Source organism: Schistocerca piceifrons, chromosome 2 (genome assembly GCF_021461385.2).
Source record: "Schistocerca piceifrons isolate TAMUIC-IGC-003096 chromosome 2, iqSchPice1.1, whole genome shotgun sequence".
Lineage (NCBI taxonomy): Eukaryota > Metazoa > Arthropoda > Insecta > Orthoptera > Acrididae > Schistocerca > Schistocerca piceifrons.
In genome coordinates, this window is record NC_060139.1 from 128,227,403 (window position 1) to 128,299,491 (window position 72,089).

Genomic DNA, 72,089 nt, shown 5'->3' on the forward strand with positions numbered 1-72,089 from the left:
TCGGGCATGGATGTGTGTGATGTCCTTAGGTTAGTTAGGTTTAAGTAGTTCTAAGTTCTAGGGGACTGATGACTTCCGATGTTAAGCCCCATAGTACTTAGAGCCATTCGAACCATCCCCTGCGTTTGTCGCCGCTGCAGTTGAGGATTGTCTGATCCGCGTCACGTGAAATTAGCAGCCACTGGGGGCCCAAGCAATACGTGTGAAGCATAGGAAGTGTTGTGTATTTTCGAAGTTTTAAGTAGAATAATGCCTCCGTGCTGTGCTTTTGGCTGTTCGTTTCGAGGCGAAAAAGGAGGAAAACTCTACAGAATTCCTTCCGAAGGGAGAGTTTCAACAAGAAGGAGAATATAGCTGATGAAAATTGGGAGAGCCAACTGAGCCCACAAATACTCTAGCTTGAGTGCGGTGTTTCTAGTAAATCTGTAATGTACCGACTGCTATAAAGACGTATTTTTTGCAGCATGAAAGAAGAAACAGGTAAACGCTGTTTTTCGTTTTGTAGTTAGTGTATAGGCCTAACTGTTAAGGATGGAAAGTCAATATTTGGATGTTTTAGTGTATATTGTTACGTCCTCCGAAAAATCCGCTATTATCACTATCTGTACTATAAAGATCAAATAGCAATGCGTCGGTTTCAGTAAGTTTTGTGAAAATAATTGACGTGATAATGACGTGCCTCTTTAAAGTACCTATTACTTGCATTTAATAGTGTAGGCCTACCGTTTCGACAGTCACTGAAATAAATGAAAGGAAAGCATAGTTGAATTTAAACTTCAATCTTAACAGTACAGTATATTTTAATTACTTCTTTTAATATAGCTTGTTACACACTCGTCAGTCTCAGATACAAATATTAGGTAGGCCTAGAATATGTACATCATACTAATATTGGTTTCCTTTTGTCCTGCTGACTATTGGATAGGACCAATTAGCGGTAATTACGAAAACAGGTGTTCAAACTCGATACCGTAACAAGAACTGCGAAATATGCTTTCGCTATTAATAAAGGATAGCAGGGAATAAACTTCGTTGTTGCTAAACATCCAACATGTTCCTTTTGAAGCGGCAGGTGTAGACAACAAACTGTAGTCTACCTTGTGTCCCTCGGACAATTTGCAAGCGAACCACAGCTGCTGAAGTAAGCACGTGTACAGCCTGCTCGACGGATTAGTACAATGAAGGAGCTTGAAGAGCAATGTGTGTGTGGGTGTGTGTGTGAAATTTTGCTACAAACTTAGAAAAACTGTCAAAGAGACATTTCAGATGCTTAGCCAAGCATACAAGGAGGACTGTATGAGTCGCACGCAGTGTGACGAATGGTTAAGCATTTTCAACGGGGCAGAATGTCGGTCTGTGATGATTCGAATCCTGGACGTCATTCCAAATCAACAGATAATGGTCATGTGGACAGCGTTAGTGCCATGATTCGCGGAAATCGTCGTTTAACTGTTTGGGAAGTTGCTGAGGAAGTGGGCATCAGCGTAGGATCATGCCATCAAATTCTGAGTGAAAAACTTGAGAAGTGTCATGTCAGAGCCAAATTCGTACCGCGTGTGTTGAATGAAGATTAGAAATGTGCAAGGGATTTCTTGCCGCTGTCAATGACAATGAAAACTTTCTTTAGAAAATCATAACAGGCGATGAGACGTGGGTGTACAGCCATGATGCTGCAACGAAGATGCAGTCGTCGCAGTATGGGGCAATGGGTCACCTCGTCCAGAAAAAACATGCATGAGTCGGTCAAAGATCAAGTGATGATGTTGATTGTCTTTTTTGACTACAAAGACATTATCCATCATAAATTTGTGCCACTTGGTCAGATTGTAAACAAGGAAATCTACCAGGGAATCCTAGTGCACATGCGGGATGCTGTATGCAAGAAGAGGCCTGAATTATGGGAAAACCGGAGTTGAATGTTGCACCGTGACAATGCACCATCTCACGCATCCCTCCTTGTCTGCAGCTATCGAGGAAAACACCACATTTTCCACACCTAGCCCCAGCAGACTTTTTCCTGTTTCCCAAACTGAAAAACACGTTGAAAGGGCGTCGTTTCGAAACCATAGAGGAGATACAGGACTGTGTGACAAAAAACCGGCGTGCCATCCCACAAAATGTGTTCCAGGAGGTGTTCCAAAACTGGAAGAAACGGTGGGAACGGTGTATTGCAAGCAGAGGGGACTATTTTGAAGAGAACAGTGCTTAAAATTTTGTACAATAAGCAATGAAGCTGATACAGCAACAGCTCGGTTTCTTTTTTAACACACCTCGTCTGTATCTGCAATTGTATAACAAAGTTAAACCAAAGGAAGCAATTGGTAGTTTAGTTGATAAACGTCAACATTTCTCAGCGACTTTGCCATTTTCAGCTTTAATGTCACAATACATGGGTAACAGCGTAAACTAAGAATATACAGGATGGGCAAAACACGAGGCGTATTCGGAAAGTAAGATCCGGTTGATCTCGAAATGGAAACCGCAGTGAACATCCGATTAAGCTTTGCATGGATGTGTTGGACAGTGTCCCTAGGACGCCCATCGATCGCGTCAGATCGCTCTTTTCAGTTCTGAGCCCACAGTGATCAATAAATATGCTTAGAAAATATTGTCTCCCGCCAAGTATGAGCGCCTGTGAGATATTTCGCTTGATTTCATGCAGCCCACACGACGTAACTGTCACGCATTTCCTTCTTCTTGACGGTTCTCGGCTACACACTGCAGGAGCAATGACGACTCTCCCACAGCGTTTTCGATGGAAATTATTTGATCACACTCCATACAACCCGGACTTTACTCTCTCTGTTTTTCATCTCTGTTCACATGAACTGCTGGCTATTGAAAGGAGTCTACTGGAGCATATTTGTATGTGACACCTCAATATGATTTTATAAACGATATATGTCTTTGATAGGCTTTATATCGCTGACTGTGAAAGACCACAGACCGAAAGATACTGTGTTTGGTCTGAGATTGTAGTGTTGGAGTAAGAGAGCTCTTGACACACAGTTGTAGGTAGCTGCCTGTGAGCGAAAGACGATGGAGTAGGCAATTTTTGTAATGCGCTGTCTGAAGCCACCATGGGTTAGATTAATTTAGGTATGTCAATATTGTTGAACTTGGAATCAGAAGTCTTCATGCAAGTAAGGTAAAGATGTTAAATAATTATGAATTTTGTTTTTGCCATCGCGTTACTATAGATGAGTTGGCTGATAATTGTTCAAAATGTTCAAATGTGTGTGAAATCTTATGGGACTTAACAAGTAAGGTCATCAGTCCCTAAGCTTACACACTACTTAATCTAAATTATCCTAAGGACGAAGACACACACCCATGCCCGAGGGAGGACTCGAACCTCCGCCGGGACCAGCCGTACAGTCCATGACTGCAGCGCCTTCGACCGCTCGGCTGATAATTTGTAATTGTTGAGTAACTCCAGAATACATGTAAACTGATTTGATAAAAAGGCTCGTTAGATAGTTCACTTTTGTAATGTTTCTGTGATTTGTTAACAGCGCTATTTGTAATTTGATGATTTGTATTTATGTTAGATTAGTGAGGTTAGGTAATATTTGCTGTTTAAATCTCATAGTTTGTAAAACAATTGTGACTAATGTAACTTCAGTTGTCAGATGTTAGTGAAAAGACAAACTTAACTTGCATTATAATTTTTACTAAAAAACTCAGTCTTATTAATTCACCACAATCAGTACCGCCTCCCTATCCAGGTCATATGTTTTTCAAAGAAGTTGGATTTTCTTGAAGATTTTCATTTATCAGCCAAACCAATTTCATGTATATTTCAAAGTATTACAGCCATCACTGCACACTGCCGAGCCTGTGGCTGGCATATTTATATTTTTTGTTGGAGACCAAAATATATCGCGTTCCATAGTTGCTGCTCTAGAGGTAAGACTATTTAATTTATTTGTTACGTGAACAGGGACCAAAGTTATCATTTTTCAACAGGGTCAGGGGATTCAGTGACTAAGGGGTTGAATGCATTTTGCAGTAACTGTATTTATTTATTGGCCACGGCCTTGCCGCAGTGGATTCACCGGTTCCCGTGGGATCACCGAAGTTAAGCGCTGTCGGGCGTGGCCGGCACTTGGATAGCTGACCATCCAGCTTCCACGCGCTGTTACCATTTTTCGGGGTGCACTCAGCCTTGTGATGCCAATTGAGGAGCTACTCGACCGAATAGTAGCGGCTCCGGTCAAAGAAAACCATTATACGACCGGCGTGCGGTGTACTGATCACACGCCCTTCAGCTGAGGGTGACACGGAGGTCGGATGGTCCCGATGGGCCACTTGTGGCCTGAAGACGGAGTGTTGTATTTCTTTATTGATATTGGGAGTTGCATTGCTGAATCAGTTCGTGACGCGAGTTTTGTATCCATGCCATAGTTCAGACATTCATTCAATGTAATCTTAAAGTTTATATTTTTAAGAAAAGAACGTTACACTATGAAGACAAGATTTTGGCACAGACAACAAGTTGCAGATCATGGCAGAGAGTTGTCAGAAAGCACTGGCGGCTGCCTCCTATCACGACGGTATAGGAAAGTTGGTACAGTGCTATGACAAATGTCTCAGACGGAGCGGCGACTATGTAGAGAAGTAGCTGGAAGGCGTAGCTAATTTTTTCAACTAAAACGTTCTCGATTTTCACTGTAGTTTCCGTTTTGTGACCGATCGGACCTTAGTTTCCAAGCAGCCCTCGTAAAACTGGCCCGAAAAATATTTCACGTGGCTTAAGATAGGCATCCCATCTTATGCAGTCCATCCCAGGTGTTACCTGTCTTAATGTAGGAGGGCTGTTCGGAGAACGAAAATCTCCTCTACAAAAATCAACGTGGGTTCCGAAAACAGAGAACCTGCGAATCTCACATCGATCTGTTCCTCCATGAGATCGATAGCAATGTCGAAACGGTGATCATGTTGATGTCACGTTCCTTGACTTTAGAAAAGCTTTTTACACCGTCGCGCACTTCTGTTTAATGGAAAAAAATAAAAACTACGAGCCCATCGAATATCGGACCAGATCTGCAGACTGGATTCAAGACTTCCTTGCGGATAGAACTCAACACATCGCTTTTAATGAAACAAAATCAAGAGATGTAAATATAATTTGCGTAGTAACCCAAGGAAGTGTGATAGGATCGTTACTGTTTACAGTGTGTACAACTGATATAGTACTATGCGGACAGTATATCGCGGCAGTCGGCCGTGAGCGTAAACAAATGAGAACTTAGATTACCCGAGGGGAGAAAAGCGGTGCACGGGAATAACCCCGCCTCCCTGTCGAAGGGTCGCCAGCCTACGTTCGCGTTCTGTGCTTCCACGAACGCAGAACTGACGTAACGGTCATAGGACCGGTGATTCCTTTTGTTGTGTGAGAGTCGCATTCGAATCGCTGTATGCACCAGGGTTAGTCTCTTGACTTATTTCAAAATAAGGAAAGAAAAAAAAGAAAAAAACATGCAATCCACAACACAAAGCTATTTGTAGTACAGAGAGCAGTTTGTAGTGCCTACAGCGCAATCACAGATACTTTTAAAACATGACTGCTTGACGCTTCATAAATCTCACAGTTTTTTTTTTTAATTTTTGTAATAGAGGTAGTAATGCTATTAAAATAAAGTTGAATGAAATGTCCAGACGACCTCTGTACCATTGGGCATTTTATTCTATTTTACTTTAATAGTTTTAACGTCTGCATTTAAAAAAAAGCTGTTCACTGTATGAAGTGTCAAGTAATCATGTACACAGTGCAATTGTTTTCTGTGGCTGGCAGTAGTTGTTCAGGTCTTACCTCTAGCAGTAACTTACGCAGTCACAGTTAAAAACACTCCACACCTAAAACTGCCACGATGTACGAGGTGCATTCAAGTTCTAAGGCCTCCGATTTTTATTCTAATTAACTATTCACCCGAAATCAATGAAACTGGCGTTACTTCTCGACTTAATCGCCCTGCAGACGTACATATTTTTCACAACGCTGACGCCATGATTCCATGGCATCGGCGAAGGCTTCTTTAGGAGTCTGTTTTGACCACTGGAAAATCGCTGAGGCAATATCAGCACGGCTGGTGAATGTGCGGCCACGGAGAGTGTCTTTCATTGTTGGAAAAAGCCAAAAGTCACTAGGAGCGAGGTCAGGTGAGTAGGGAGCATGAGGAATCACTTCAAAGTTGTTATCACGAAGAAACTGTTGCGTAACAGTAGCTCGATGTGCAGGTGCGTTGTCTTGGTGAAACAGCACACGCGCAGCCCTTCCCGGACGTTTTTGTTGCAGTGCAGGAAGGAATTTGTTCTTCAAAACATTTTCGTAGGATGCACCTTTTACCCTAGTGCCCTTTGGAACGCAATGGGTAAGGATTACGCCCTCGCTGTCCCAGAACATGGACACCACCATTTTTTCAGCAATGGCGGTTACCCGAAATTTTTTTGGTGGCGGTGAATCTGTGTGCTTCCATTGAGCTGACTGGCGCTTTGTTTCTGGATTGAAAAATGGCATCCACGTCTCATCCATTGTCACAACCGACGAAAAGAAAGTCCCATTCATGCTGTCGTTGCACGTCAACATTGCTTGACAACATGCCACACGGGCAGCCGTGTGGTCGTCCGTCAGCATTCGTGGCACCCACCTGGATGACACTTTTCGCATTTTCAGGTCGTCATGCAGGATTGTGTGCACAGAACCCACATAAATGCCAACTCTGGAGGCGATCTGTTCAACAGTCATTTGGCGATCCCCCAAAACAATTCTCTCCACTTTCTCCATCATGTCGTCAGACCTGCTTGTGCGAGCCTGAGGTTGTTTCGGTTTGTTGTCACACGATGTTCTCCCTTCATTAAACTGTCGCACCTACGAACGCACTTTCGACACATCCATAACTCCATCACCACATGTCTCCTTCAACTGTCGATGAATTTCAATTGGTTTCACACCACGCAAATTCAGAAAACGAATGATTGCACGCTGTTGAAGTAAGGAAAACGTCGCCATTTTAAGTATTTAAAACAGTTCTCATTCTCGCCGCTGGCGGTAAAATTCCATCTGCCGTATGGTGCTGCTATCTCTGGGACGTATTGACAATGAACGCGGCCTCATTTTAAAACAATGCGCATGTTTCTATCTCTTTCCAGTCCGGAGAAAAAAAAATCGGAGGCCTTAGAACTTGAATGCACCTCGTAGTGTCCGCCCAATAGCAAGCGTCGGATGATCTTTAAGACAGTTAGTAGATGATGTGATTGTCTACAACAAAGCAGCAACGCCAGAAGACAGTGTCGATTTTCACAATGACCTTCAGAGGACTGACCAATGGTACTGGGTATGGCAGTTGGCACTGAAAGTAAATAAACGCAACAAATTGCACATACATAGGAAAAAGAAGCCACTACTGTACAACCACACTATTGACGAGAAACTGCTGGGTACAGTATCTACCGCAAAATACCTTGCATTAACTGTCTAGGGCGACATTCAACAAATACCTCGTAGTATGAAAAGCAGTTAGCAGACTGAGATTCATAGGACGTATTTTAAGGAAATGCAACTAATCCACGAAGGAAGTAGCTTATAAGGCACTTGTTCGTACTATTCGTTCATCAGTCTGGGAGACTTACCAGGTAGGGCTGATAAAAGAGACAGAGAAGAAACAACGAAGAACAGAGAGTTTTTTTTTTTTTTGTCACGGGATCGTTAAGTTGGCGCGAGAGCGTTACCGAGATGTTCTACAAAACTTCACTGGCAAACGTTACGAGAGGGGCGCTGTGTGTCTCACAGATTTAGTACTAAAATTTCGAGAGAGCACTTACCGGGAAGATTCGGACAATATATTATTTCCATCCACATACATCTTGCGTAATTCCCACGACGAGAAAATTCGAGACAGTAGAGCCAGTGCACAGACTTACCTACGAACATTCTTCCAATGCACCATTCGTGAGTGGATCAGGATAGGGAGGACCAGTTAGTTGTACCAGAAGTACCCTCCACCACACACCATTAGGTGGCTTGCGGAATATGATGCACACATAGATGCAGATGAACTATGATTTGGAGAGAAGCTGAAATTTGCCATCATGTACCAAATGCTCTTGAAAATGATGATGATGTTTGGTTTCTCGAGCGCTCAACTGCGCGGTCATCAGCGCATATACAAATTCCCAATTTTTACATAATCCGCATTTTACAAAATCCAATCTAGCCACTGTCACGAAGGATGATGATGACGATGAAAAAGTGATGAGGACAACACAAACACACAGTCCCGGGCAGAGAAAATCCCCCACGTACAACATTTTCGCGTAAACAACCTATGGGATTATGTTACGTGAGCAGCCTTTTCCACATTTTGGACAATTAGTCTGTTCGAACATTTTGCCTTCGTCATTTATTTTCTGCCCAAATCTGTTTATACTTTTAGAGTCACATTTCCTAAATCGCATCCTCATCTGGCTTGATTACATTTGATTATCCTTCTTTTACTGTTATTGGTGTTCATTGTACCACCCCTTCCAGATCATCTCCTATATTTGACAGAATTACAATGTCACCTACAAACCTTGCAGTTTTGTTACTTCTAAGCGAAATATACTTAATTTTCTTAATTTCCGTTTGGTTATTCAAAGGTTGAATAATGTGGGGCGTAGGTTATAACACCGTCTGATTCCCTTTTCAGTTACTATCTCCCTGCCGTATCCATCGACCCTTAGACATGCAGTCTAGTTTCTGTATAGCTTGTAGCTAATCTTTGGCTCTCCTCATTTTATCACTGATTATTAAAATTTGATACAGAACTGTTATGGACATCTTAACAACTGTACCAAGATAAACCAGAAGTGCATTTAAACGCTTTAAAAGACTATACCGACGCAATAAGAAACGAATCTCTTCCACCAATCATGAAAAAACTGAGACAACAAGACTACTAAAAGGAGACGAGAGTGATGATCTACATAGATAATAGTGTTACACATGATGCCCACTCAGTTTGTCTCAGATTTTTGAGAAATGCAGACCACACTGAAACACAAAATGGATATGTCTGTTTACTTGTTAACATCTTGAATATTGCAGCTAGTTTACCATATTATAACTCTTGTTATATTTACATAACATACTTAGAGAAAAATACAGGAAATAAATTACCTGCGTAGTGATTGCCTACTAAAATAACCCTACCGCATTTCTCATGCCCCATTTTGCAGTTTTACTGATCCTTGACTAGCGCTTATTTTCCTCAAAAGGAGCAATTTCAAATTTTTTCTCTTTCTCAAAATCGTGCAGCTTTACAACAGGTTCAGGAATTATTGCCTTCAACGACTGGTATGGGGAGAACAACGTGATTGTAAAATGTTAAATGGTCTCTCAGATTCTTCAGAATAAGAGAATCATCAGGCATGAACTATAGATTCTCAAAACCATCCTTGTGATTCATCTCAAACTGATCATGTGTGAAATGAAGCCAATAAATGAAAATACATATTAAAACGTAATATGATATGGAATTCAAAGCTCTTAACTGTATTACGAATAAAGTAAACTATAGAAGAGAGTAATATTATGTGAAGAGAACGGGGAAAAAAAGAAACTGACATAAACGGGGTTAGCTCTTTCTAACCTTGTATTTGCAAACCAGCACGCTACCAATTGCATTTTTTTTCTGGGTGAACGTCGCATGACAATTGCTCATGTTGATGGTTGAATACTTATTATTATTATTATTATTATTATTATTATTACAATACTGGCCATTAAAATTTCTGCACCAAGAATAAATGCAGATGAAAAACGGGTATTCGTTGGACAAATATGTTATACTAGAACTGACATGTGATTACATTTTCACGAAATTTGGGTGCATAAATCTTGAGAAAGCAGTACCCAGAACAACCATTCTGGCCGTAATAAAGGCCTTGATACGCCTGGGCATTGAGTCAAACAGTATTTCGATGGCGTGTACAGGTACAGTTGCCCATGCAGCTTAAACACGATACCACAGTTCATCAAGAGTAGTGACTGGCGCATTGTGACGAGCTAGCTGCTCGTCCACCATTGACCAGACGTTTTCAATTGGTGAGAGATCTGAAGAACGTGCCGGGCAGGACACCAGTCGAACATTTTCCGTATCCAGAAAGGCCCGTACAGGAACTCCAACATGCGGTCGTGCATTATCCTGCTGAAATGTAGGGTTTCACAGGGATCGAATGGAGGGTAGAGCCACGGGTCGTAACACATCTGAAATGTAACGTCCACTGTTCAAAGTGCCGTCAATGCGAACAAGAGGTGACCGAGACGTGTAACCAATGGCACCCCATGCCATCACGCCGGGTGATACGTCAGTATGGCGATGACGTATACACGTTTCCAATGTGCGTTCACGGCGATGTCGCCAAACACGGATGCGACCATTATGATGCTGTAAACAGAACCTAGATTCATCCGAAAAAATGACGTTTTGCTCTTCGTGCACCCAGGTTCGTCGCTGAGTACACCATCGCAGGCGCTCCTGTCTGTGATACAGCGTCAAGGGTAACCACAGCCACGGTCTCCGAGCTGATAGTCCATGCTGCTGCAAACGTCGTCGAAATGTTCGTGCAGATGGTTGTTGTCTTGCAAACGTCCCCATCTGTTGACTCAGGGATCGAGACGTGGCTGCACGATCCGTTACAGCCATGCGGATAAGATGCCTGTCATCTCGACTGCTAGTGATACGAGGCAGTTGGGCTCCAGCACGACGTTAAGTATTACCCTCCTGAACCCACTGATTCCATATTCTGCTAACAGTCATTGGATCTCGACCAAGGCGAGCAGCAATGTCGCGATACGATAAACCGCAATCGATAGGCTACAGTCCGACCTTTATCAAAGTCGGAAACGTGATGGTACGCATTTCTACTCCTTAGACGATGCATCACAACAACGTTTCACCTGGAAAATCCGATTAACTGCTGTTTGTGTATGAGAAATCGGTTGGATACTTTTCTCATGTCAGCACGTTGTAGGTGTCGCCACCGGCGCCAACCTTGTGTGAATGCTCTGGAAAGCCAATCATTTGCATATCACAGCTTCTTCTTCCTGTCGGTTAAATTTCGCGTCTGTAGCACGTCATGTTCGTGGTGTAGCATTTTTAATGGCCAGTGGTGTAACAAATACCCTAACATCCAGTTTCTTCGCCGGCCGGTGTGGCCGTGCGGTTAAAGGCGCTTCAGTCTGGAACCGCGTGAGCGCTACGGTCGCAGGTTCGAATCCTGCCTCGGGCATGGATGTGTGTGATGTCCCTAGGTTAGTTAGGTTTAATTAGTTCTAAGTTCTAGGCGACTGATGACCTCAGAAGTTAAGTCGCATAGTGCTCAGAGCCATTTGAACCATTTGAACCAGTTTCTTCTTCATGTCACTGTTCTCGACTTGTTCCTTTCCTCGCCGATTCTGCGGAAAACGTCCTCATTTCTTATCTTATGAGTCCACCTAATTTTGAACATCCTTCTGTCGCAGCACTTCACAAACTATTTGAGTCTCTTCTTCTTCACTTTTCCTACTGTCTATGATTCACTTCCATACAGCATTGTGCTCCAGATGTACAAAGTTATAAATCTGAGTGCCCTCCATCCCTGTGTGCTTCCTCCTTCGTCCGCCATATGTTATTTTGCTTCCATGAGAGGACCATTCCTTCACTTAGTCTATTTATGGTCTCCAGTTTCGATGGTAACTTTCTAACAACTCTCATTTTTGCCACTTTCCTCAATTTACTCTGAGTCCATACACCGTACTCGATAGATTGATCGTTTAATTCAGTATGTCCTGTAGTTTTCCCTCGCTTTCACTGACAGTCATCAGCAAAAGTTGTCATTGATATTCATTCACCCTTAATTCCGATACCATTGCTGAAACTAACTTTTATTTCCACCATTGCTTGAACATTTAATCAAGGCGCTTCGCTCTTGGTCATGCGCTGAATAAAATGTTCTGGGCATATCAACATTATGAATCAATTTTGAATTTTCCGAAGTCTTCCTTCGATTGTCAAGTTCAGCTTCGTAACTGCCTCTCTTGTGCCTTTTCCTTTCTTCAAATGAAACTCATTGTCCTCTGAGAAATCGTGAATTTTGACACCAAATTGATGTTCATTCCGGGCTGACACACTGACGAGCCAAAACCTTACGACCATCTGCTTAATAGCGTACTTGTCCATCTTTGGAAAGCTGTACATCACCGATTCTGCGTGCCATCTGTTCTACAATCTATTGTCAGGTTTGTGGGGGTATGTGGCATATGACATCTACACACAAGTCATGTAATTACCTTAAATAATGGGCAGCTGATAGGTGTATGTGGTGATAGAGCCCCATAGCGACACACAAGGGTTTCATCATATTCAAATCAGGTGAATTTGGTGGTCAACACTTCAAAATGATTTCACTATCATGCCCTTCAAACCATTGCAGCACGATTCTGGCATCGAGACACAGACAATTATACTGCTGAAAGATGACGTCGCCGTCAGGGAAGACATCAAGTATGAAGGGATGCAGGTGGTCTACAGCTGAAATGATGTTTAGATTACAACCACAGCTCCAGCCTGTGCCGTTGGCGCGGTGCATATCTGTATCAACCATTCGCCTGGATTACGGCGTTTGTGGAGACGACCATCGACCTGGGATGGTAAGAAACATGATTCATCTGAAACGACGAAACGTTTCTTACGACTCACGGTCGAATCCCGATAGTCCCGTGTCGATTGCAGTCGTAACTATCGATGTCGTTGGGTCAACACGGGAACCGTAGGGGCCGTCTGCTACGGAGTTCCCTGTTCGACAATGTACCACGAAACACTTGTGCGTGCCCCAACAGTGTGCTCTTTCGGCAAAGATAGTACAGATCACAATCTGTCCTGCTTTACAGAGCAACAAGCCTCCGAATCCCACGTTCTGTGAAGGACCCTGGACGCCTAACCACTTAGCGCCTAGTGGGAGTTTGACTGTACATCTGCCACTTTCCATAGACGCTCACGACAGTAGCACGTGGACATTCGACCAGCAACGCCGTTTTCGAGATACTCGTTCACGGGCTGTGCGTAATCTGCCCTTTGTCAAGCTCACTTATCTCAATAGATTTCCCCATTAGCAGCACATATCTTTGCTAGGGTGATCGCCCATCAGTCTCTACTTCGATTATGTACTTTTGTTACCGCGTCACGTACCCGCAACACCACCAATTGACATCCAAAGTCGCGGTGAGGAGTGGTCATAATATTTTGGCTGTTCAGAGGATTTTCTCAAACTAAGCTTCTCGTTGTTGATAATTCTTCCGGGTAATATGGCCGTGGTCCATGGAATTCTTCTATTCCTAACGTTCCGTCCAATATTACATTGGACATCCTCAGAGGTATGGCAGGTCCTGCTGAGTCCTGCCGACTGACGAGTCGGGCGTCGGAGAGCGGCCTAAATACCGAGGAAATTGGGCGTGGTCTAGCTTGCACATAGTAGCAGAGAGAAAACTAGTCAAAGATAAAATGTAACAATCGATAATAGTCCGTCATAGATAAAAATCACTTATCGATTCTGTAACGCCACTGTCCATGTCTCGCTTAATTTCAAGGCCTCTTCTTTTCTATTAAAATTATCTTCGTGTTTATAAATTTCAATAGCCTCCCTATACAGCAAGCTAGGCCACGCCGAGTTTCCTCGGTATTTAGGCCGCTCTCCGACACCCGACTCGTCAGTCGGCAGGACTCAGCAGGACCAGCCATACCTCTGAGGATGTCCAACGTAGTATTGGACGAAACGTTAGGAATAGAAGAATTCCATGGACCACGGCCAAATAACCCGGAAGAATTATCAACAACAGTACCATCCGGTCGTGAAAGCCTTCATTGTAAGCTCATCGTCTCCTGGGATATTGTATATTTTGACACCAAATTCATGCTGTTTCTTCTGGACTAATATTTTCTGATATTTTTCGAAGCCCGTCTCTACTAGCGACCGAAACGATGCTTTAATTTGCACAGCACAGTTGCAATTTCAGATGGTTTCTACCGAATACAAAGTTGTTCTGTCTTACTGGCGGCCTGCAAATTTCTCGCGCCTGCGGAGAGTAGTGCGGGGCGGCTTCCTCTCCCTCCCGCGGTGCAGCATCTGCGCTGCAGCCAACCAACCCGGTGGCAGCGGCAGCAGCAGCAGCAGCAGCAGCAGTAGCATCACGAGCCAAGGGCCGGCGGCCGCGGGGTTTTATTTGGTTGCGCTGGGCTAATGAGCGTGTTGGCAGACTTCAATAGCGGCCAAATGAAAAACGCTGGCCTCTCCCTCCCGCCTCACCCCACCCCCTCCCCAGTCACCACCCCCGGGCCGCAGCGGCATCCCCTCCCGTCCTCTAATTAGGGCTTTGATTCCGATTTGCGGTGAGCCGGGAGCCGAGGCTTCTGAGAGAGAGAGCCTAGCTGGCTAGGGCGCGCGCGTGTGTGTGTATATGCTGCTACGACGTGTGTGCGCTCTCTCGCCGCCCCCGCAAACACATACACACACACACACACACACACACACACACACACACACACACGGCCGCGCGCGCGCTGCCGGGGGCGGCGCAGCAAGACGCCCCAGCGCGCGCGCGCAGTGCGGTAGACGCCGGTCGACTTGCCGGTGCCGCGGCTTTGCTAATAATTATCACATTTAAGGATGTCAGGCAGAAGGAGGGACCGGTGGCACCTCTGTAGGAGGCAGGCGGGACTCGAGAGAGAGAGAGAGCGCGCGAGCGACGTGCTTGCGAGTGACACATTTAAGCGCATTGTGCTATATAATTAGCGTTGCTGCAGGCGACAAGCCGGGCCCCGCCAATTCACGCTAACGCGCCGCGCGCCTGCCGCTAACTAGCACGAGCCGTCGCTTCTTTTCAGGGCTGCGCGCTCCGATCTGCCAACCCTTTCCTTTCCCTCGACCTGCGCGCGCCAGGGGGAGGCAGAACCTGCGCGCTCTCGCCAAGGAAACGCTCGTATTTCCTCTCGCGGCGTAAATATTGGCACAAAGAGTCGGCGCGTGGTGGCGGCGTACACACACCCTCGTGTACTCCCTTCTCGCGAACGGCAGAAACAAAACCGAAACGAATGGAACACCCGCACACCTGGCTAGAATTCCGCGCCACTTGCGGCGCACCTGCGACGCTGACGCGGTCCAAAAGATGCGCCGACTCTTTGGCGTCTTTCTCTTCCTCTTTTTACTTTTCTCGCTCCTCTTGAACTTCCCGTCGCGTGCCACCAAACCCGCCGGCGTGTCGCTGGCTTATCTTGCGCATCGCTAGCTAATGAGAAGGCGCCGACTTCAACTGGATGCTTACGCCATTTCGCCCGCGACATCTTTTCAGAAGTCCCATCCGACAGCCTGAATCCCGTTCTTTTAGTCTCACGAGTAAGGGCAGGCTCGACGCGAATATGAAACCCAAGTCATGGGAGTGACGATAAGAAAAAGATAAACTTCGCCGCTGGAAAACACTCCTTGGTTCTGTTCACTTGAATTAACTTCAAATGAAGACACCTCCCGGGCATCTCTCTCAGTTTGAAATATTTACGACACAAGGCGCAGATATCATCCAAGAGGAAGACATAATTTTTTTTGGACTTTTCTAAAGTTATCACCGATTTTTATCATTTCGTTGCACAATATATTAGAGCGTTCAGCGAGCAGAGCCGACTTGTATCTATTGGCGTGTCTCAGGCAGTAATTAGAATCTTACATTCCTCGGAGATGACGTTCCATTCCTGAAAACACAATCGTAACTGTTTTTGGGCAAATTACTCAGCCCTCCGGGAGAAGCCAAGCGAGTGGGTTTTGTTAGATTTATTTCTGCTACTTTCACTGACACAAATTGTCAAATTGTAGCCAACATCGATGCTTTAGACGGCAGCCAGTGACGTTGCACCTACTGAGTGGTTAATTTTTAAATGAACAGACACACAACCAACAAAAAATATACTACTGGCCATTAAAATTGCTACACCACGAAGATGACGTGATACAGACGCGAAATTTAACCGACAGGAAGAACATGCTGTGGTACGCAAATGACTAGCTTTTCAGAGCATTCACACAAGGTTGGCGCCGGTGGCGACACCTACAACGTGCTGACATGAGGAAAGATTCCAACTGATTTCTCATACACAAACAGCAGTTGACCGGCGTTGCCTGGAGAAACGTTGTTGTGATGCCTCATGTGAGGAGGAGAAATGCGTACCATCGCGTTTCCGGCTTTGACAAAGATCGGATTGTAGCCTATCGCGATTGTAGTTTATCTTATCGCGACATTGCTGCTCGCGTTGGTCGATATCCAATGACTGTTAGCAGAATATGGAATCGGTGGGTTCAGGAGAGTAATACGGAACGCCTAGCTGGATCCCAACGGCCTCGTATCACTAGCAGTCGAGATGACAGGCATCTTATCCGCATGGCTGTAACGGTTCGTGCAGCCACGTCTCGATCCCTGAGTCAACATATGGGGACGTTTGCAAGACAACAACCATCTGCACGAACAGTTCGACGACGTTTGCAGCAGCATGGACTATCAGCTCGGAGACCATGGCTGCGGTTACCCTTGACGCTGCATCACAGACAAGACCGCTTGCGATGGTGTACTCAACGACGAACCTGGGTGCACGAATGGCAAAACGTCGTTTTTTCGGCTGAATCCAGGTTCTCTTTACAGGATCGTGATGGTCGCATCCGTCTTTGGCGACATCGCAGTGAACGCATATTGGAAGCGTGTATTCGTCATCGCCATACTGCCGTATCACTCGGCGTGATGGTATGGGGTGCCATTGATTAGACGTCTCGGTCACATAGCGTTCGGATCGACGGCACTTTGAACAGGGGACGTTACATTTCAGATGTGTTACGACGCGTGGCTCTACCCTTCATTCGATCGCTGTTAAAATCCTACATTTCAGCAGGATAATGCACGGCCGCATGTTGAAGGTCCTGTACGGACCTTTGTGGATACAGAAAATGTTCGACAGCTGCCCTTGCCAGCACAATCTCCAGATCTCTGACCAATTGAAAACGTCTGGTGAATGGTGGCCGAGCAACTGGCTTGTCACAATACGCCAGTCACTACTCTTGATGAACTGTGGTATCGTGTTGAAGCTGCATGGGCAGCTGTCCCTGTACACGCCATGCAAGCTCTGTTTGACTCACTGCCCAGGCGTATCAAGGCAGTTATTACGGCCAGAGGTGGTTGTTCTGGGTACTGATTTCTCAGGATCTACGCACTCAAATTGCGTGAAAATGTAATCTCATGTTAGTTCTAGTATAATATATTTGTCCTATGAATATCCGTTTATCATCTGCATTTCTTCTTGATGTAGCAATTTTAATGACCAGTAGTGTATTAATTTTGATACGAGCAGTCTACAGTCAATTTCAGGCATAGTACACAGTACACTCCATTTGGCTGCAATGGTGTGGATCTGTTCTCTACGACCATACTGTGAACATTAGTGACTATAGCTGATGGCAGAATGAGTGACAGTTTCGTAGAATAAAGAAAGTAGCGGCAATCTTTTATGTGCGGATTGCCATTTACCAGTTGAAAGTCATGTGGTACAAGGAGCTATCTTGGACCCAAGGTGTAGATGAGAGTAAATGGGAGAATTGGCCTAATTAGCGGTTATCTTAGTACATAGGGGTGTGTGAATCATGCAAAAAGTTATGTCTAAAAGCGGAAGTCGTTTGACAGAACACATCCTGAGACATCACTGAATAATCAGTTTGATAATAGAAGACAGTGTTAGGGGAGGGGAGGCGGGCGGGGATGGAAATTGTAGTGAGAGACCAGGACTTGAGACCCCTAAGCAAGTTCAAATGGACGTACGTTGCAATAGTTATACTGAGTTGAAGAGGCTTCCATAGAATACACTAACTTGGACAGGTGCATAAAACCAGTCTTTGGAATGAGGACCAGAGGACCACAACAACAACAAGGTGAAAAGTGATAGTAGTGAAGAACAGGGTTGAAGAACTGGACATGTACAAGTGGCGGTAGTATCGCGTACACGAGGTATAAAACAGCAGTGCATTGGCGGAGCTGTGGTTTGTTCTCAGATGATTCATGTGGAAAGGTTTCCAGTGTGATTATGGCCCCACAACAGGAACTAACATCCTTTGAATGCGGAGTGTTAGTTGGAGCTAGACGCATGGCACATTCAGTTTCGTCAATCGTTAGGGAATTCATTATTCCGAGATGCACAGTGTCCAGAGTATGTCGAGAGTACCGGATTTCAGGCATTACTTCTCATCATGGACAACGCAGTGACCGACGACCTTCACTTAACGACCGAGGTTAGCAGCATTTGCGTAGAGTTGTCAGGGCTAACAGACAAGCAACACTGCGTGAAATAGCCGTGGAAATCAATACGAGACGTACAACGAACATGTCCATTAGAACAGTGAGGCGAAATTTGACTTTAATGAGCTACGGCAGCAGACGACCAATGCGAGTGCCTTTCCTAACAGCAGTACATCGCCAATAGCACCTCTCCTGGGCACGTGACCATATCGGTCGGACCCTAGACAATTGAAAAACTGTGGCTTGGTCAGGTGAGCAGCGATTGCAGTTGGTAAGAGCTGATGGTAGCGTTCAAGGGTCGCGCAGACCCCACGAAGGGATGGACTCAAGTTGTCGGCAAGGTACCGTGCAAGCTGGGTGGTGGAATGGACTGGTCCTCTGATCCAGCTCAACAGAACTTGCCTGTAAATGGTCACGCTCGGCTACTTGGAGCCATTCATGCACTTCATGCTCCCAAACAGCGATGTCACCGGGCCGCAATTGTTCGCGACTTGTTTAAAGAGCATTCTGGGCAATTAGAGAGAATTATTCGGCCACCCATATCGCCTGACACGAATCCCTTCGAACATTTAAGGGACATAATGGACAGTTCAGTTCGGCGGCAAAATCCTGTGCCGGGAACCCTTTCGCAAATATGGACGGCTGTAGAAGCAACATGACTCAATATTTCTTCAGGAGACTTCCAACGGCTTGTTGGGCGCATGCTACGTCGAGTTGCTCGGGTACTCCTGGCAGAAGGAGGTCCGACACGATATTACGAGGTATAAGATGGCGGCTTACGTCAACTCGGTATGTAATCGTACCGCCCCCGCGACAGCCATAAATATCACAGGTTTTGATTTTTGAAATCTTTTGGCAAATTTTACGATTTGTGAAACAGAATGTCTAATAATCAAAACATTAAAACCACAAGATTTAATATGAACAACAGGTACTACTGTCTGTCCCCGAAGCAGTATCATTTTGCTCTACATTTCGGCGCGACGTACGGTATATCGGCACCAGTCGATGGTCTTCGTGACTGTGACGTCATGTTTTCAATTGCTGCCAGTCGCAACATTCAAGCAGTCGCACTGTAGCTGCTCAGTGAATGTTAGTCCAATACATAGGCAAAAAAAAAGGTTCAAATGGCTCTGAGCACTTTGGGACTTAACATCTGAGGTCATCAGTCCCCTAGAACTTAGAACGATTTAAACATCACACACATCCATTCCCGAGGCAGGTTTCGAACCTGTGACCTCAGCAGTCGCGCGGTCCCGGACTGAAGCGCCTAGAACCGCTAGGCCATCGCGGCCGACAATACATAGGCACTCGCAAGTTTGAGAAGGGGAGCGTAAGAGAGGGAATCTGTGAACACTCTTTTTATTCATTACAGAATTCTTCCATTATCACGCAGTGGTTGTCAGCGACTCAACTGAAATGTACCTTTAACACTGCTAGTCCGATGGGGAGATACTGTTACTTTAGTGATCACTGTGAGAAGAGAAAAATCTAGAAATTAGAGCTAACACTGAGGCTTACCAACAATTATTCTTCGCACGCGCCATTCGCGAGTGCAACATAGAAGGGGGATCAGTTAACGGTGCCAGAAGTATCCTCCACCAAGCACAGAAAGGGCGCTAGCGGAATATATGTATAGATGTTCGTGGGAAATTATGACGATCATAGGCGTCCGCAGGAGAGGGGAAGGGAGGAAACATCAGGCACGCTCCTCCCACCAAATCTGGAGTACACAATTATTATTCGTTACAGAATTCTCATACAGTTCTAGAAGTAATTTTAGTGAAACTGCAAACCTCTCGTTTAGCCAGATGCAGCATTATTTGTCTGAACGCAGTGAGATAATGCTATGGCAATTACCATCTTCTCTTTAGAAAATGCAACACCAGATATTCGGCTATGGAGCAATGGCTTTATTCGTTTGTAAGTCACTCTGCTGTTCCGCGGATCAAAAGAAGGCAGAAAAAAGTCGCACTTGCTCGCCGTGCCGACTTTCTTTATTGCCTGCTTCGAAGTATTGTTGTCAAATACTGTGGAATCAAATTACCCGTCACAGTCTCATTAACGTAACCAACAACAGTTAAACGCAGCGCTTTCTGTTCGGTTTCACAAAACGCCATGTACGGTACCGTGTGCACAGCTCTATGCATTAAAATTTGTCTCTGCATTTTCATTTTTCAGGAAGGTTGGTCAAAGGCTCTTTATGATCTGTTATTTTTGTAGGTAACCAATAGTTTGTGACTTCTAATATATTTGGTATATATTTGGTATATGATTAAAAATATGTCTTCCAAATATTGTGCTGCTTTATTTCCTAGCTTATTCATAATTTTATTGGAAACGCCAAAAAATCGTAAAATGATATAGTTGTAGATGTTGTTGTTGTGGTGGTCTTCAGTCCTGAGACTGGTTTGATACAGCTCTCCATGCTACTCTATCCTGTGCAAGCTTCTTCATCTCCCAGTACCTACTGCAACCTACATCCTTCTGAATCTGCTTAGTGTATTCGTACCCTGGTCTCCCTCTACGATATTTACCCTCCACGCTGCCCTCCAATACTAGATTGGTGATCCATTGATGCCTCAGAACATGTCCTACCAACCGATCCCTTCTTCTAATCAAGTTGTGCTCTGTCGAACTCTTCACGCAGTATCATATCTACCATTTCATTTTCATCTACATCGTCTTCCATTTCCATAATATTGTCCTCAAGTACATCGCCCTTGTATAGACCCTCTATATACTCCTTCCACCTTTCTGCTTTCCCTTCTTTGCTTAGAACTGGGTTTCCATCAGAGCTCTTCATATTCATACAAGTGGTTCTCTTTTCTCCAAAAGTCTCTTTAATTTTCCTGTAGGCAGTATCTATCTTACCCCTAGTGAGATAAGCCTCTACATCCTTACAATTGTCCTCTAGCCATCCCTGTTTAGTCATTTTGCACTTCATGTCGATCTCATTTTTGAGACGTTTGTACTCCATTTTGCCTTCTTCATTTACTGCATTTTTATATTTTCTCCTTTCATCGATTAAATTCAATATTTCTTCTGTTACCCAAGGATTTCTACTAGCCCTCGTCTTTTTACCTACTTGATCCTCTGCTGCCTTCACTACTTCGTCCCTCAGAGATCCCCATTCTTCTTCTACTGTATTTCTTTCCCCCATTCTTGTCAATTGTTCCCTTACGCTCTCCCTGAAACTCTCTACAATCTCTGGCTCTTTCAGATTATCCAGGTCCCATCTCCTTAAATTCCCACATTTTTGCAGTTTCTTCAGTTTTAATCTACAGTTCATAGCCAATAGATTGTGGTCAGAGTCCACATCTACCCTTGGAAATGTCTTACAATTTAAAACCTGGTTCCTAAATCTCTGTCTTACCATTATATAACCTATCTGAAACCTGTCAGTATCTCCAGGCTTCTTCCATGTATACAGTCTTCTCTTATGATTCTTGAACCAAGTGTTAGCTATGATTAAGTTGTGCTCTGTGCAAAATTCTAACAGGCGGCTTCCTCTTTCGTTTCTTACCCCCAATCCGTATTTACTTACTACGTTTCCTTCTCTCCCTTTTCCTACTGACGAATTCCAGTCACCCATGACTATTAAATTTTTGTCTCCCTTCACTATCTGAATAATTTCTTTTATTTCATCATACATTTCTTCGTCATCTGCAGAGCTAGTTGGCATATAAACTTGTACTACTGTGGTAGGTGTGGGCTTCGTATCTATCTTGGCCACAACAATGCGTTCACTATGCTGTTTGTAGTAGCTTACCCGCATTCTTATTTTCCTATTCATTATTAAACCTACTTCTGCATTACCCCTATTTGATTTTGTGTTTATAACCCTGTAGTCACCTGACCAGAAGTCTTGTTCCTCCTGCCACCGAACTTCACTAATTCCCACTACACCTAACTTTAACCTATCCATTTCCCTTTTTAAATTTTCTAACCTACCTGCCCGATTAAGTGATCTGACATTCCACGCTCCGATCAGTAGAACGCCAGTTTTCTTTCTCCTGATAACGACATCCTCTTGAGTAGTCCCCGTCCGGAGATCCGAATGGGGGACTATTTTACCTCCGGAATATTTTATCCAAGAGGGCGCCATCATAATTTAACCGTACAGTAAAGCTGCATGCCCTCGGGAAAAATTACGGCCGTAGTTTCCCCTTGCTTTCAGCCGTTCGCAGTATCAGCACAGCAAGGCCGTTTTGGTTAAGGGGATACGGAATCGGATTTTGGGTTAAAAAATCGATTTTTTTTATTGGCGTATTATATTCTGCCATGTTTCCTCTTTAAAATGACGTATCATACATAGCTCTACTACAATTATAACTATTTTATTTTTATATATTTGTGAGATCGGGTATTGCGCTTTAGTTATACACGTCTCTCGTGGCTGACCATGAACTTTTTGGCAGTACCTTTAAAGTGACATGAATTCAAATATCCCGGTTTCCAGCGACTATTTATACACTAGTTGCCCGAAAATGTTTCTCTCTGGTTTCCTCAAGTTACTCTTTGACTTTGTGGCGGGACTGTTTTGTAAACAGTGTGATGTAAGAAAGTAGTTGTTGTTGAGTTATTTCGTATTTAGTGCTTCATTTTTCGCAGTGAAAATGCCTAGAGCTAAAGCAAAAGTATTTAAAAAGCGTGTGAACTGGCAAAAGAAAAGAAATAATGATTCATTAGCAAAGCAAAGCAGTTCATCATCATCACTGTTGGAAAATGTGAATCCACTTATTACTGATTTGCCGAACGAACTTACACCAAATGAAAACAGTGCTTCTCATAAAAAACTAAGAGATTTGGAAGAGAAATATAATTTACTTGATAGAGGGAATGAAGTTTTTGAACTCATTGATACGAATATATTGTGTGAAGCTCTTGAAAACAGTTTGTGCTGCAAAAAATGTCATGGAAACGTTTCTCTGAAAGTAGAATCCCATGTTGGCCTGGCTGCCCAGTTTAATTTAATATGCAGTGTTTGTAAATACAGCTGTAAGTTTCCAAGTTCGGTTTCAGTAACTGTAAATAATGGATACAAGAAAACTGAACTTTATAGTGTAAATATTAGGTTAGTTTATGGATTGCGAGCAATTGGTAAGGGCAAAGCAGCTGGTGATATGCTATGTGGTGTTCTAAATCTTCCAAGTGCACCTTCAAAGTTTGAAGCTTACAATTATGTACTAGGATCTGCAGTTGAAGATGTAGCACAGAAGTCAATGCAGGTTGCTGTGGAAGAAGCAGTGGAAGAAAATGACGGCAGTCGTGACCTCACAGTGGCGTTTGATGGCACGTGGCAGAAAAGGGGCCACACCTCCAACAATGGTGTTGTAACAGCAACTAGTGTTGATACTGGCAAGGTTATTGATGTTGCAATAATGTCTAAATACTGTAGGTGCACAGGCAGGCTGAAAAATGAACACAGTGATGACTGTATTGCTAATTATTATGGTAGTAGTGGTGGCATGGAGGTTGCTGGGGTGAAGAAAATTTTTCATCGCTCTTCACAGTGGTATAATGTTCGCTATGTCAAATATCTGGGAGATGGTGACTCTAAAGCATTCAAAGAAGTTTTGGAAAGCAAACCATATGGGAACAGTGTAAATATAAGCAAACTTGAATGTATAGGACATGTGCAGAAGAGAATGGGTGCCAGGCTGAGAAGGTTAAAATCAGTTATGAAAGGGAAAAAACTAGATGATGGGAAAACCTTGGATGGCAGAGGAAGATTGACTGATTCCATAATAGACCACATTCAGAACTGCTATGGCCTTGCAATCAGGCAAAATACAGGCAATCTTGAAGAAATGAGGAGAGCTATATGGGCTTTATATTTCCACACCGCATCCACGGATGAGCATCCACAACATGGTTTGTGCCCCAAAGGTGAAAACAGCTGGTGTAAATACAATAGGGGACTAACAACAGGAGAGAAATACATTCACCACCACAGTCTACCATCAGCCATCATGGCAGAAATAAAGCCCATTTTCAGAGATCTGGCTGACAGAAGTCTTCTGATGAAATGTCTTCACGGAAAAATGCAGAACCCCAACGAGTGCTTGAATAGTGTGATATGGCATCGTCTCCCAAAAACAGTGTTTGTCGGAATTAATACACTACATTTTGGTGTGTATGATGCTGTGGCAACCTTCAATCTTGGAAATATAACTAAATGCCAGGTCCTTCAAAAGTTGGGTATGTGTGTTGGTTCCCGTACGGTACGTGCTATGTTCTTTTTAGATCAGCACAGACTAAGGCATGCTGATAATATAATCAAGACATTAGTGAAAAAAGCAAGACAGGTGCAGAGGGGTGCCAAAAGAAGACTTGAAGATGATTATGAAGACTGTGAAGGGGGTATTAGCTACGGATCAGGAATGTTTTAATCTTCTTTCTCCGTTTCCCGTAAGTTTACTTTTTACTTCATCTAGGAACATTATCTCAGGTACTGGTCAACCTAGAAGTCTGAAATTTTTATGACGTAGTGACATAGGTCCCTATTACATACTGAAACAACGATTTTTTAATTACTTGATTTACAAAAGACTTAGGGGTGATAGTCTAGTAAAAAGCGATGGAAAAAATTTACTTAAAAATAAATGTACAACATCTCTGTAAGAAAATACTTTGACAATAAACTGTTGTTTCAGTATTGTTGTAACATATGAATGCACATACAGTAAAATTTTTACCTCTCTGTCTCCAGTAGTTTGTGAGAAAATGTTCCCTATAGTAGGCATATATTAACATTGCGGGGATAGGTGATTTCGTATCCCCTTAATGTTGCAAGGCCACATCAGTCAATCATCCAGACTGTTGCCCCTGCAACTACTGAAAAGGCTGCTGCCCCTCTTCAGGAACCACACGTTTGTCTGGCCTCTCAACAGATACCCCTCCGTTGTGGTTGCACCTACGGTACGGTTATCTATATCGCTGAGGCACGCAAGCCTCCCCACCAACGACAATGTCCATGGTTCATGGGGGGGGAGTTGTAGATAGTCAACTTAAAATATGCGTCACATGCATTATTATTTTAATAACACAGAAAGGTTTACCTTGAATGTAATCATGAGTTATGCTTACCTTTTAAATATCGAAGTAATCAATCTTTAAAATATATAGAGTGGATAACCGTAAATTCCATGGAATATAATATTCTATGGAACATAATACAATTTTTGTGTCACCATCAAAATTTAGTTCTTGTGGCATGACAAGTCGAAACCTGATCAAGTAATTTGTGTGAAAAACTGCAATTTAATGGTCTTGACCCCTCCCTCCCCCCCTCCCCCCTCCCACCCTCTGTAAAAATTTATGCACACAGCTATGGTCTAGTATTAGCTCCTAGCCCACCGGGGTCACGTACAATTCCGACTAATTCCGACTTCCCGGAGAGTTAGTAGGTAAAAAAAAAAAAAAAAAAAAAAAAAAAAAACGGGATTGACGTGGGACACAATAGGTACATGTTGAGTAAATTCTTTAAATGTCATTACCTTCTACTCACTGAGTTGTATTACAACTGAATTGTTTTAAGTTTATATTCATTGCTACAAATAAGCAACACATTGGAACACGGATGTCACTATAATACTCAACCATTGTTTCGTTTGTTAATTCTCGCACAGCGGTAAATTATAAGTACATTTAGACTGAATACAAATCTAGTAGTTTAGATCCCTGTGGCGACTTATTTCAGTGAGTTCAAAAAATCTCTGGAGTGTGTTAGATCGCCTTTCTGGGGCATTCTGACCGAAACCTGTGTTGCCAGGTGTTCGGTTTTTTAACGAACTATTCGATAGTTAAGCCTTATGTTCGGTGCTCGGTACTGAAGCATGAGAGATTCGATATTTTTAGGGTTCCATTCATGCCACAAATTCGTTTATTGATTTGCTAAAGTCAAAGATTATTTTTAAAAGTGGTTTGACTATGAAATTTCTCCTTTTAAGATTGGTTGGTTGGCTGATTTGGAGGGAGGGTACCGAACAGTGACGTCATCGGTATCATCGGATTAGGGAAGGACGGGAAAGGAAGTCGGCCGTGCCTCTTCAAAGCAACCATCCCGGCATTTGCCTGAAGCGTTTTAGGGAAATCACGGAAAACTAAAATCTGGATGGCCAGAGGCGGGTTTGAACCGTCATCCTTCCGAATGCGAGTTCAGTGTGCTAACCTTATAAGATTTTCAGTTATGTGAATGTAGTGAAAGTACTTTCTACATATGAAAAAGATATGCAAGCATCAAAGGTGGTGGGTATTGAAGAAGACGTTGATAAGGGTAGTCTGTACGGAAAGGATATACTAAATAAAACTTTGGAACAATCAGAAAGTCCATCTTCTACGTCCACAAACTGGTTTTCGTGGAAAACGTTTTTAAACGAAGAAGCGTCTCACATAAAAATATTACCAAGAGGATAATAGCAATTCCATGCAGAAATGCCTGTGTGGGAAAGAGTCTTCAGTCACGGTCATGGTCTAACACTAGAAAAAAGTAAGTGTCGAAAGAGTAAGAGCAGACTTATGCATTCGTCGTAATTTGAAATTTGCAAACTGCAACGACTTCTATAAAAAAAATCAAAGGTAACAAAAGTTTGCTGAAAGCTGTAACTACCAACATAAAATACAATTTTTAATGTTTCTACTGTGGTGTTTCTTAATTGTCTTTACTCTCAGCTCAGCAAATCCTTCCGCCATGCATTTTTCGGCAATTATGTCAATTTAATCTGGTAAATCTACTGTCAGTACAACCGGGATCGTTTACTGAAAATAACAGCTCCCACTGAACGTGGAATTCATAAAGGAGACTTGATTGTTGTCAGTTTATTGTTATCTCGACTTAGTTTACGCGTCATGTCAGAACAAGTCTTTAAGTAGATGTAGCACTCATCTTCCTAAGTTAATGCCTTCAACGAGAGAAGAGGCGTCTCCAGCGAACAGGGTGCTGTGAAAATTCGTAGCTGCGGCAGCCTTCAGTTTCAAAACTAAAGCAGTGCTGTAATCAAAGCTACCAATAGCCTCATTAAGATCGCTCAAGATAATGTACCAGAGTTCGCGCCGGCTTACATACCTGTGCTGTTGCCTTGTGGTACATCCTAGTTTAGCAGCGATGTATACACTGCAGATGAGTTCGCAACGAAGTCAGCAGAATAATCGCCGTGTGTCTAAATCTCACTCTACCGCTCTATCGACCAGAACAGTGCAGTGTTTAACAATCTCATAACGTACTCAGAAGAACAACGCTGTAACGTCCTGGTACACATCCCGATATAAGTTGTTACATTCGTTCTCGTCATCTTTCTCAATAATTTGCGAACAAACGCCCGATGCTACTGTTCACAGTCTCCCCACGAGTTCGCTACGCGTCGTAATTGCATCACGTTTGGGGAAGCAAGCATTACTTGGGTGAGCTGGATAAATTTCCTGTACTGTCATACTAGTGGAATATAGTGCGATCGGCACTTGTGCAGTTTAGGGGGTACATATTTGTGGCAAGATTACAACACCATAGGTAACTTGGGCTACAATCATCTGACTGTTAATCATTCACTTTATTTTGTCCTTTTACAAACGCAACCACAAATCACGTGGAGTCAGTCTGGCACAAAGCTAAAGAAAAAAATTAAAGGCGTTTCGGAACTCACCGTGCTATGCTGAATAACTACCTGGCGGAATTTCCCTGGCGTCAACGTTTTGGGGAAAATCCATTCCACAATTTCATTGAGCATGTTCGAAAAATCTATCCTAATGCTGCAAATTAACTTGAGGTGGCTGTTTTTATCTAATCTGTGATTCGAGCTTTAATGTATATCTGTGCAAAATAATCAAATATGATTTTTTGAGAAAATTTTGTTATTAAATCCATCTTTTTTGTAAAAAAAAAATGTTTTTGAAATTCCGTGCATACATATGCAATACATCATTTTTGATAAAAAAAAATTTCGAGACAGTTAATTGAACTTTTTTTGCATCCATATGAAAATAACTACTTTTTTGGTGACGAGCGCATCAGAGATGACTGTAACACACAATTTTTGAAATAAAACATTTTTTGGGTTTCCGTTCATATATATGCTTATATCTTCAGAAATACGCGTTTCCTTCAAAAATAGCTACTTTTCTCATGATCAGCACATGTACCCCCTAAACTGCATAAGTGCCGTGCGATCTACATGAAACTGAACTACTTTAATGAGTCATAACATTTGAACCAGTAACGGGAAACATTGGCAAATTTGAGAGATGATAATACATAGTTGGGAGGTTACATACCCACAACGTCCTCACAGAAAATGTTGCAAATGCACTCCACCTGCATCGATGCACTATTGTACTCGCTTCACCACTTTCCACTATGTTCTCTGATGTGTATCCTGCCAATATTGCTTATTTCGTGTTTAATGGAATCACGAAGTTCTGCAGTGGTCCGTGGTCTATTCTTGTTCATTCGGGTTTTAAGATACCCAGCAATAAATTATTCGGTCACCAAGTAAAGTGGTTACAGGCTGCAACGAAGCGTTAGACTGTCTCACTTTGCACCACCTTGTTGTAAATAACATTCTGTATGTTCGACGCCATCCACTACTCCTCATATGTATTGAATATGCTCATAAAAAACTGCAGTGTCTACGCTCATATCAAAGAAAATGGGGCCAACAATCTTGGAAACTGACACCGTGCACCAACCTACAACCTTTCGATTATGCAGTCGTGTGCCGATTTCTTAGCAACTGTCTGACATGTGTCATATGAAATGCATATCTCCTGGCTCAATCGATGGTTTCCTTAGAGAGTTCTCCAAGAGTCTTCGAACATTATCAATAATCTCTGCACTCAATGACGATCTGTGTTTAGCACTGTTACTGTTTAGTACAGCAGTTGTCTCCAGCTTCCTTACAATCGACAAAATTGTTGCCTTTGTGGAAACAGAGCTCACATTGAATTCTCTCCGGAATGCCCGTTGTCTTGTAACCAATAAGTCTGTCTTCCTGCCTGTTTTCACAAAAAAAAAATTGCTGTCGAAGTCAGTACCGCATGTGTGTGCCAGCTAAAGACTGCTAACGAATCACTAATGTTATTGTCACGTGGTCCGTACTACACACTCACAGACTTCAGAAACCACGACCGACGAGGCTACGAACAAACTGACACGAGCTGAGTAAGCGACGTATTTTAGCGGGCAAAGCTCCTAATGCGCAGATACAACAATCAACTTGCCAACATCGGGTCGTGCTCCCGATTCTCTCAGAGCTACCGAGGACATTGAAACATCTTCCTGTTTCAAGTGCTTTCGGAGGGAAATTATGACTCACTGAAGTAGTTCAGGTTTATATTGATGGCCCTGTAGTTAAGTGTTCTCATCCTCGCTTAGGCCGTGAGACAGGAATGTACCTACTGAAAACACTCTCGCTCCGCTTTTTATCATCCAACACTCACTGAGCAGGGAACTGCCCGATGGACGTATAAGAACATTCCACGAAGACTCTCCGTATAAACTGCAAACTATTTCCTTGGAATGTCCTCATAAACTCTAGAAAGTAGATCTGGGAGCTCTGGGACTGCTTGAGGATGCACAGTGTTGGGAAATGTAGCACATTTATGCTGAGATACCGGCACATTTTGCTGTTGATATAATACTACATCTGACCCATCGTTAGGGCCCAAATTGGATACGAGGAGTGGGTCGCGTACCTTGGCCTCCAAGATCACATGACCTCGAGCGTTTGCATTTTTCTGTCTGGGGTTATCTCAGGAGTGAAGTGTACAGTATTGTCGTTGATACTGCTCGAATTATACTGTGTTAACTAGTTTTACGAGTCGATCGGGAAGCATTTCAGAGAATTCCTAACTCACTGCAGAGATGTGCTGGAGTAGTGTTGTATCTCTTGTTCAAGTAGTTCACGGAAGTTCAGCCCAGTTAGATGGAGACGCAACCGGAAAGTTCATATTACAAATATATTTGCTAACTAGGACCATATTTCACACAGAAGTCAGTGACAGCTGTCAATCACAAATTCGCGATTATGTAGTAACCGGCCGTCCACTTATACCCGTACAATGGAAGATTTTTCTTCTTTTATTGGTACCTTCGTTAGTGTCAGATTTATTCTATTAGTTATGATACCCAGCATAGACACACAATCAAACACAGCAATTTGGAACGGAACAGAAAGATTTATTTTACCAGTAACCAACGTCGCCAAATCCGTTACTTTTGTCAGCAGCTAAGCTCCAGTTTTGCTGTTAGCACAAAAATCAAAAGAAAAACTACCACCAAATAATAACACGCACCTTATCCATTCACTAGCCTTCAAAAATCGAAACCGCCGAAACATATCCGCGCTAGTGAAAAGAAAAAAAAAAAAAGAATTGTAAAACCTGTGATTTCATGATAATTGTTGGCATTGTACACGTAGCTTTGTTCATTCTTAAGCATGCAACTTCGTCTTAAGAAAGAGCGAACTTTTTCAAAATGGTTACTACGTTGGGTGCCCTTCAAGACGCCAAAACGTCTGCCTTCCATCACCCAAAAGAGTTCACTTTTTTTATTTTATTTCACGAGTTTAGAGTCTCTCACAACAAGATTAACATTTTGGTCTTTCAGCTCTGTGGTTGCAGTTTCCTTGGTTTTTATCCGCATCTCATGTATTCGCCATAGTTCTCCTTCGTATTTCATAAGCTGCAAGCCTGTGTAGACTGTTGTCTTCTGGCAGAAATTCTATTACCTTTTACCACCTAATGAATAAGGACACAAAATCCTTCGACAAACAATCAAGCCAAGTGCACTCTAGAGTTCAGGGAATCTACCTGAGACCAAACGAACCCAGCTCAGGGACTCCCAGCCATCAGTTGAGTGCTGTGAGAATTGGGAACAGCATAGCGCTTCTTACAAGTTTATACTAGCACTAGCGCCAACGGCACTAAAATTCCACCCAATTCACATCGCCATCGATCTGCAGGAAACCACTGCACAAATTACATTCTGGCCAGGTGGCTCGCTTTATGAAAACTTGTTCCCAACACTTTAACTGAGTGCTGAGATGATTCCTTCAACAAGAGACATTCTTGCCCAACTTAGCTAGTTTCCCCACCTTCTCTTTGTAAGACGAATATTGATAAAAATATAAATACATTGAATGGTAAGTATAATGATCCCTGTCAACTATAGTAATGCTTCCGGCATTCTCAGTTTCGACATTGTAATGGCAACAATACAAAACTTCAACGATGTTTGTCGTCAAAAATAAATGTCAACAAGGTATCGGATTTTACTGTATTACTGTCTGTGTGACAAAGGAGGTTGCTCTCTTGCGGACTTAACAACAGACTGCCAGTCTACACAAAATGATCAACTGTTGTATGCAGTGGATCAGCTGGAGATAATGACAACAGTAAAAACTCCAACTTCAAATGGAGGTTGACATCACATCAGTGTAACAAGCAAGCGCTCGCTAGAAGATGCTGCAGCATCCAAGCTACCAACTAAAGTGCCTACAGTAAAAGTTGCAAAATTGCAAAATTCCTTGTTACACTACACCAATTGTAGAGAAACATACGGGCAAAATCAAACGATAAGACTAAATCTTGAAACTACATATATGACTGGAATTTGCTAAGGAAATAATCTAAATTCAATGCCAGTAAATAACGATTCTAATCAAGAACTATCACTAAACTCTCAGGCAAAAGAGAAAGCTTATTTAAGTTAGAAAGTTAAAAGACTACACTGTGAATAAATATACTCATATATAGAATGAGAATCGGGAAATACAGGAAACATTCAACCAATGTTGCTAGGTAAGACCATTTTTAACGCAAATCCAGACTAAGGAAAAACGTACCAAACTTGAAAATATTTGAGAAAAATATATCAAAATGTTGTAACGACAGTGCTGGTAGCAAATGAGTTTTCCAGTAAGCAAGTAAGTGTATATATTCCTGACTACAGGAGAATTCACATTGGCTCGATACTGTAGCATAGGGGAAGTACGACACAAGTCCAGTTTGATCAAGACAAATACCCAGAATGAGAAGTAGGGTAAAATGTATCTTGTATGGAGGTGCCACAAACGCATTACCATTTGAAACACACACACACACACACACACAGCTACGTTCCATTGCGGCCAGAACGAGAGAGGTAATCAAAACGATCGAGGAAAAATTGTTACTCTTGATCGCCATTAACATCCTAGGATTTGTATGTTTGCCCTGAATGCCCCTATTGTGTTATTATGCTCTTTTGTCATAGATATGGTCGAGGCAGTACTTACTCCATTTTTTCACTGAGCTTCACGATTTTACTTTGGCTTTTGTAGCGGCGTGCTACGGTTCTGATCCGCGGGGATTTTAATGTGTACCAGTACTGCATATTATGTACCTCATCACCAGTGTTCTGCTCAAATCCAGGTTATAACGTGGTAACTCTCCTTGCTCCCCTATCTTCGCCATCTTGTTCAGGTTCGCGTAACTTCCGCTTCCCTTTCTTTCCCTTATCATCTTGTATCTCCTCCTTCGTCTAAATTTCCTCCCTAGAACTACATCTTCCAAAGCGTCTGTTAGCAGATACTCTCGTCTGACAGAATGTACCATCCAATTCTTTTTCCTTTTTCTTATAACCTGCAGCACTCTTCTCCTCTCATCAGCACTTTCCAACACTATTTCGTTACTTACTCTTTCCATCCAGATTATCCTCTCCGTTCTCCTCCACATTCACATCTTAAATGCATCTAGCCTTTTATCACCTTCTCATCTCCGTGTCCATGTTTCTACCTCAGAGAGAGCCACACTCTAGATAAAACACGGGCCAACCCTTTTCCTCACACCTTTATCTAGTTTCTCACATAACGAGCTCCTCTTTCTGTTTAATGCCTACTTCGCTATAGCAATGAGAGGTTTCCCCCCCCTGATGGGGTCTCCAGCCTTCAGTAATAGTACTTCAAAGATATGTAAATGCTCTTACTCGGCTAATAACAATGTTTCCTATCTTAATATGTGTCAGTCTCCTCCCTTTGCCGATCACCAAACTCTTTTGTTTTCGCTATACTGATTCTTATTCCATATTTCACAGAAGCATCATTCCGATATTGAAGCACTTTATTTACAGTTCATTAGCTTTCTGCCACTTATAACATTTCATCGGCAAATCGTATGAATTCTATTCTTTTCCCACCAATACACAGTCCTCTTTTCCATCTAAGCCTTTCGCACTAATCTCTACCAGGAATAAGTTGAACAAAAATCTAGTCCGACGACCCTTCCAGTGCTGTTTCCTTCAGAAATTTCTTTACTAATCCTTAGTCTTACTTTATGTTGTAAATATAGGATCTGTACCAATGGTTTCTCTTTCCAATCTACTCCTTCCCTCATCACTATATCCGTCAGCTTGTTCCGATGTACTCTGTCGAAAGCTTTTTCTAAATCAATGAAAGCAGCATAAATTTTTCTATCTTTATTAATATTCTTTCCCATATGATTCTTAACGAGCCAATAGCACATCTTCTTCCTTTCCCTCTTCTAGACCCGAACTGTTCCTCCCCAAAATATCTGTTCAGCTTGTCGTACAGCCTTCCGTTCAGTAGTTGTAAACAAAGAAAAATGAATCCCTTATATATTTATCCACTGGGATCAAATCAATAGAAGTAACCAGTGCCAAAACACAGAAGTTTCTTATGTACAATCCAACATCGAAATAGAACGTGAAGAAACCGTATTAGGTTAAATACTGCAAAACGTAAAGGAGGCTGTGCACCGAGTTATAATATCCAGTATTTGCAAAAACCACACTACAAATGTACAAGTATTTGAAACTAAGTTGCGGCCTTGTGTACCCCACAGAAGAAAGTTGTTGAAAATCTGAAAGGTCCAATAGCGCCGTGAGGAAATTCAAAATATTCATATGCGATAACAAAACTAGGTTATCTCTTTCGAAGTATAAACAAAACACCACATGGGAAAATTACTGCAGTCACAAGAACCTCAGTGCTGTAATTAAACATTTGACTGAGTTGGTTGCTAAGAGAAGCCCCCTTGGACAGCATACTGTGGAAACATGGCAGGAAGCATGTCAGATCGCAAGCACACGTGATGTTAGAAAAATTTAAAAACACTAAAAGTTTTAAAAAGTGATTGACTAACTGGCTAGATGAGTTTTTTTTTTAATAAGATCGCTCAAACAGCAACAGAATGGGGACGTCAACTAGGTGCGCCGACATAGGGTCAACAGCACGTTGGATATTCGCCCCTGTCGAACGTTTTACGAAAGAGGAATTGAATCAAGTCCTAAAGAACGCGGCTGACCCGGTTCCTTGATTCAACCAGATTCGTTACAGTATGTTACAAAATTTGACCAGTTCAGCATGATCTTACAGGCTTTTAATGAAATTTAGTCAGAAGAAAACACACAGCAGAACTGACGAGATACATTCTTAGTCCGATACGCAGATCATGTAAAGACCAATGTCTTGCTTCATCACATCGACCAATTACAATCGCTACATGTACATTCAAAAGTACAATATATCTCCGCCTAAGTAGACAGAATGCAACTCTGAATTACCGACCACGCTATTTGGTTTATGGTGAGAAAAAGGTGCAACAGACAATCTGAGCATTTTCGCAATAGACACTAAAAGTAGCATTGTATCCTCATTTTTGCTAAGGCTTTGTTCCTGAACATAGCAGGAGCGTATGATACTGTAGACATAGCAAAATCTTTTGGACAGTCAGATATTATTTTCGAGGTCTTTACCAGACTCTGCGCCGGCGGCTGTGACCGAGCGGTTCTAGGCGCTTCGTCCCGAAACTGTGCTGCTACTACGGTCGCAGGGTCGAATTCTGCCTCTGGCATGGATGTGTGTGATGTCCTTAGGTTAGTTAGGTTTAAGTAGTTCTAAGTCTAGGGGACTTACGACCTCGGATGTTAAGTCCCATAGTGCTTAGAGCCATTTGAGCCAGACTCTGCACTGGCCTACGGTCTACATAGGGCAACCAAACCACGTTTCTTATGGACTTCGACTTGTATGTAGTAAGAAGAGTTCACAAATACCAATATTCTAGAGTCCTCTCCTGTGCGCCATGTTCGTGGCCCACCGACAAGGGAAACTCGTCATAGGCCGCTCTCTGATGCAGTCGAAACTTTAAATGCATTCTCAGTTGCGAATACGGATAACGATCAGCAGTATAATGGAGTGACAGCAGAGAAAATTTGTGCCAATCCGGAACTCGATCACCAATTTCTCGCTTATCGCGAATGATTACCTTACCAACAGGCTGTCCGAGCACGACTCATGACCAGTCCCAAACTTCCACATGTCATCACCATACGTCTACAGCCTGTGTTCGAATATCCAATATGTATTTTTCCGTACAGGGGAGACATTTTGCTTGACAGTCGCCTGCCCGATGTCGGCTACATTGCAGCGCCTGTGTTTTTCCGAATTACGATGCAAGGTTCCTCCGGACAAGCATTTGTGTCCGATGGTACATTGCATCGTATTACGGAAAACCACAGGCACTGCGGTATTGTACAGTCGAAACTTGGCAGGGACGCACATACTGGATTCTGTGCCAGTACTCAATGATTTCAGAAAAAATGACGGTCAAAACCTCGATGCCACTTCATTAGTCCTCTCGCGCAGCATGTTTGCAATAGAGTTGTTTGCGCAGTGCCTATCGGCATAGTTTCGAATTTTTGAGTCCAAAGTGCAAATCCGATCTTATGTTCTTTTTTTCTCTTTTGTTGTCGTGGAAGTATGTAAAATCAGTTTTTTTTTTCACAACGTGAAATACAATATTATCATTGAACAAAGAAGGAAGCATTTTAAATATCTTTAAAAATAGCTTTTATTTTCACAACTGCCACGAATTAACACTTTCCAGAAGACTGTTACCAATAATATATATTTGTTTCTAATATGTCAGTGGCAGATTTTGTCCTCGAGTCCAACAAGACTTAAACTAGTTAATGGGGCAGCAAGAGAATGTGTACGTAACAGCCAAAAAATCGCGAAAGCCCCCAAAAGAAACCTATCATCAGAGTTTGTAAAATGTTTTGTGGCCTCACGTAAAAATGGAACCGTCTGCCTTCAATGGTGATTCGTGGAGTAGGAAAATCGATCAATCTTTATGCAATGTACGACGTTAATCTACAGACAGGTGAGAATTGCATTTGCCAGTTAAACAAGTGCACTATTTTCATCGCACAATAAAGGTAAATAACATGCAGAAGTCATGCATTTAAAATGCATGACTTGATCCATTGTCAACTGCAGGCTCCAGCTTTCGATGAATTTCTTCGATATGCTTAGTTTGCTTGGAAATTATCGCCAGATAGCGGGGTATTTAGCTAAGAGGTGTTGGGCTAATTCTATTCACAATAAAAAGTATAACAGTGGGATTTGTAAATTAGCACTTTGCTCACGGTGCTTTGAATTTTTGTGTTTTGAATGTTTTTTTGTGATAGATATCATCCTAGGGATTACATCGGTTCCTCAATCAGAAGTGTATGAGTTAAACACCCGAAATGAAACCGTCGTAGAACGGAAACGGTACGTTTCCGGACATGGATTTCTATTCAAAATATTACGTATTCACTCTCTTCCACGGTTCCTAGAAGTTTGTAACTAGAATTTTCGAATACTCTGTAGACAGGAGTTGAAGTGATGTGTGTCTGATATTGCGTAGCCTCATTTTCTAGAAGAGCAATGCGTGGCTGACCGAATCAAATGATTTTTTTGAGATCTAAAAATATCCAAACAATTGAACTAGGTAGCTATCGACTTTTTCTGAAAAAATTTTGACGCCTGTTTTGGTGTTTTCGGAATCAGTATCGGCTTTCTACGAGAAACTCGATTCAATAACTCTTCATTAGTAATCCGATCTATCTATGAAATATTCCCCACTCCTATACGACAGGATATATCGAATCTTATTTTCTCTTCTCTTCTGTGCTGCTCATCGTTCACGTTTGACTTCCGTACAAGGCTACTGTCTAAACAAATTCCCTCAGGAAAGACGCCCCACCATTTAAATTTATGTTGGATGTTAACAAATGAGCGGCTACGCAAGGATCCTGTTGAATCCATAGTTCAGTTTGAGCGCCGTGAACTTCGTATTGTTTACAGGTGAACCGGAATTTCCCTGCGCGCCTAATGGAAAAGCTGTGTTCTGCATCGGTCGTGAGCCCTCTTCCAGATGTTCCCCACAACCGGCAGAAGCTGTGGGTCTGGTTTAGGGAAAACCCACAAGCCCCACTAGCAGAAAGCATTGGGGCAGGTCAGGTTTCCGAACTTGCTGGACATCAGATATCACCTCCGTTTCATACGATGGCAGTTAGTATGCGCTGTGACCTTCATGACAGGAAATGATGAACCCAGTCGCACAACTGTGGCGATCCTCTATGGGCACGAAATTTGATTAGATATCGGGTTTGAGGAACAGTGTCAAAAACCTTCCGGAAATACAGAAATACTGAATCAATTCGAGGTCTCCTGTCCATAGGGCTCATTACTTTGTGTGAATAAAGAGCCAGTTGCGTTTCACAAGAACAATACTTTCTTAATCCGTGCTATGTGTAAATAGACCGCCGGTCGCGGTGGCCGTGCGGTTCTGGCGCTGCAGTCCGGAACCGCGGGACTGCTACGGTCGCAGGTTCGAATCCTGCCTCGGGCATGGGTGTGTGTGATGTCCTTAGGTTAGTTAGGTTTAAGTAGTTCTAAGTTGTAGGGGACTTATGACCTAAGATATTGAGTCCCATAGTGCTCAGAGCCGTTTGAACCATTTTTTTGTAAATAGACCATTTTCTTCGAGGTATTTATTAATATTCTAACAGAGTATATATTCCGAAATTCTACTGCAAAGTGGTGTCAGTGATATGGATCTGTAATTCAGCTGATTACTTCTACCGGGTGATCAAAAAGCCAGTATAAATTTGAAAGCGTAATAAACCATGGAATAATGTAGATAGAGAGGTAAAAATTGACACACATGCTTGGAATGAAATGGGGTTTTATTCGAACAAAAAAAAGTTCATAAAATGTCCGACAGATGGCGCTGGGCAGCAAAAACTCTGTGACTGTGCATGACAATCATGTATAAAGGAGCTGTAATGAGAGGAAGAATCAGATGCGCCAGCAGTCGCAGCATGTTGACGTTACCTGAAAAGGCGCTTTTAGCGAAGCTGTATTATCAGAATGGGGAATGTGCTAGTTCAGCGTTACGATCCTATCGCCATAGGAAGGGGATTCGAACGGGTAAAGGTCCTTGACAAATGCAGCTGTGGCGAGAATGATTTCTAAGTTCGAAGCCACGGGTTGTTTAGACGATAGACCCCCGTAGTGGCCGACCGAGCACAAGGCGTAATGCTGCTGAGGCAGTTCAGGAAGAAATGGAGAATGTAGTGGGTTCGTCTATGCACTGGGAAGTCAGCGCTCGTGCAGTCGCACGTCGCACCGGCATTCGATACACTACTATTTGGTTGGCACTTAGGCGTACCTCCCGTTGCTATCCGTACAAAATCCATCGGCATCATGAACTGTTACCTGGCGATTTAATGAAACGGAGGGCATTTGCGGTGTGGTCGTTTCAAAAGATGGCGGAAGATGACGATTGGTTGAGTAACGTGTTGTGGACCGACAAAGCTCATTCCACGCTCCAAGGGGCTGTCAACGCCCACAACTGCAGAATTTGGGCTACCGAAAATCCTAGAACCATCGTGGAAACTCCAATGCACGACGAGAAAGTCACGGTATGGGTTGGATTTACCACATCTACCGTTATCGGGCCTTTTTTCTTCGAGGAAATGCGTGATTCTGGTTTTGTAACTGCTACCGTGACGGGTGAGAGGCACGCCGATATGTTACAGAATCGCATCATCCCCAGCCTCGCTGATAAACACCTGCTGGAATGTTGATGTTTATGCGTGATGGCGCTCCACCCAATATTGATAGACGCGTGAAAGATCTCTTGCGCGCGTCGTTTGGTGATGATTGTGTGCTCAGCCGCCACTTTCCTCATGCTTGGCCTCCCAGGTCCCCAGACCTCAGTCCGTGCGATTATTAGCTTTGGGGTTTCCTGAAGTCGGAAGTGTATCGTGATCGACCGACATCTCTAGGGATGCTGAAAGACAACACCCGACGCCAATGTCTCACCATAACTCCGGACATGCTTTACAGTGTTGTTCACAGCATTATTCCTCGACTGCAGCTATTGTTGAGGAATGATGGTGGACATATTGAGCATTTCCTGTAAAGAACATCATCTTTACTTTGACTTACTTTGTTACGCTAATTATTGCTATTCTGATCAGATGAAGCGCTGTCTGTCGGATATTTTTTGAACTTTTGTATTTTTATTTTTTTTTGTTCTCATAAAACCCCTTGCCATTCCAAGCATGTTTGACAATTTGCACCTCTCTATCTACATTATTCCGTGATTTATTCAGTTTTCAAATTTATACTGACTTTTTGATCACACGGTACTTCTTGTTGTGATTTGTGCGTATTTTCTGTCTTCGGGTATGGTACAATCGTCGAGCGAGCGGTTGCATATGATTGTTAAGTGTGGAGTTATTACATTAGCATTCTTCGAAAGGGACCTAACGGTTATGCAGTATAGATCGATAACGAAAGAAAACATTCACAAATGCAGTGTGGTACGCCAAGATACGAAAATATTTTAATATGTTACTCGACAAGTAAAACTAAAGAAAAAAGTTCATATACACATACACTATGTGATCAAAAGTATCCGGGCACCTGGCTAAAGATGACTTACGAGTTCGTGGTGCCCTTCATCGGTAATTCTGGACTTCAATATGGACTCCTAGCCTTGATGACAGCTTCCTCTTTCGCAGGCATATGTTCAGTCAGGTGCTGGAAGATTTCTTTTGGGAATGGCAGCCCATTCTTCACGGAGTGCTGCACTGGGGAGAGGTTATCGATGTCGGTCGGTGAGGCCTGGCGCGAAGTCGGCGTTCCAAAAGATCCCAATCGTGTTCTATAGGATTCAGGTCAGGACTCTGTGTAGGCCAGTCCATTACAGGGATGCTATTGTCGTATAACCACACCGCCACAGGCCGTGCATTATGAATAGGTGCTCGATCGGGTTGAAAGATGCAATCGCCATCCCCGAATTGCTCTTCAACAGTGGGAAGCAAGAAGGTGCTCAAAACATCAATATAGGCCTGTACTGCGATAATGCCACGCAAAACGACAGGGGGTGCAAGCCTCCTCCATTAAAAACACGACCACACCATAACACCACCGCCTCCGAATTTTACTGTTGGCACTACACACGCTGGCAGATGACGTTCACCGGGCATTCGTCATACCCACACCCTGCCATGGGATCCCCACATTGTGTACCGTAATTCGTCACGCCACACAACGTTTTTCCACAGTTCAATCGTCCAATGTTTACGCTCCTTACACCAAGCGAGGCGTCGTTTGGCATTTACCGGCGTGATGTGTGACTTATGAGCAGCCGCTCGACCATGAAATCCAAGTTTTCTCACTTCCCGCTTAACTGTCATAGTACTCGTACTTGAAGTGGACCCTGATGCAGTTAGGAATCACTGTGTGATGGTCTGAATAGATGTCTGCCTATTACACATTACGACCCTGTCTAACTGTCGGCGGTCTCTGTCAGTCAACAGACTAGGTCGGCCTGTACAGTGTCCCTTCACGTTTCCACTTCACTATCACATCGGAAACAGTGAACAGTGGACCTAGGGATGTTATGGAATGTGGAAGTCTCGCGTACAGACGTATGACACAAGTGACACCCAATCACCTGACCACATTTAAAGTCCTTGAGTTCCGTGGAGCGCCCCATTCTCTTCTCTCACGATGTCTGATGATTACTGAGGTCGTTGATATGAAGTACCTGGCAGTAGGTGGCAGCACAATGCACCTAATATGAAAAACGTATGTTTTTGGGGGTTTCCGGATACCTTTGATCACACAGTGTAGGCCCGCAAATGTTTAGTTACGGAGTTAAGGCTAATAAAAGATTTTGCCTGAAATTTAGCAACTTTGCTAATATGAAGCCATTGCAAAACTGTACATGGTTAAAGTAAAGCATGATTTCCATTTATTTTGGTGTTATTGATCTGTTGAATCTGATAAAACATGTACCAGATGTGTATCTGCAGTAGTTTTCCAGAACATCAGAAAAGCAAAGACGTAATTTCGTAACAATGGTACGTATATTCGGAATCCTCCGAGTTGGATAACGTACGCGATATTCGTTAACTGTAGTCGTAGGATTAAAATCACATTACCCATAAAATCGGTGTATTCCTCTGTCGTAAATTTGAAAGGTATAACTATTTCATAAATAATCTACAAACTACAACAGTTACTATGTTTTTTTCACTTAAATACACTGTTGTTATTATGTTCTTTCACTGAACAGTGCAGAAAACAAACTCGTTTCAAGGTTAGGAGACGACTCAAACAACTCACTAACGGTTGCCAACAGTGACACAAACGTTTCTACATTATTAATGGAAAGTAAAGAAATTTACTTGTATAATAGTCTTAGCTTGTCTGGGTGTTCTGGACGACTACTGCAGATACACGTCTGGGACATGTTTTATTAGATACACCAGATGAATAACAACAAATTAAATGGAACTCGTGCTTTGCGTTAACCTCGTACAGTTTTGCGATGGCTTCATGTTAGCGAAGTTGCTACATATCAGGCAAAATCTTTTACGAGCCGTATGTCTATAACTAAATATTTACGGACCTATCTTCATTCGAACTTTTTTCTTTAATTTTATTTGTAGAATAACATATTAAAATATTAGCATATCTTGTGCGTTGCCCTGTATGTAGACGTACAATTGTAATGAGTTGAGATGTTGATCCGGTACAATTATGTAGATTACTCCTTAAATATACACTGCTGTTTGTAAAAAGCAAAACACTTGGAAGCAATGGTCTGAAATACGCCACAATAAGTGAACGTGTGTAACAGGGAAACCATAATATATGATGTAAATAGCAGAGAGGTAGCGTTCACGTAGGTCCAACAGCGCCCATTTTTATGTGAGAAAACAGGGCAGTGTTATGCAACACCCAGACGGCGCAGAGCCGTCATAGGAAGTACATTACTGGCCATTAAAATTGCTACACCAAGAAAAAATGTAGATGATAAACGGGTATTCATTGGACAAATATATTATATGACATGCGATTACATTTTCACGCAATTTTGTGCACAGATCCTGAGAAATCAGAACCCAGAACAACCACCTCTGGCCGTAATAAAGGCCTTGATTCGCCTGTGCATTGAGAGTCAAACAGAGCTTGGATGGCGTGTACAGGTACAGCTGCCCATGCAGCTTCAACACGATACCACACTTCATCAAGAGTAGTGACTGGCGCATTGCGACGAGCTAGCTGCTCGGCAACCATTGACCAGACGTTTTCAATTGATAAGAGATCTGGAGAATGTGCTGGCCAGGGCAGCAGTCGAACATTTTCTGTATCCTGAAAGGCCCGTACAGGACCAGCAACATGCGGTCGTGCATTATCCTGCTGAAATGTAGGGTTTCGCAGGGATCGAATGAAGGGTGGAGCCACGGGTCGTAACACATGTGAAATGTAACGTCCATTGTTCAAATTGTCCTCAGTGCGAACAAGAGGTCACCGAGACGTGTAACCAATGGCACCTCATACCATCACGCCAGGTGATACGCCAATATGGCGATGACGAATGCACGCTTCCAATGTGCGTTCACCGCAATGTCGCCAAACACGGACGCGACCATCATGATGCTGTAAACAGAACTTGGATTCATCCGAAAAAATGACTTTTTGCCATTCGTGCACCCAGGTTCGTCGTTGAGTACACCATCGCAAGCGCTTCTGTCTGTGATGCAGCGTCAAGGGTAACTGGAGCCACGTCTCCGAGCTGACAGTCCATGCTGCTGCAAACGTCGTCGAACTGTTCGTGCAGATGGTTGTCGTCTTGCTAACGTCCCCATCTGTTGACTCAGGGATCGAGACGTGGCTGCACGATCCGTTATAGCCATGCGGATAAGATGCCTGTCATCTCGACTGCTAGTGATACGAGGCCATTTGGATCCAGCACGGCGTTCCGTATTACCCTCCTGAACCCACCGATTCCATATTCTGCTAACAGTCATTGGATCTCGACCAACGCGAGCAGCAATGTCGCGGTACGATAAACCGCAATCGCGATCGGCTACAATCCGACCTTTATCAAAGTCGGAAACGTGATGGTACGCACTTCTCCTCCTTACACGAGGCATCACAACAACGTTTCACCAGGCAACGCCGGTCAACTGCTGTTTGTGTATGAGAAATCGTTTGGAAACTTTCCTCATGTCAGCACGTTGTAGGTGTCGCCATCGGCGCCAACCTTGTGTGAATGCTCTGAGAAGCTGATCATTTGCATATCACAGCATCTTCTTCCTGTCGGTTAAATTTCGCGTCTGTAGCAGGTCATCTTCGTGGTGTAGCAATTTTAATGGCCGGTAGTGTAGAAATGTGTAATCAAGTTCCAGTATGCCTCGCCGACATTACATGGTGGAGTAATGGTATGTAAATGCGTTACAACGGGGCAGAGTGGTTGGTCTCCAGGAGACGAGTCCGTCGTTCCTCCGCACTGAGCCTTACAGGGCCTAAAGCTGCAACGGTGTGGCGTATGTGGAACCAGTGGAGAGGAGAGGGCTGAACACAGCTCTTACAGGGTACTGAACGACACAGTGTGACCACAGCGCAAGACGTCCGCCATCTTGTCCGCTCAGCCGTAACAGACAGAACAGTATCGTTCGCAGATTGGCAGTACGTCACAGCACTGCAACGGGTGTGGACATGTCTGCCTCGATAGTTCGACGCCGTGTTCTGCAGGCTGAACCGGTGACATGCATGCTATTGCGTCGGCTTCCATTGACCAGAGCCCACAAACACCGAAGACCGCAATTGGCACGTGAACGTCGACACTGGCATACTGAGTGCCAAAATGTAGTGTTTTCTGACGGGTTCCGCTTCAGCTTATCCAACAGTGACGGCAGCATACGCCCTTGACGCCGCCACGGTGAACACAGGCGGTCAGACTGTACTGTTGAGCCGCATAGCGGACAGATGCTAAGTGTGATGCTTTAGGCCAGGATGCCTTTTCCTTCAACACGCGATCTCGCCTCCTACATCTTGAGGGCAGCCTGCACCTCCCGCAGGCCGTGCGACATGCCGTATTTCAGCAGGACAACGCCTGGAAAAATATGGTGAGTAATGTGCAAGCCTTCTCCGAAGAATGACAGATACCACTGCTTTCCTGGCGTGCTCATTCGCCTAACTTGTCGCCCATCGAACATGTCTGGGATATTATCAGTCGGCAATTTGATCGTTCAGGTCCACAGTTGATGCTTCGTGGATGCACCTACAACCTGGTAGCAGAGCGTTGCCTAGCAGCATACTCACGTGCTCATTGAGTCCATGGAATGACGTCTAACAGCTCTGATTGCAGCACATTATGGCGCTACTCCGTACTAAATTTCCACAATCACAGTGCACGTACGGGTCTGTAGCGCTAATCATTTGTGTAGTGTCGCGTCCCCAATCAGTGGAATACATTTCATTGTGATCACATCTCTCGGTATCGATATTAGACTTTTTACAAACGATAGTATATACCTCACATATTATTAATTTGATTACCATTTCTATTGTATCTTTATTTACGATAGTATCTCAAGTCAGTTCAATGTTTTTAAATTATTTCAGCACACGATTTTCAATATCCGCCTCCACAGCTGGATAGTTAACATGTCTGACTGCTATGTGCAGAACCTGAGTTCAAATGGTTCAAATGGCTCTGAGCACTATGGGACTTAACATCTGAGGTCATCAGTCCCCCAGAACTACTTAAACCTAACTAACCTAAGGACATCACACACTTCCATGCCCGAGGCAGGATTCGAACCTGCGACCGTAGCAGCCGCGTGGTTCCAGACTGAAGCTCCTAGAACCGCTCGGCCACCGGGCCGGCACCTGAGTTCAGTTCTCGGGAATGTCAAGTAGTTTTTCCTGGTGAAAGGACTTGAACACGTTGGACTCAATATAACGATGCCACCTGAGAAGCTACCCCAGTGAGAAATAGCGGCTACAAGATCTAGAAAGATGCCAGTGGCACGGAGAGCATTGTACTCACCCCATGCCCCTTCATACCGATGGTCAGTGACTCCGCTGGCAGAGGAGGAGTCGGTGGCCTGTCGGCAAAGAGCAATCTGTCACTGCTGGAACGCGCAACAGGTGTTCAGGGTGGCCTATGTATCTTGACGAACACAAATAACTTTTTGTCCGGAAGCAAAATGAAAACAAATATGAAGCAAATATTGATCGCCGCCAGGAGGACATAACCAGCATAACTGCCTTTCTTGTAACTTTGTTCGTTACAAAGATATGAACAGAAGTACGTCGTTTCTTAAATTGCAGATTTTATTCTCAGATCCACTGCCATTCTTCAAGACCTATTCAGTAACGTTTCAGTGTACCAATCACGTTAACATGACGTTAGTGAAAACGTAACATAAACTGACGTTGACTCTCCTTTACTAGTATCAGTGCTGGTACTCGAGGTAACGTAACTCGTCCACTTACTGGACTTGAAATGATCGTATGACACTGACGGCCTGGGGAAGTTCGGCATCCGAGTTGCAAGTCTTTTCACGTGACGCCAGACTGAGCGACCAGCGTGTAGATGATGATGAGGACAACATAACACCCAGTCCCCTATCGGAGAAAATCTCCGTCCCGGCCAGGAATCGACCCCAGACTCGCTACATGGTCGTCAGGCCCGCTGCCCATGCATCGAAATGGTCGGACGTGCTGGAACTGACAATAAATAAATGGAAAGACAAGGAAAGTTCGTCACTTAAGTTTATCACTAATCTCATTTCTAATACTCTGCATTACTTTCACCTTCCTTCAAATTACATTAATCCATATTCCATACTCATCAGACGGTACATTGCATTCAATATGCCCTATAATACTGCACTTTCTCTGAGAATAACAGTGTCATCAGTGAATCTTATTGTTGTACCATTTCACCATGCATTTTAATCCTACTAATGAAGTTTGTATTGTTTCTGGTTTATTTTTGGTTTTCGAGGCATGTAGTGTGAGCTCTACAGTTTCAGTCGATATATCATATTTCATATCTCTGCTCTGGATATTTTTCTGACAGAAGTTTTCAATAGTCGATATGTAATGCCACACAGGTTCTGAGTACAAGCAGTGTGATCTTCCGTTGCCAGTAGCATTCTGTGTGAGGTAAGGGAGTGTGACAGGTGTTGGTCACTCACTGAATGGTCTACAAACTGCTAGCATAGCACACAGGTAAAGATGAGGAGGATGTTGACATTGGGAAATATGGTTAGGTAAAGGTTAATTTGAGAAGTCTGAAGATTTTCAGCTAATGTTGTTCCTACATTACTTGCCTGCCCGAAATTTAGGTTGTATTTTGGAAACGGGACGCTTTAGTGGGACTACTCTTTGTTTTTTAGACTTGAATAAGAAAAGTTGTTTGTTCACATGTCTTGCACTCAGAAGTTGTAGATTTACCGTTCCTTTACCATTCTACCAATTCCGTTCATGACGGAGTCATGACTTTAATACATTTAATTTGTAAAGATAGTTGTAATAGTCAAGGAATAAGCTTCATTATTCACAATACAGTTCTTGAATGCTAGTTTCTTTTTAATCATTCAGTAAATGCAGTATCTTTCAGCATCGTCTCACGAATTTTGTTTTTCGATTAAGTGTGTCGCTGGATTGCACTGAGTTTAACATAAGTGCTCAAAAGTGAAGAACGATCTGCTTACCGTAGTTGCACGTCCTTTCATTTCACTGCACATGGATTTCTGTCATTTATCTATTTTGCTGCTGCGCTCTACTTTAATGTTCATCAGTATCGAGCAGTACCGAGTTTCTGTTGTCTCAGGTAAACCATAAAAATTAGTTAGAGCCAGTGAGAACATAGTAATATCATTTACGGTAAGCGTTGCATTTCAGAATTATTATGAAGTTCGACTTAGGTGAAGTTCATTTCAGATTATATTTCATATGCAGGCAGTCATATTCCTATAGTTCGTGTGTGCATCATTTAGTGTTTGGGATATTATTTAGGCAGTCTGCATACGTAGAATCACAGAGCTCTTTCACAGAAAGATTTTGGTTATTTACGCTTTCAAAATTCAATTTTTAATTTTATGTGGCACTTTTTACTCTGTCAGTTTTGCTTGTTGAAATTGCAAGTGACGTATTGTGACGTCACGCATTGTAGCACTCTTCATTGCACTGTTCATACAGAATTTTGCAGGACAGTTTCTTCAGTTTGCAGCTTTAGGTTTCCTAATTAATTTGGTTGAAGTTAATTGCAACAGAACTATACAGCATCCTTTGGCGGTCCGTTTTATCAGACTGCGTTTCCTAATTACACCAGTTGCACTGTTCAGTATTACAACACAGACACACACACATACCCACACGGAGTTAAAGATGGGAAATCAATTCATTTCAGCACTGTTATACAGTAGTTCACAATATTCAACTTACTGTTTATTTTTGTACAGAGAAGTGACAACTTTTCTTTTATTCTGTCATTGCGCCCTTGAAATACAGATTGTGCAGTAAGGGAGAAAGGCTGCATGCCTGTCTTGTAGACTCTTGTTCAGAAAAAAGCAGAACATTTTGAACAACTAGAGATAGGACGCTCATATTCACAGGACATGTACATTAATACGTTCTGCAGAAATGATAAGCATTTCAGCCACCTCGGTTCAACATGTGTCCTGTTGCTTAGTAGGCAAAGGGTCCGCCATGGGCATTGATAAGTTTTTCCATGCGTGATGGCATCGACGCGTGTATGGTGCGAATGGCATCCTGTGGTATAGTCATCCATGTTGCATTCACCTGGTTCCAAAGTTCATCTGTGGTGGTTGGCATTGGGTCACAGCCCTGTACCCATCATTTTACCGTATCCCACATATTTTCGATTGGCGACAAGTCTGGTGATCTGTCGGGCCAGGGTAAATGCTGACATCCTGTGACACCAAGAAGGCTGGCGTTCGTGCAGCAGCATGTGGTCGTGCGTTGTATTGCTGAAAAATGGCGTCTGGGGTGTTAAGCGGAAAGGGTATGGCTACGGGTCGCAGGATGTCACTCACGTAGGTCACACTGGTCACAGTGCCTTGGACACGCACCAGTTGTGATTTGTGGTTGTACCCAGTGGTACCTTGGGTTGGCGCTGTATGTCTGCGGTGAACCAAAATGCGGCCTTCATTTTCAACAAGTAGAACCTTTATTCGTCCGAAAACACTTCCTGATGCCATTCCTGTCCCCAGCGACGTCGTTCCATACTTCACTGCCGTCTGGCATGTTTCCGCACATTCGTTAAAGATAAGCGGTGAAGTGGACGACGCGCACGTAACTATGCCGTAGAAACGGTGACAGATTGTCACCCCTCATAGTGTACATGAGATACACTGTTCCACTGTCGCGCCAGAGCCGAAGGGGATGCAGATCTTGAAAGGGTACAGTACCGCCCGACATTGAAAATAGGTACAGCATTCTTCGTTATTCTTGTCAGAACAACATATTTTTTTGTAATAATAACTCAATTTCACTTAATAAACCGAAGCCGGATACCAGTGTAGGAAAGAATGGCAATTTATTTATTTAATTGATCACATGTGCACTCCCACAAAAATAAATCCCTACACCCAATTTGGTGAGATCTGTGAAATGAATGAATGTATGGTTGTCTGCTAACCGCAGATAGTGAATGTGCAATATATAATCATCTTTGAGACGGTCCTTTGATCGCCTTTGGTGGAAACAAAGAGATGAAATTTACCTGAGCTTTGAGCGCCTGAAATGTGGCTGACCAATACGGTAGCAAGGTGCCCCTCCCCCCCCCCCCCCCCCCACTTTGGCAAAGGTGCGAGAGAACCTGAAGAACGGCCATGTTTCAGCACTCTGGCGCTGGATCTTGTGTTGGTAAGACCTGTCTTAGGTGTGCTCTGTAAAGACAAAAGAGTGGAGACAATGGTACACATGTGAAATACTTAAGAGCAGTTTGGAATAATTATTTCTCTATTTCAGGAACTTTGTGGGGAGAATTAAATGACAGGCAGGTAATATTAAGGGGATCGTAGTAATCTACAGAAGTGACCAACGGTCACAATGAAACCACGTGTAGCACTAAGTTGAAATACTTCCGAGTGCTAAAGTTCATCTGAATTGCTGGCGTGTGTATTATAAGTTGGAAATATTTAAGAAATGGCGTGTGCAGGACTTGAAATTAGAGACGAGTACTTCCACGTGGTGAGTACTGTGTGAGTCTCAATCTGTGTATGAGACAAAGGATAAAGAGAAGTACTCGTCCATGGTATGAGTTGAGGACTCGCGTGTGTGACGTATATGTTCTTAATACTACTTTGCGTGTTACGTTTCCGTGTGACGCTAGAGTCAAACTCTAATACTCTGAGAGAGAAGCAAGGTGAGTCAGCCGTCTATCCAGCAACGCCACTTGGCTTGCATTGCACAGGAAGTCGTGCATATATCCTTCAGAGTTCGTAGTAGGAAAGAAAAGTTACGAAGTGGGACAGTGTCGAGTGAAACTGGGATGAATACTAATTGAAGTGGGAAAGCTGAAAGTGATGTGATTCTAACGTTGTGACTATTGTTTGTGTTGTATTCTATGTTGCCAGTGTGATGTATTTCATGCAATTTAAGTATGTGTGGTTTGCATGGGAGAGTAGCAAGATAGGTTCAGAGGCAGTGGGTTACGCATGTTCCTTTTTGTACCGCTCGGTCTGGAAGAAATTTTTGTGATGATGGGTGTGAGTGTAGAAGTGTGAGATAGCAAAAGATCCACCATCCTATCCAGAAAGTGCACTGAAGCATTAGATAATTACGAGACCATAAGATAGAGAATCACTAATGTAAAGCCATGTCCACTGGGCGGAGTTTCTCATGTGTAACTGTAGTATACAATGTAATGGCGTGTTTAGGTTATCTGTGAATCATAATAGGATTTATCTGAATAAAAAAGATAGTGAAAAGAAAAAGATTGGTGGCCTTGTTCTTCGAATAGTGTGTCGTCATGATATCCAGAATTTATAATGTGTGCGCCATTCATATTCAGCGCGGTGGCCACGTGTTGATCAAAGCCGTTGGGTAAGAAAGAAAATGTGGTATTGCCAGAGCGTAGTGAACAACCAGAGTTGTGTCAATTTCTAATAGTCAGAAGGGGCGTTATCCGTTTCCGTTGCGTAATGTTCAAACAGGAGAATAATTTGTAGCTTAATTGTGGGTACTAGAGCTCATAATCAGTCATTGATGTTACTCGCGAGATAAGAAAGAATAAATCCACTCGCTTGACAGACCACTCATCTTGCAGGCCTGACTGCTTGATGTCACAGTATGAACAAGGCATGTGGGTGCCTGTCAATCTGTCTTGCAATGCCATTAGGATGAGGTGTCTTTCTTCTCGGAGGGTGGTGTGGGTGGTGACCTGACCCATCTCTTCATGTTCTACTGCCTTCTGTGAACCATTCTGCACATACCCATTGCACTGCCAAAGCACTTCATCCCAAATGAGCAGCAATTTCCAGGATGGATACACCACTTTCTCCCATGCCGGTAATGCACCCTCTTTCCATCTCACAGATTTGAGGGTACGGTTCGCACATACACTACTGGCCATTAAGATAGCTACACCAAGAAGAAATGCAGATGATAAACGTGTATTCATTGGGCAAATATATTATACTAGAACTGACATGAGATTACATTTTCACGCAATTTGGGTGCATAGATCCTGAGAAATCAGTACTCAGAACAACCACCTCTGGCCGTAATAATGACTTTGATACGCTTGGGCATTGAGTCAAACAGAGCTTGGATGGCGTGTACAGGTACAACTGCCCTTGCAGCTTCAACACGATGCCACACTTCAACAAGAGTAGTCACTGGCGTATTGTGACGAGCTAGTTGCTCGGCCACCATTGACCAGACGTTTTCAATTGGTGAGAGATGTGGAGAATGTGCTGGCCAGGGCAGCGGTCGAACATTTTCTGTATCCAGAAAGGCCCGTACAGGACCTGCAACATGCGGTCGTGCATTATCCTGCTGAAATGTAGGGTTTCGCAAGGATCGAATGAAGGGTAGAGCCACGGGTCGTAACACATCTGAAATCGAACGTCCACTGATAAAAGTGCCGTCAATGCGAACAAGAGGTGACCGAGACGTGTAACCAATGACACCCCATACCATCACGCCAGATGATACGCCAGTATGGCGGTGATGAATACACGCTTCCAATGTGCGTTCACCGCGATGTCGCCAAACACGGATGCGACGATCATGATGCTGTAAACAGAACTTGGATTCATGCGAAAAAATGACGTTTTGTCATTCGTGCACCCAGGTTCGTCGACGAGTACACCATCGCAGGCGCTCCTGTCTGTGATGCAGCGTCAAGGGTAACCGCAGCCATGATCACCGAGCTGATAGTCCATGCTGCTGCAAACGTCGTCGAACTGTTTGTGCAGATGGTTGTTATCTGGTAAAGGTCCCCATGTGTTGACTCAGGGATCGAGACGTGGCTGCACGATCCGTTACAGCCATGCGGATAAGATGCCTGTCATCTCGACTGCTAGTGATACGAGGCCGCTGGAATCCAGCACGGCGTTTCATATTACCCTCCTGAACCCACCGATTCCATATTCTGCTAACAGGCATTGGATCTCGACCAACGTGAGCAGCAATGTCGCGATACGATAAACCGCAATCGCGATCGGCTACAATCCGACCTTTATCAAAGTCGGAAACGTGATGGTACGCATTTCTCCTTCTTACACGAGGCATCACAACGTTTCACCAGGCAACGCCGGTCAACTGCTGTTTGTGTATGAGAAATCGGTTGGAAACTTTCCTCATGTCAGCACGTTGTAGGTGTCGCCACCGCCACCAACCTTGTGTGAATTCTCTGAGAAGCTAATCATTTGCATATCACAGCATTTTCTTCCTGTCGGTTAAATTTCGCGTCTGTAGCACGTCATCTTCGTGGTGTAGCAATTTTAATGGCCAGTATGACCGCGACGCATGGACCCTGATAACTTCTTCCATGCGTGACGACATCGATGCTTATAATGCGCAAATGGCGTCATGTGGTAGAGGCAGGCATGCTGCATTCACCTGCTTCCAAAGTTCACCTGTGGTGGTTGGCACTGGGTCACAGCGCAGCACCCATCGTGTCACCATGTCCCACGCATTTCCGACTGGCGACGTGTCTGACACACGTCTGCGTGGCACCCTGCGCGTCTGCTCAACTCACACTGATCCATTACCTTCGATTGTCAGCGACTGCGAGAGCCGCAGATACATTTTATCAGTAGGTGGTGTGGCATCGCAATATGGATGTTGACCTTGAACCCGAGGGCCGACGTGGCTAAAATCCTAATCATTTCTGCAGAACATAGTAATGCACATGTCCTGTGAATATGAGCGTCCTATCTCTAGTCGCTCAAAGTGTTCTGTGCTTTCTGAACGATTCCCAGCACCAGCACTTCGTTCCTGGTGTTCCACTCTCATTTTTCCCTCTCGCCTTTTGTACATATTGGATATTAATTGTCTATCCCCATAGTCTACACGAATTTTTCTGAGAATTTTGGGCGACTTGCATTATTTCACATTGTCGAATGTTTTTTGTAGATCAACAAACGTTTTCAGAGTATCTTAATTTTTCAAGTCTTTCTCGCATTATCAGGTGTAACGTCAGAACTGCCTCTCTGGTCCTTTTACTTTTGCTGATTATCATCTAACATATCCTTATTTATCTTTTCCATCCTTCAGTACTTTATTCTGCTTAGTAACATTAATGCACAAGCTGATTGTACGATAGATTTCGCTCTAAGCTGGCCTTACTTTCTTCGTGATTATATGGACGGTATTTTTCCAGATGTCTGATGGTATGTCTCTAGTCTCACAGACTCTACACACAAACTTGAATATTAATTTGGTTGCTGCTAATTCCGAGGTAATTTTATGTATGCCTTCTGCTTTATTTGATCGCAAGTCTGCCAAAGCTCTATTAAAGCTTACTCTGGATCTTCCATGTCTTCCATGTCGATTCTCATTTATTTTACTATCACGTCATCACACAGTCCCTTCTCTTTGTAGAGACTTCACTGAACTCTTTCCGCCCAGCCGCCCTTTCTTCTGCACTTATGAATGGAGTTCCTCTTGCACCCTTACTGTTTGCGCCTTTTCTTTTGCCTTAATTTCAGCGAAGGTTGTTTTGATTACTTTATATACTGAATCTGTTCTTTCGATAGTTATTTCTTTTTCGATTTTTTTTTTACATTTGTAATGCAGCAGTTTCACCTTAGCTTCCCTACACTTGCTTTTTATTTCTTTCCTGAGTGACTTATTCTGTGTATTCCTGTCTTTTCCTGAGCGCTTTTGTGCCACCTTCGTTCGTCAATTTATTAAAAGTTTTCTTCTGTTCTTCAATGTCTTTTCACAGTTACTCTAAGTGAATATATATTTGTCGAAATTCTATGTTTGCTCTCTTTTGATATGTTCATTCCTCTCAACTGAACTGCCTACTGTGATATTCATTACCGTAGTATCTGGAGCGTCAAAGAACTTCACACTCACATCATCATTCCTTAGCAGTTCGGGATTCTCGTCCTTTCCGCATTATCTCGTACATACGATTCTCTTCAGCTTTAATGTACTCTTTATCGTAAATAAATTGTGAACTGACTCTATATCTGATTCTGGATGGACCTTACAGTCCATTACATCTTTTTCACCAGTATACTCGCACAGTCCAGCTGGAATATTTCCCGTTTCTTCAAGCTGTTTCCTGGTATATTTCATTTTCTTGTGGTTTTAGAACACTGTTTTCGCTGTTACTAGCTTAAATTTATTGCTGAATTGAATTATTCTCCTGTCTCATTCTCACTCCCAAGCCCATATTCTACTGTACCCTGCCTTATATTATCTTCCCTACTATAACGTTCCAGTCCTCGATGTTTATTGGATTTTCATTCCCCTTTACATACCGAATTACCCGTTCAATGTCTCCATATATTTCCTCTGTTTCTTCATTCTGATTGTGGCTTCTCAGCTGTTCATAGTAACTCTCTGCCTACTTTAAAATTGAGAAAGAATCCTAGTCCCGTTACATTATTTTCTGTTATTTTCGAAATTATCCCATTTCCATCCGATCAGAATTTCTCAGCTTCGTTCCATTTCGCTTCGCTAATCCCCACCATATATAAGATCCCCCTTCTCAGATATTCTAGCTTCCCTACCATGTTCAAACTTCTTACATTCCAGGCTTCAACTCATAGTGTTACCCTTTCGTTGGTTATGAAATGTTTTCCCTAAGATCGGAATGGAGGACTAATCCGGAATCTTTTGTCAATGGAGAGTTCTAAATGATTCTTCCTCAACTGCAGGATACATATCATATGGCTAAGCAGTATGTATCTTTAATGCAGTGCTTTCCATTGCCTTCTGTATCTTCGTCCGGGAGTCACAGCTGATGCCTCCACCTTTTACTGGCTGTTTCGAATCCCAATGCCAAGAACATGCCCTGAGTCTTTTTCGTCGTATATGACTAGACTAGGCCATTGGTAGAACAACGGTAACTCATCTGCCGGGTGTCATCAGCTACCATTACTGGTACTGATGCAGTGGGTAGGATCTAATTCGGGTCCCAGGACACGTTGATTTCTAGTTAGAGACGCTACCTCAGAACACAGAATAGCACTACAGAACACAAAAATTCAGTTAAAGGTTTATGAGTGGTCGAGTAGGGTGAGCACCTAATTACATGAGGGAAGCTATAACGCTAATGAGCCTTAGTTTGCCTCAAAAAACACACTAAACTGTCGTCCCGCAATCTGGAAGTAGGGCGTTGAGGAGTCGGGGTTTAGTTTTCATAGAGGGTGTACGTGTCTCCCCATGCTCTGGAAAAGCTGAATGTTGGTTATGTATTTCAGGGAGGAACAGTAAGGCGGATGTAATCATCAGTATCCGATTTGGATGATTTTTACGTAAATTCTTGCTAGCTAAATTAAGAATTTCCTTCTTGATGTAAGTAATAAGATCACTGGATCCCGTGTGGAGATTTTGAATGTAAAGAGACTGATTTTAGTTCCTATATTTCAACTCCGGGTCGTTGTTTCGATAAGAATGCCGACTTTTAGTGAGAGTGTGCAGTTTGAATGAACTAAGTAGCAAACGAAACTGATAAATATTATCATTTGTACCTAAAATTGTGTGTTGTAAACATGCATTTTTCCGTTTATCATTTAGTATGGGCATCGTGGCAGTATCTAATAACTTTTCGGTATGAATATATAATATCGTTCATTTTCAAAGAGTTTATCTTGTTTAGAAATTGAAGCTGTACCTGAAGTGTAGACAAGACTTATGACAGATTAATAATAGACTGAAAACAGTTTAAGGAAAAGTACATTACATTACGTATTCACAGCATTTCTTGAATGAACTGTCCCCTCCGATAGCTGAATGGTGCCGGCACGGTAACTCAGCGTGTTCGGTCAGAAGGTTAGCTGCCCTCTGTAATGAAGAAACTGAGTTAATGGATCAACGACGAACTGAAACGGGTGTCTTGCGACGTCCGCCCCGAGCAGATACAACGAACGAAAACGAACAAAATGAGATTTTTAAAAAATGGTCAGCGTGACGGACTGCCGTCCTAAGGGTACCGGCATCGGTTCCCGGCTGTGTTGGGGATTTTCTCCGCTCAGGGACTGCGTGTTGTGTTGTCTTCATCATCATTTCATCCCCATCCGGGGCGCAGGTCGCCCAGTGTGGCGTCGCATATAATAAGACCTGCGCCAAGGCGGCCGGACCTTCCCCGTAAGGGGCCTCCAGACCAATGACGCCAAAAGCTCATTTCATTTTTGAATGAATTTCATTGTTCGTAGTCCTAGACAAGGTAAGGGGTTGTAGAGCTTACCGAGGCAAGTAAGTGATGGGCCTCAATTTCGAAGACATAGCTCTTCAGCTATGTTGATCATTATTATAGTGGAACTCACCGAAGATTAAATCTGTGTGCTGGACTGGGTAGAGTGTCTGAAATATTCCCTTTCAGGGTCAGCGCTGTTACCAACGGAGCCACACAAGTACGCCTCACACACCGTCTCAGACGTTCAGCTTATCAATAACCTCCCGTTTTAAACGCGTCATAAAAGCTCTATTGTATGCTACCGTGTCCTGTGCGGTTTCCATCATATTTTTTTTTTTTAGTTTTGTGGTATGGGCCGAAATAAAGATGATAGAAATCTGACTATGTGAAACATTGGATAAACTGAGGGTGCCAGTGGACTACGCTTAGTACAGTAAAGACTGATATTGCCACCTATGTAACCCTACACTGTGTTAGACATACACGTTTGCATGATGCACAAAACTTAAGGGTCATAAACTGGAATACCCGACGTAAAACATCCACGTGAGCATCTAAATTTCTGAATGTCGTGAATACGTCAAGTATAAAAATAGAAGAAGGATGACAAGACTACGTGTCAGTCAGTCGGAGCACCTAAACACACCCTGACCAAAAGCATCTGGAAACCCGTATGTAATGGGTACCATTAAATGTTATGAGAGGCGACCTCACTGAGTAAAAGGAGATGAAGATTACTGAGTTGTCAATAGAGAAACAGTAACAGAGAAATGGGTGGATCTGGAGAGCTCAGTGACTTTGAACTTTGTCCAGTTGTTGGATGTCACCTGAGTTACAAGTCCATCACGGACGTTTCAACGCTTCTAAAGCTGACCAAGTCGACCGTCGACGATGTATTATTAAGTGGCAACGTGAACAACAACAGCTGCTAAGTTAAGACCAGACAGACATCGTGTAGTAACGGACAGGGACCAACAAGCATTGAGAAGGGTGGTTTTTAAAAAGTCACATGAAATCAGCGGAAGGAATCACTCGTGAGTTCCAACGTGCTACCAGCAGTCCAACTAAAACAACGACTGTGTCGAGGCTCTTAAAAAGAATGGGCTACAGTGGTCCAACAGGTCCTCAAATCCACACATTTCTGCAGTCGACTGTATCAACACGAAAATCCACTCTGTCATAAAGCAGTAACATTGCTGAAACTGACTGGCCTGCCCAGAGTACCTACCTGAACCCAGTGGTACACCTTTGAGTTAGAACGGCAGTACGGTCCAGACCCCAGCGTCCACCCTCATTACCTTCTCTGGTTTCAGTTCTTGAGGAAGACTCGGATGCCATTACTCCACAGACATTCAGGAGCCTCATTGAAAGTATCCCCAGCAGAGTTAAAGCTTCATAATGGCGAAGGGTGAACATAACCCGTCCTTTAATAGTTGTCCAGAGAGCTTTGATGAAACGGTGTACATCAGGTCAAGAAGAATCGGGGACGATGGACAGTATATCAGATACAAATGCCTGCTATGATCTTTAATATTTGAAAGCTCTGTAGTGTCTTAAACTTTAGTGAAAATTTCTTTTTTCTATGTGCTAGCACACCGCAATGTTCCCTCTGTTGATCACCCTAATTGACCAATTACAGTAACAAATTGTTAAAGGTTTTCAGTACCTTGAGTGGTCTCCTAAAAAATCTAATAGACTGTCACATGTCTAAGACATTTCCTGTACTAAACCAAGGTCAGAACGAGTTGCTTCGTATCTTCGTTGTCATTTCTATGTGGAAACAAGAAAAGATTGGCTGTCGAATCCGTGTATTAGAAAACGAGTCATTCTGCACCACGTCAACAAGTGGTCGTCACTCACAATTTGCAATCTTAATGACAGCTTAAAGGGCAGGTGGTTGCAAATGCGACACGTTGCAAGAAGAAGGGAGAAATGCTTTCTTGTAACAGGAAAATGAGGTTTTTGCTTTTCTTCGACCACTAAAAATTTAACCGGAATGCGGGACATTGAAGTGGACCCTTATGTATAAAGACAATAACACTTTTTGTTCAAAGTCAGTACTTAAATATGTAAATATTTTTAGGTTTCAAAAATGGTTCAAATGGCTCTGAGCACTATGGGACTCAACTGCTGAGGTCATTAGTCCCCTAGAACTTAGAACTAGTTAAACCTAACTAACCTAAGGACATCACAAACATCCATGCCCGAGGCAGGATTCGAACCTGCGACCGTAGCGGTCTTGCGGGTCCAGACAGCAGCGCCTTTAACCGCACGGCCACTTCGGCCGGCTATTTTTAGGTTTCTTCTATAAAATGCAGTTCTTAAAATGACTGTTTGCAAGGGTTTGACACTAGTATTTTCCTGTTGATTTTCGATACCGTCTCAAGAGGGTTACCTAAACATATAAAATATGTTTTAGTATGAATGTGCTTCTTTCTAGGGAATAAAGATATAGCGATACACAGTCAAAGTGTGCTCTAACAAATCTAATAAATTTGTTGGCATCTTTGTACTTTAATATCTTCGAGAATACTCACAAATCACTGTTTCAAACTTAGTAGAATTGTTAGCAACTTATCTTCGGTACTACTAAAGAGCACTCAATACATTTTCCCAGCCGTGATTCATTTCCCCTCAGCTTTGACTACATCTGGCACGAAAATGCTGAATGGCACAGCCTTCAGATTTTAATAGTGGAAAGAGCGGAAGATGTTGTTTGATATACTGTGTGATTTTTTTCCACCGTGCACAAACTCTGGTGATTGATCGATGAGGAATACGAAACGAAAAAGTTCCAATGCATTTATGTCCGGAAATGCATGGTTTCCATGCTAGAGACAACTTATTCAATCATACATTGTTACAGAAACTGCGATCTAATACGCACTGTAGCATGCAGCCACAGTTACAATATGTGTAGAGAATGGTTTCCAGTGCCACATTGCATGCTTGTAGGCACCGTAGCATGTTCTGTTCACACGTTCACATCGGCCAGGCCGCATCCGAACAGTATCAATGGCAGCACGAACATGCTGCTCCAGTGTCTCCACATTTGGAATGGGCTCTGCACACACGATATTTTTGAGATGACCCCATAACCAGAAATCGCACGGGTTGAGATCCGGTGAACGAGCAGGCTATGCAACTGGGCTCCCTCGTTAGATCCATCGACCAGGGAAGACACGATTGAGATCCGTTCTGACGTTAATGCCGAAGTGCGCTAGAACACCATCATGTAGCAGCCACATAACCTTTTGAATCATCAATGGCTTTTCTTCCACCAGTGGAGGCAAAGTCACCCCCAACAAACGCCTGTTAGGCGACGTCGAAGGAAGATCGATCCTAAAATACGGTCGCCAGTTATCCTGGCCCACACATTCCGGTTGCACCGATGCTGATGATTCGCTGTCACTATACCGTGGGTGTTCTGCATACTACCCCGCACATGACTGTTGTGGAAGTTGCATAAAGGTGCCCTCATCTGTGAATAGGGTGGATGACGCAAATTCTGCAATTTTGGTTGCCTGGTGAAGAAACCAGTGACAAAACTGCTCCCGATGTGGAAGCTCTGTCGCTAGCAAGCCCTGCACACTTTGCAATTGATAAGGGTAGTAACAATTGCCATGGGGATGTTGCACACGGTCGTCTGGCTTACCCTGTACTGGCTGGCCAACTATTTGATACAGTTTTAATCACATTTTCCTTCATGTCTGGCGTCGGGACATTTCAGGCACATTCCACACGATTTCCTGCTTCCTGGAACGACTATGTCTCACACAAGCGGCGAAACACCGAAACACTGTTGCAAACATTGAATTATGTGGTTGTTGTCGGCGGGGATAAGTCTGCTAATACAACCTTGCTTCCCACCACCCGCTGCCATTTGCCTTTGCGTAAGTAAACACTACGTCTTGATTCGAATACGGAAACATTGTGTACAACACTGTGTCACATCCACCACAAGGTGAGTCAACAAGAGACGTAAATGGGACCCAACATTACCAATTACTGTGGCAGAAGAGGGCGCTAGGGCACGACGTGTGAGGAACAGTACCACCCTCTAGGACGAAACCATGCATACTGTAATGGTGGCTGCGTGGTATAGCGCTTATTAGACAGCAGTCTCTGTAACAAACTGTGATTGAAAAATGGTCTTTAGCATGAAAACTATGCGTTGCAAGACATAAGTTCATTGCACTTTTATTGTTCCGTATCCTCTCATCGATCAGTTCCTTGAGTTTGTACCCGGTGGAAAAAAATCACTCTGAATAAACGAAATATTATTGTATGAAAGCATTTCATACACTACTGGCCATTAAAATAGCTACAGTCGCGAAATTTAACCAACAGGAAGAAGATGCTGTGATATGCAAATGATTAGCTTTCCAGAGCATTCACACAAGGTTGGCACCGGTGGCGACACCTACGACGTGCTGACGTGAGGACAGTTGCCAACCGATTTCTCATACACAAACAGCAGTTGACCGGCGTTGCCTGCTGAAACGTTGTTGTGATGCCTCGTGTAAGGAGGAGAAATGCGTACCGTCACGTTTCCCACTTTGATAATGGTCGGATTGTAGCCTATTGCGATTGCGGTTTATCGTATCGCGACATTGCTGTTCGCGTTGGTCGAGATCCAATCACTGGGCGCAGAATATGGAAAAGGTGGGTTCAGGAGCGTAATACGGAACGCCTAGCTGGATCCAAACGGCCTCGTATCACTAGCAGTCGAGGTGACAGGCATCTTATCCGCATGGCTGTAACGGATCGTGTAGCCACGTCTCGATCCCTGAGACCACAGATGGGGACGTTTGAAAGACAACAACCATCTGCACGAACAGTTCGACGACGTTTGCAGCAGCATGGACTATCAGCTTAGATATCATGGCTGCGGTTACCCTTGACGCTGCATCACAGACAGGAGCGCCTGCGATGGTGTACTCAGCGACGTACCTGGGTGCACGAATGGCAAAACGTCATTTTTTTGGATGAATCCAGGTTCTGTTTACAGCATCATGATGGTCGCTTCCGTGTTTGGCGACATCGCGGTGAACGCACATTGGAAGCGTTTTTTCGACATCGTCGCACTGGCGTATCACCCGGCGTGATGGTATGGGGTGCCATTGGTTACACGTCTCGGTCACCTCTTGTTCGCGTTGACGGCATTTTGAACAGTGGACGATACATTTCAGATGTGTTACGACCTGTGGCTCTACCCTTCATTCGATCCCTGCAAAACCCTACATTTCAGCAGGATAACGCACAACCGCATGTTGCAGGTCCTGTACGGGCCTTTCTGGATACAGAAAATGTTCGACTGCTGCCCTGGCCAGCACATTCTCCGGATCTCTCACCAACTGAAAACGTCTGGTCAATGGTGGCCGAGCAACTGCCTCGTCACAACACGCCAGTCACTACTCTTGATGAAGTGTGGTATCGTGTTTAAGCTGCATGAGCAGCTGTACCTGTACACGGCATCCAATCTCTGTTTGACTGAATGCCCATGCGTATGAAGGCCGTTATCACGGCCAGAGGTGGTTGTTCTGGGTATTGATTTCTCAGGATCTATGCACCCAAATTGCGTGAAAATGTAATCACATGTCAGTTCTAGTATAATATATTTGTCCAATGAATACCCGTTTATTATCCGCAAGGTGTAGCAATTTGAATGGCCAGTAGTGTATATGTTATTGTTATGAAACCGTAGGCTATGTCGTAGGTCGGAGAGACAGCAAATTATATTTGAGGAGGGAGTGGGTTGCAAAATGTTTACAATAGAATAGCTATCAAAGAGAACGCAAGGACTTGAGGGATCCTAGGTTTACAGGTGTAGAGGTAGTTTGGAACGAACCACCGAAAGGTGGTGGAAAGGCGTTATGTGGCACCATTGTGATGGTCGTCTGTTGCGATACTATTGCAGTATTTTCTTTGTTAATGTGTTATTTAGTTTTGAATTTTGTATTATGTTTCTGGCAAATCAACGCGGCTGAATACTAAATACATAATCGAGTAATAACGAGTAATAAACTTTCTTCGCCGCAGTTCGTCGAGTTGCCCCTTTCATCGCAGTTTGGCCGCGGCCCGCCGCTGAGCCTGGTCAGAGGGCAGAATTTAATTAGATCCGTTTCGCCGCCGCGCTTTGGCCGCACTGTTTGCACGCGCGTCTACGCGCTTTCGGCTGCGCGCGGCTCGGTGCGTTGCCTTATAATTACGGCGACAATGCGGCGCACCTATTCGCAGCCAGCCGCTGCTGCGATAATTAAAAACGCGGCATGTCTGCGCCGGCGCCGGCGTCGGCACCGATGCAGCCGGGACGCCCCGGGCGACGCAGACGCCGCCGCCGACGCTGACGCCGTCGCTAACGAGGCGCCGCGGTCCGGCTCCGTTGGCGTGTAATTAACGCGCCCATCGGCGCAAATTATTAACACAGGCGCTTCCCAGAAATGCCAGGGGGGCGTGTCACATCCGCGGCAGCGCAGCTCGCAGCGGTTCTAGCAGTAGATTCTCTACTACCTTCACCAATAACACTAAAGTAACTTTGCTGCCAGACAAGTTGTTTCCGTACCAGTACGTACCAGCTACCACTGTTCACTTGTTATTTTCCAGCTCCAATTTATGATCGAAGATGGTAATCCACTAGTTAAGACACCCCGAGGTGACGAAAGTCATGGGATACCTCCTAATGTCGTGTCGGACCTCATTTTCCCCTATGTAGAGCAGTACCTCGATGGGGCATGGACTCAGTAAGTCGCTGGAACTCTCCCACCTCTCCTGCAGTAATATTGACCTTGCTGCCTCTGTAGTCGTCCGTAATTGCATCAGTGTTGCCGGCGCAAGATTTTGTGCACGAAGTGATCACTCGATTATGTCCCATTAATGTCGACGACATGGGATGGCCAAATCGTTCGCTGAAATTGTCCATAATGTTCCTGAAACAAATCGCAAACAACTATGGCCCGATGAGATGTTTGGGAATATGATGTCCACGAAAGGCTGCAAACATTACTATTTCCAGTCAACGATCGGTTCGGTTGTACCAGAGGACCTAGTCCATTCCATGTAAACGCAGCCCAGTCCACTACTGAGCCACCAGCACCTTGCATAGTGCCTTCTTGACAGATCGGATGCCGGCCGTAGTGGCCGAGCGGTTCTAGGCGCTTCAGTCTGGAACTACGCGACCGCTACGGTCGCAGGTTCGAATCCTGTCTCGGGCATGGATGTGTGTGATATCCTTAGGTTAGTTAGGTTTAAGTAGTTCTAAGTTCGAGGGGACTGATTACCTCAGATGTTAAGTCCTATAGTGCTCAGAGACATTTGAACCATGTTTTGAACAGATTGGGTCTACTACTTCGTGGGGTTTGCGCCACTCTCGAACCCTACCATCCGATCTTACCAGCTGAAATAGGGTCTCATCCGATCAGGCCACAGTTTATCAGTCGTCTAGGAGCCAACCGATGTGGTCACGAGCCCAGAAGAAGCACTTCTGGCGCAGCTGTGCTGTTAGCAAAGGCACTCGCGTCATCTTCTGCCATGCCCCATTAATGCCAAATTTCGCATCACGTTCGTCGCACGTCCCACATTGACGTCTCCCATTATTTCACGCGGGATTGTTTCTCTCCGCGCCTCTCGATTTTTAAGTGAAGGCCATCAGTCACTGCGTTGTCGGTGGTGAGAGGTAATACGTGAAATTTGCTAGTCTCGGAATACTCGTAATACTGTGGATTTCGGAATATTGAACTGATTTGGGGGAAAGGGACCAAACAGCGAGGTCTACATCTACATCTACATGGATACTCTGCAAATCACATTTAAGTGCCTCGCAGAGGGTTCATTGAACCACCTTCACAATTCTCTATTATTCCAATCTCGTATAGCGCGCGGAAAGAGTAAACACCTATGTGTTTCCGTACGAGCTCTGATTTCCCTTTATTTTACTGTGGTGATCGTTCCTCCCTATGTAGGTCGGAGTCAACAAAATATTTTCGCATTCGGAGGGGAAAGCTGGTGATTGGAATTTCGTTAGATGATTCCATCACAACGAAAAACGCCTTTCTTTTAAAGATGTCCAGCCCAAATCCTGTATCATTTCTGTGACACTCTCTCCCATATTTCGCGATAATACAAAACGTGCTGCCTTTCTTTGAACTTTTTCGATGTACTCCGTCAGTCCTATCTGGTAAGGATCCCACACCGCGCAGCAGTATTTTAAAAGAGGACGGACAAGCGCAGTGTAGGCAGTCTCCTTAGTAGGTCTGTTACAGAGTATTTATGTAGATATAGATGTAAACCTCACACTTTTCGTTATTTAGGGTCAACTGCCACTTTTCGCATCATTCAGATATATTTTCTAAATCGTTTTGCTGTTTGTTTTGATCTTCTGATGACTTTATTACTCAATAAACGACAGCATCATTTACAAACAACCAAAGACGGCTGCTGAGATTGTCTCCCAAATCATTTATATAGATAGGGAACAGCAAAGGACCTGTAACATTACTTTTAGGAACGCCAGAAACCACTTCTCTTTTACTCGATGACTTGGTCTCATCGAATTAGGCAAGGATGGGGAAGGAAGTCGGCTGTGCCCTTTCAAAGGCACCATCCCGGCACTTACCTGAAGCGATGTAGGGAAATCACGGAAAACCTGAGAACCTAAATCAGGATGGCCAGACGCGGGTTTGAAATGTCGTCCTCCCGAATACGAAAACCTGGTTCAAATGGCTCTAAGCACTGTGGGACTTAACATCTGAGGTCATCAGTCCCCTAGACTTAGAACTACTTATATTTAACTAACCTAAGGACATCACACTCATCCATGCTCGAGGCAGGATTCGAACCACCGACCGTAGCAACAGCGCGGTTCCGGACTGCAGCGCCGAGAACCGCTCGCCCACAATGGCCAGCCCTGAACACGAATCCAGTGTGCTAATCACTGCGCCACCTCGCTAGGTAATACAGACTAGCAGAACGCTTTCCGAAATGGAGTGTCCATGCGTCTGTCTCCAACTACCATTTCGCGTTCAAAGTCTATTAATTGCTGTGGTTCGGCCGCGGTGGTCTAGCGGTTCTAGGCGCTCAGTCCGGAACCACGCGACTGATACGGTCGCAGGTTCGAATCCTGCCTCGGGCATGGATGTGTGTGATGTCCTTACGTTAGTTAGCTTTAGGTAGTTCTAAGTTCTATGGGACTGATGACCACAGATGTTGAGTCCCATAGCGCTCAGAGCCAGCCAATTCCTGTGGTTCGGCCGTAATCACGTCGGGAACCCTTTCATATGAATCATGTAAGTACAAATAATAGCTCCGCCAACTCACATTCCTTTTATATCTAGTGTACGCGACACCACTGCAATCTGCAGATGTGTATACCGCTATTCCCTGACTTGTTACGTCAGTGCGGTATGACATTTCCTGCCACACTGGCGGTACTGTATGTTTCTCTATCTAGTGAGAAAAAAATCTGCACGTGCAAATGTTCTGTGCTCGAACACTTCGTCCAAAAATTTTGCAATACAGCCTGGTGCCAACAGCATCTGGCATTTCTCCTCCCTCGTAAATAAGGTGGAGGAGGTGGCTACCCACATGTGGACTACTGAATTATTGTACGTTATAAGTTTAGTTAGGACAGTTTGCAACATTAAACTGAGAAGATGTGACGTGATATGTCAGCAGATACCAGAAGCCCTTCTCGAACTTCTTGTTAACAATTATTATTATTATAATTTTTTTGTCTTCGTGTTGACCGACGAGGAGCAAGTAACGACTTCCGTTTCTCTTCCTTCTTTGTTTCCTACCTTATCAGTACTTCTTTATCTTCTCCTCATGTTTCTTCTGCCAGTTTTGCTCCCAGTTTCCCATTTTATTCTGCCTTGAAACCTGTATAAATTTAGTATTTTATTCTTGGAAAGTTTTATATCTTTTATTATCGATTCTTTGTTTTAGTCTATTTCTAGTTCTTTTCTTATTTCTGTAATCCATGCTGTTGTAAATTTCTTTTTCTAGAAGCACGGGAGTGTTTGTTTCGTGAGCCTGCTCTCATCCAGTAGAGGTGTCCGAAGGTGATTAGTCTTCGCTCTGCAATTACTTCTGATTGTTTCTCTATATTTTGGGAGAGCTCCTCGTTACCTCTCGTTTTGAACCAACTACAATTTGTTTATTGCTATTACTTTTCTAACCATCTGTCTTTCAAGTACCTCAATTCTGTCCAGTTTATAGTTCATTCACATGCATACGAACATTCTGGACTTTCCCCTATGGTCTAATATGCTTTAGTTTTGTTATTCTTGATACCTATTCTTTCCTTTTATTAACTGTTACATTTACTGCAAATATTTTTTAGTCCACTCTACTGTATAATTTCCCCAAGATATTTAAATTTGTTAACTCGCTCTATTTTACCTAGCTGTGTTACTACGTATTTTGTGCATTTTTATATTTGTAATGGTTTTAGTTCTATTCTTATTTTTATTTGTGTAATTGTTATTATTATTACTGTTAATTTATAGAATGAATGCAATATTTGGGAGGTAGGAGAGAGGTCTTGATGGAAACAAAGCTGTGAGTCTGTCGAACTGGGATAGCACACTCGGTAAAACACTAGCCTCAAAGACAGAGATCCCGGCCCCCTGTCCCTGATAGGAAAACAGTTTTAGTCTACCGGGAAGCTTAATTACTGATAATTTCATTGTGTAATGTATCATAAAATAACAGGATAAAGTAAGGTACATTCGAAACATGGAGGTTTTATTCTATCGAGGTGGAAAAGGTAGCCGGCCAGTGTGACCGAGCGGTTCTAGGCGCTTCAGTCTGGAACCGCGCGACTGCTACGGTCGCAGGTTCGAATCCTGCCTCGGGCATGAACGTGTGTGATGTCCTTAGGTTAGTTAGATTTAAGTCGTTCTAAGTTCTAGGCGTCAGCCGGCACGGTAGCTCAGCGTGTTCGGTCAGAGAGCCGGTTGGCCTCTGTAATCAAAAACTGAGTGGAAGGATCAACCACCGAACTTGAACAGGATGTCTTGCGACGTCCGCAACGACCAAACACAACGATCAATAACGAACAAAATGAAAAAAAAAGTTTGAAAAAAAATAGCCGGCACGGTAGCTCAGCGTGTTCGGTCAGAGGGTTAGCTGCCCTCTGTAATAAAAAAAACTGAGTTAACCGATCAACAATGAACTTAAACAGATGTCTTACGACGTCCGCCCCGAGCAGACACAACGAACAAAAAGCGAACAAAGTGAGATTAAAAAAAAATGGGGGGGGGGGGACTAATGACCTCAGATGTTATGTCCCATAGTGCTCAGAGCCATTTGAACCATTTGGAGAAGGTATACGGAAGCGAGAGCCATTGCTCCTGCTGGTGGAACGACATCAACATTTCCTTTCATAACGGCACTGTAGTGAGAGTGAGGGTGGTCGGTACCCTGTGATGTCAACCAGCCACTTCAAACAGCAGATGTCAGCAACTTAAGCGGCCTGTCTTCGAGGATGAGGATACGACCGAACGGAACGTCGTCGTTAATTAAGTGGGTAAATTACGACAGACGTAGTGCAGCTTATAAGTTACCGCATGTACCTCAGTTCATTCGGGAAAATCGCAATACTTAACAAATCAATGATAAAATGAGGTAAGTGAGGACTCATGGTTGGACGGCTTGTACCGTTTTCCTCGGGGGACAGAGGAGGACAATTTCGAACAGCAGGAGCGATCACTTGGCTAACTAAATGGAAGGACAAGGATGTGTTTCTAGTTGAGGAACAAAGCGTTTTGTGTAGATGCTGACACGGCTTGATAAACTTGATGATTATGATAAATTTGTAGAGTATGGGAGGTCTCGAAATATCTAGACCTTAATTAATGAATCGCCTAGTTATAATGTACATATGGTAGAACACCAGCGGTATTTAAGTGCCGTTTGGGGTTCGGAATATACACCCATGTAAAAACAATGCAACACCAAGAAGGTGCTGTGCGACACACACAGAAGTTAGTAGACGAGTTTCTACATCTGAAAGGTGAAATCTATTAATATTTATTTCCAGTCGCATGAGAACACCTATAAGGCGACAAGGTCGCCATTTTCAACACCTCACTGAGTTTCAACGAAGTCGTGTAATAGGTCTACTAGAAACTCGATGTTCCTTCGGCGGTACTGCAGAAATACTTGGCAGGAATTCACTCACCTCTGAACCTACCTTCTTTAGAGTTTAGACTGTTACATTCTTCGGAACGTATGAGAGAATTTTTCCTGTCTAATATATCTTACGCACTAGGTCAAATTGTTCTGTCGTTAGTAGTATAGCAGACTGCATTCTGGGCTGGCATGCATAGTTGCCAGATTTCTTATAACGCTGCCAGGCAATTTTGGTAGATTTCTTTCCCCAACACTTTCCCTCCCCTCTATGATGTCCTACATATCAAATGGAGGGTAACTCAAAATTTCTTCTGTTCAAAGTCACACAACTATAGTGTCTCCATGCTAGGGTATTAATTTTATCTTGCAGCACAAAACGTATGTCATCTCTGATGATAATCCTAACTTATGGATCCACACAGTGGAGACTATGTGACATTTAGGCACCTACACTGAGGTGCCTAAAATCATGGGAGACTACCTTGTTGACAACTTGCATCCTGGTTTTGTGTGATCTGTGACACACTAGAACCCTACCATCAGGTCTTAACAACTGATATCGGGACTCATCTGACCAGGCCTATGGTCGTTAACGTCAGATTTCACCGCAATGTCGTAATGGATACATTCATAGTTCATTCACTGATTTCTGTGGTTACTTCACACAGTGCTGGTTGTCTGTCTGAACTGAAAACTCTATGCAGACGCCACTGCTCTCATTTGTCACGTGAAGGCCATAAGCCACTGTATTGCCTGTGGTGAGGGGTAATGCCTGAAATTTGGTATTCCCAGCACACTCTCGCCGCTGTGAATGTCGTAATATAATGGAATGTCCCAAGTGCCTAGCTCCAACTGCCATTCTGCGTTCAGAGTCTGTTAATTCCCATCGGGTGGCCATAATCACTTCGGAAACCTTTTCATATGAATCACCTGAGTACAAGTGACAACTCCGCCAATACTCAGCTGTCCTATAAATTGTGTACGCGCTACTACCGCCACCTGTATGTGTGCACATCGCTATCCCATGACTTTTTGTTACCTCAGTGTACATCGCCACGTCACAGCATGGTCCTTAAATAGTCATGATACAAAAGAATTGTAACAAATTATCCCGTGCATCATTGTTTGCTCCCTGTAATTGCTTGCCCGCTGTTTTCATTGACTCAACCATCTAGCCTAAAAGTTTTCAAACTGTCGGTCGTGGCACCTGGGGGGTAACAGACACACATTAAGGGCATCATGGTGGTTTCAAAGAAATAATAATTTGGCTTATTTGTTTTCTGAGTAAAACGACAAAGTATGCACTAGTAATGATATGTAGCAGGCTTGGAAAGGAGTGCTATTACTGTAGATGTACGATAAATGACTCTCAGTTCGTACTATATCTAACTTCATTAGTGATTTCTTTTTATTCAATAAGGAGCAGTTAAAGGGAAATTGTCTCAAATGCATATAGTTTATAATTTTCGTTTATTTTCTGTATTTTGTGTTTCTCTCTCTGTGTGGACAAATTTTCGAATGTAAGTACAAAATGCGATATTTCAAATGTATCATGCAGTTCTAAAGACATAAATAGAAGAAAAGACAGGAATGATGACGACAGTTGCATAATTTCGGTTTTACATATACTGCTATCGGAAATGAATAATGGTCACACTGTGTTATTTGTATCAAAGACCTAGCTGCTGAAAGCATGCTTCGTAATAAGATGCAGTGATATTTGGAGTCAACTCACAGAAGCTTGATAGATAAACCATGAGAATACTCTTCTCAAAAGTTAAAAGAAGTGATGAAAAAAATACTTTCGCTAAACAAGCTATAGTTAGTACAATGCCTGTTCTGTTATCTTATACAGTTTCCAACCCGTAGCAAAAGAGCAAGGAATCTCACACGATAGTGGAAAACTTTATTGTACCAGCTATCCGGAACATGGTATTTGTTATAATAGGTGAGTCAGCTTCCAAGTAACTGTCAAGTGTGCCTTTGTCAGACAACACTACTGGCCATCAAATACTGAGTATGGTCAATGACAGTAAGGATTAGTTGTTTGAAAACGTCAAAAGGGAATCGTCATTTCTCTGTTCAGTTGATTGAAGCTACAGACAACCAAAATTATGGGTAGTTAGTTTGTTAGTAGGGACCCGTGGTCTAGGGGTGTCAGTCGGCTTTCAGCCGTGTTACCGTGCGGACGGGCTCGGCGCGCCGGGCAGTGCTCCGCAGGTGTTGTTGTTTACCCGCTAGCGCGCGGTCGCGTCGTTGTATTGCCATATAGTACTTGTACCGACCCGACATGGCGTTCTCATATCGAAAAGCTACAATTAAACTAACGTTCAACGCATCGTACACGAGACCGAAGGCCCATTGACGAAGCGGCCTGCGACAGATTACTCCAACGATCTGCAAACGGCTTTCGCTTCTGTCACGCAGACGGTAACGTGAGCGTGGTAGGAGTTGACCATGCTGGTCTGGGGGTGCGTACCGTGCGCATCTTTGAACTACCGTTCGAAGTTCCTGCCAACCTAGTCGTTGATGCGCTGCGGCCATACGGCACAGTTCTGAGCCCACAGAGGAGAAATGGAACACATTCGAAACGTACCCTGTCCTTAACGGGGTACGACAAGTGCGCATAGAACTTAAGAAGCACGTTCCATCATATGTTTTCGTTAGTGGCTGCCGCGCAATTGTTATATATGATGGACAACCGAGGACCTGCTCGTGCTGCGGCCAGGAGTGCCATGTTAGAACTGAGTGTCTGCAGCGCCGCCTCGTTCAGGTGCCCCGCCATGAACTTCCCCAACGATCCACTATGACCTCTCTCCCGCTAACATATGTGGAGGCGGCACGACATGATGTGATGGATGATCAAAACCTGCTACCTCCTCAAGCCGCTGCCAGCTCCGTTGGAGAGTCAGCACCGTCGACAACGCCGCAGCCCAACGATGCAGAGGTTCCTACAGCCTCTGCCCACCGCAGCGTCGTGGGCACCCAGCCACCGTCACTGTCGGGATCAGTCACAGGGGTTCCTAGCGACCGAGACTGTGTCGAGGCCCGCCCTTCAGTGGATGTCGAATCTCGGACCCGAAAGCAAAAATCACCCAAGCGCCACAAGAAGAGGCGATTGTCAGCTGAAGAGCAGGACAGGGATGTGAAGCCGGCGGAAGACATCGACTTCGTTGACTCGCCCACAATTGCAACAGACTCCAGTGGCATCATTCACCAGAAGGTGCCTGAAGACAAGGAACACTCTCCTACATCTGGTGGCCCAGAAAACGAGGCGCACTGCGTCGACTCCCAAAATGTGGGCTCCTGTGAAAGCGACCAGCCCCCAATGACATCACAATCGTCTCTTGGTGATTTGGCAGACAATATGGAGGCAGATGATGCACAGCAAACATCGATATCTCCACCAGAGCCCATGGCTGACATTGAGCCCGGAGGGCTCTGCCAATCAGGGACTCCTACGGCACAGTAATGCACAGCATGCAGATGGATGGCTTTGTGGTGTGTAAGGTCACTGTGGGCTTGCACCGGTACACTGCCTCCGCCACTTGATATGTCTCAGTCATACCGTGTGGGAACAGTCAATGTAAATGGTGTCCACTCCACTGTCAAGACCCGCATGTTA